Genomic DNA, 72089 nt, shown 5'->3' on the forward strand with positions numbered 1-72089 from the left:
TGTAATGATTCTCATTACTGTGCATGATAATGATGTCACTGTTTGTGTTTGTATTTATTGTGATCACTGTATGTGTTTGCGTAGGTACTGTTGTTGTTTGTATTTATTGTGAACACTGTTTCTATTCAGTGCTGTCATTGTACGTGTTTGTATATATATTGTGATCACTTCATCCTTGTGTTCATTTTCATTACAATGCATGTTACTGTTATAACAGTTACTTTGTTACTTTATATGGTTGTGTTGTCACTGTACATGTCAACTTATTCTGTTCACTGTGTATGTCTGTATTGTGACTGTGTTTGTTTGTATTTATTTTGATTACTGTGCATGATTGTCTTGTCACTGTTTGTGTTTGTATTTATCATGATCACTGTATATGTTTGCATCGTTACTGTTGATGTTTGTATTTATTGTCAACACTGTTTCCATGCTGTACTGTCATTGTATGTTTTTGTATATATATTGTGATCACTGTGTATGTCTTTGTTTTCACCCCATCACTGATCATTGTGTATGACTGTGCTATCACCTTATTAATTAGTGTTCATTCTGGTTACTGTGCATGGTTGTGTTGTCACTATACATGTCAAAATTTATTCTGATCACTGTGTATGTCTGTATTGTGACTGTGTTTGTTTGTATTTATTTACATTACTGTTCACATTTGTGTTGTCACTGTTCGTGTTTCTATTTATTGTGAGCAATGTGTATGTCTGTTTTGTCAATGTATTTGTTTGTAATCATTTCTATTACTCTGCATGATGGTACTGTCACTGTATGTGTATGTGTCTCTTTATATTCTGTACTCTGTGTCTATTCTGTATTGTCACTGTATGTGTTTCCATGTATTGTGATCACTGTGTACGGCTATGTTTTCACTCTTTTTTCCTTTTGCTCATTTTCATTACGAAGCATGTTACTGTTATAACTGTGCATGTTAATATTTATTTTGATCACTGTTCATGTTTGTGTCATTACTGTTGGTGTTTCTATTGTGAGCAATGTTTATGTCAGTTTTTACTCTCTATATGTTTCTTTATCATTATTATAACTGTTCATGTTTGTGTTGTTGCTGTAAGCATAGTTTGTGTCTTTTTATGTTCCAATTGCTGTTTCCATTCTCTATTGTCATTATATGTGTTTGTATATGTATTGTGATCACTGTGTATGTCTGTGTTTTCACCCCATCACTGATCACTGTGTATGACTGTGCTATCACCTAATTATATAATTAGTGTTCATTCTGGTTACTGTGCATGGTTGCGTTGTCACTGTACATGTCAAAATTTATTCTGATCACTGTGTATGTCTGTATTGTGACTGTGTTTGTTTGTATTTATTAACATTACTGTTCATGTTTGTGTCATTACTGTTGGTGTTTTTATTTATTGTTAGTAATGTGTATGTCAGTTTTGTCTTTAAATTACTACTGCGCTGAATGATGGTGTTTTCAATGTATGACTATGTTTCTGTTTATATTCTGTTTGCTGTGTCTATTCACTATTGCTACTGAATGTGTTTGTATATATTGTGGTTACTGTGTATGGCTATGTTTCCACCCTTTTTACTTGTGTTTATTCTAATTACAGTGCACATTACTATTATCAATGTACATGTTTATATTAATTTTGACCACTGTGTATGTTTGTGTTGTTACTGTTTGTGTCTACACATAATTCTGATCACTGTGAAAGTCTGTTTGTCCTTCTATTTGTTTGTAATAATTATCATTACTGTGCCTGTTAATGTTATCACTGTTTGTGTTTGTATTTATTGTGATCACTGTATGTGTTTGCATAGTTACTGTTTATGTTTGTATTTATTGTGAACACTGTTTCTATTCTGTACTGTCATTGTACATGTTTGTATATATATTGTGATCACTGTGTATATCTCTGTTTTTCACTCCATCACTGATCACTGTGTATTACTGTGTATTACTGTGTAATCATCCAATTAATTTGTGTTTATTCTGATTACTATACATGGTTGCGTTGTCACTGTACATGTCAAAATTTATTCTGATCACTGTGTATGTCTGTATTGGGACTGTGTTTGTTTGTATTTATTTACATTACTGCTCTCGTTTGTGTTGTCACTGTTCGTGTTTGTATTTATTGTGAGCAATGTGCAAGTCTGTTTTGTCAATGTATTTGTTTGTAATCATTACTATTACTCTGCATGATAGTACTGTCACTGTATGTCTGTGTGTCTGTTTATATTCTTGTGTTCATTTTCATTACTGTGGAAGTTACTTTTATCACTTTTACTGTTAATATTTATTTTGTTCACTATGCTTGTTACTGTTATAACAGCTACTTGGTTACTTTACATGGTTGTGTTGTCACTGTACATGTCAGCTTATTCTGTTCACTGTGTATGTCTGTGTTTTCACCCCATCACTATCACTGTGTATGACTCTGCTATCACCTAATTATATATGTGTTTATTCTGGTTACTGTGCATGGTTGTGTTGTCACTGTACATGTCAAAATTTATTCTGATCACTGTGTATGTCTGTATTGTGACTCTGTTTGTTTGTATTTATTTACATTACTGTTCATGTTTGTGTCATTACTGTTGGTGTTTGTATTTATTGTTAGCAATGCTTATGTCAGTTTTGTCACTCTCTTTGTTTGTAAACATTACTATTGCTCTGAATGATGGTGTTGTCAATGTATGACTATGTGTCTGTTTATATTCTGTTTGCTATGTCTATTCACTATTGCTACTGAGTGTGTTTGTATATATTGTGATGACTGTGTACGCCCATGTTTCCACTCTTTTTCCTTGTGTTTATTCTAATTACAGTGCACATTACTATTATCAATGTACATGTTTATATTCATTTTAATCACTGTGTATGTTTGCGTTGTTACTGTTTGTGTCTGCATATATTTCTGATCACTGTGTATGTCTGTTTGTTTTTCTATTTGTTTGTAATCATTGTCATTGCTGTTCATGTTTGTGTTGTCATTGTTTTGGTTTGTTTTTATTGGGATCACTGTGTATGTTTGTGTCATTATTGTTGGTGTTTGTATTTATTATTAGCAATGTGTATGTCAGTTTTGTCCCTCTATTTGTTTATTATTATAACTATAGCACTGAATGCTGAGTGTTGTCAATGTATGTCTATGTGTCTATTTATATTCTTTTTTCTGTGTCTATTCTGTATTGATACTAAATGTGTTTGTGTATATTGTGATGACTGTGTACGGCTATGTTTGCACTCTTTTCCCTTGTGTTCATTGTCATAACAGTGCACGTTACTGTTATCACTGTCCATGTATATATTTATTTTGATCAAAGTGTATGTTTGTGTTGTTATTGTTTGTGTCTGCACATAATTCTGATCACTGTGAAAGTCTATTTGTCCTTCTGTTTGTTTGTAATAAATATCATTACGGTGCATGTTAATGTTGTCACTGTTTGTGTTTGTATTTATCGTGATCACTGTATGTGTTTGCGTCATTACTATTAATGTTTGTATTTATTGTGAACACTATTTCCATTCTGTACTGTTCGTGTTTGTATATATATTGTGATCACTGTGTATGTCTCTGTCTTCACTCCATCACTGATCACTGTGTATCACTGTGTAATCATCCAATTAATTTGTGTTCATTCTGATTACTCTACATGGTTGTGTTGTCACTGTACATGTCAAAATTCATTCTGATCACTGTGTATGTCTGTATTGTGACTGTGTTTGTTTGTATTTATTTACATTAATGTTCATGTTTGTGTTGGCACTGGTCATTTTTGTATTTATTGTGAGCATTATGTACGTCTATTTTGTCAGTGTATTTGTTTGTAATCATTACTATTACTCTGCATGATAGTACTGTCACTGTATGTCTATGTGTCTGTTTATATTCTGTTCTCTGTGTCTATTCTGTATTGTCACTGTATATGTTTCCATGTATTGTGATCACTGTGTATGGCTATGTTTTCACTCTTTTTCCTTGTGTTCATTTTCATTACGATGCATGTTACTGTTATAACTGTACATGTTAATATTTATTTTGATCACTGTACCTGTTTGTGTCATTACTGTTGGTGTTTGTATTTATTGAGAGCAATGTTTATGTCAGTTTTTTCTCTCTATATGTTTTTAATCATTATTATAACTGTTCATGTTTGTGTTGTTGCTGCAAGCATAGATTGTGGCTGTTTATATTCCGATTGCTGTTTCCATTTTCTATTGTCATGTGTGTATGTCTGTATTGTGACTGTGTTTGTTTGTATTTATTTACATTACTGTTCATGTTTGTGTCATTACTGTTGGTGTTTGTATTAATTGTTAGCAATGCTTATGTCAGTTTTGTCCCTCTTTTTGTTTATTATTATAACTATAGCACTGAATGCTGAGTGTTGTCAATGTATGTCTATGTGTCTATTTATATTCTTTTTTCTGTGTCTATTCTGTATTGATACTAAATGTGTTTGTGTATATTGTGATGACTGTGTACGGCTATGTTTGCACTCTTTTCCCTTGTGTTCATTGTCATAACAGTGCACATTACTGTTATCATTGTCCATGTGAATATTTATTAAGATCAATGTGTATGTTTGTGTTGTTACTGTTTGTGTCTGCACATAATTCTGATCACTGTGAAAGTCTATTTGTCCTTCTGTTTGTTTGTAATAATTCTCATTACTGTGCCTGTTAATGATGTCACTGTTTGTGTTTGTATTTATTGTGATCACTGTATGTGTTTGCGTAGGTACTGTTGTTGTTTGTATTTATTGTGAACACTGTTTCTATTCAGTGCTGTCATTGTACATGTTTGTATATATATTGTGATCACTTCATCCTTGTGTTCATTTTCATTACAATGCATGTTACTGTTATAACAGTTACTTTGTTACTTTATATGGTTGTGTTGTCACTGTACATGTCAACTTATTCTGTTCACTGTGTATGTCTGTATTGTGACTGTGTTTGTTTGTATTTATTTTGATTACTGTGCATGATTGTCTTGTCACTGTTTGTGTTTGTATTTATCATGATCACTGTATATGTTTGCGTCGTTACTGTTGATGTTTGTATTTATTGTCAACACTGTTTCCATGCTGTACTGTCATTGTATGTTTTTGTATATATATTGTGATCACTGTGTATGTCTTTGTTTTCACCCCATCACTGATCATTGTGTATGACTGTGCTATCACCTAATTAATTAGTGTTCATTCTGGTTTCTGTGCATGGTTGTGTTGTCACTATACATGTCAAAATTTATTCTGATCACTGTGTTTGTCTGTATTGTGACTGTGTTTGTTTGTATTTATTTACATTACTGTTCACATTTGTGTTGTCACTGTTCGTGTTTCTATTTATTGTGAGCAATGTGTATGTCTGTTTTGTCAATGTATTTGTTTGTAATCATTTCTATTACTCTGCATGATGGTACTGTCACTGTATGTGTATGTGTCTCTTTATATTCTGTTCTCTGTGTCTATTCTGTATTGTCACTGTATGTGTTTCCATGTATTGTGATCACTGTGTACGGCTATGTTTTCACTCTTTTTTCCTTGTGCTCATTTTCATTACGAAGCATGTTAATGTTGTAACTGTGCATGTTTATATTTATTTTGATCACTGTTCATGTTTGTGTCATTACTGTTGGTGTTTCTATTGTGAGCAATGTTTATGTCAGTTTTTACTCTCTATATGTTTCTTTATCATTATTATAACTGTTCATGTTTGTGTTGTTGCTGTAAGCATAGTTTGTGTCTTTTTATATTCCAATTGCTGTTTCCATTCTCTATTGTCATTGTATGTGTTTGTATATGTATTGTGATCACTGTGTATGTCTGTGTTTTCACCCCATCACTGATCACTGTGCATGACTGTGCTATCACCTAATTATATAATTAGTGTTCAATCTGGTTACTGTGCATGGTTGCGTTGTCACTGTACATGTCAAAATTTATTCTGATCACTGTGTATGTCTGTATTGTGACTGTGTTTGTTTGTATTTATTAACATTACTGTTCATGTTTGTGTCATTACTGTTGGTGTTTTTATTTATTGTAAGTAATGTGTATGTCAGTTTTGTCTTTAAATTACTACTGCGCTGAATGATGGTGTTTTCAATGTATGACTATGTTTCTGTTTATATTCTGTTTGCTGTGTCTATTCACTATTGCTACTGAATGTGTTTGTATATATTGTGGTTACTGTGTATGGCTATGTTTCCACCCTTTTTACTTGTGTTTATTCTAATTACAGTGCACATTACTATTATCAATGTACATGTTTATATTAATTTTGACCACTGTGTATGTTTGTGTTGTTACTGTTTGTGTCTACACATAATTCTGATCACTGTGAAAGTCTGTTTGTCCTTCTATTTGTTTGTAATAATTATCATTACTGTGCCTGTTAATGTTATCACTGTTTGTGTTTGTATTTATTGTGATCACTGTATGTGTTTGCATAGTTACTGTTTATGTTTGTATTTATTGTGAACACTGTTTCTATTCTGTACTGTCATTGTACATGTTTGTATATATATTGTGATCACTGTGTATATCTCTGTTTTTCACTCCATCACTGATCACTGTGTATTACTGTGTATTACTGTGTAATCATCCAATTAATTTGTGTTTATTCTGATTACTATACATGGTTGCGTTGTCACTGTACATGTCAAAATTTATTCTGATCACTGTGTATGTCTGTATTGGGACTGTGTTTGTTTGTATTTATTTACATTACTGCTCTCGTTTGTGTTGTCACTGTTCGTGTTTGTATTTATTGTGAGCAATGTGCATGTCTGTTTTGTCAATGTATTTGTTTGTAATCATTACTATTACTCTGCATGATAGTACTGTCACTGTATGTCTGTGTGTCTGTTTATATTCTTGTGTTCATTTTCATTACTGTGGAAGTTACTTTTATCACTTTTACTGTTAATATTTATTTTGTTCACTATGCTTGTTACTGTTATAACAGCTACTTGGTTACTTTACATGGTTGTGTTGTCACTGTACATGTCAGCTTATTCTATTCACTGTGTATGTCTGTGTTTTCACCCCATCACTATCACTGTGTATGACTCTGCTATCACCTAATTATATATGTGTTTATTCTGGTTACTGTGCATGGTTGTGTTGTCACTGTACATGTCAAAATTTATTCTGATCACTGTGTATGTCTGTATTGTGACTCTGTTTGTTTGTATTTATTTACATTACTGTTCATGTTTGTGTCATTACTGTTGGTGTTTGTATTTATTGTTAGCAATGCTTATGTCAGTTTTGTCACTCTCTTTGTTTGTAAACATTACTATTGCTCTGAATGATGGTGTTGTCAATGTATGACTATGTGTCTGTTTATATTCTGTTTGCTATGTCTATTCACTATTGCTACTGAGTGTGTTTGTATATATTGTGATGACTGTGTACGCCCATGTTTCCACTCTTTTTCCTTGTGTTTATTCTAATTACAGTGCACATTACTATTATCAATGTACATGTTTATATTCATTTTAATCACTGTGTATGTTTGCGTTGTTACTGTTTGTGTCTGCATATATTTCTGATCACTGTGTAAGTCTGTTTGTTTTTCTATTTGTTTGTAATCATTGTCATTGCTGTTCATGTTTGTGTTGTCATTGTTTTGGTTTGTTTTTATTGGGATCACTGTGTATGTTTGTGTCATTATTGTTGGTGTTTGTATTTATTATTAGCAATGTGAATGTCAGTTTTGTCCCTCTATTTGTTTATTATTATAACTATAGCACTGAATGCTGAGTGTTGTCAATGTATGTCTATGTGTCTATTTATATTCTTTTTTCTGTGTCTGTTCTGTATTGATACTAAATGTGTTTGTGTATATTGTGATGACTGTGTACGGCTATGTGTGCACTTTTTTCCCTTGTGTTCATTGTCATAACAGTGCACGTTACTGTTATCACTGTCCATGTATATATTTATTTTGATCAAAGTGTATGTTTGTGTTGTTATTGTTTGTGTCTGCACATAATTCTGATCACTGTGAAAGTCTATTTGTCCTTCTGTTTGTTTGTAATAAATATCATTACTGTGCATGTTAATGTTGTCACTGTTTGTGTTTGTATTTATCGTGATCACTGTATGTGTTTGCGTCATTACTATTAATGTTTGTATTTATTGTGAACACTATTTCCATTCTGTACTGTTCGTGTTTGTATATATATTGTGATCACTGTGTATGTCTCTGTTTTCACTTCATCACTGATCACTGTGTATTACTGTGTAATCATCCAATTAATTTGTGTTCATTCTGATTACTCTACATGGTTGTGTTGTCACTGTACATGTCAAAATTCATTCTGATCACTGTGTATGTCTGTATTGTGACTGTGTTTGTTTGTATTTATTTACATTAATGTTCATGTTTGTGTTGGCACTGGTCATTTTTGTATTTATTGTGAGCATTATGTACGTCTATTTTGTCAGTGTATTTGTTTGTAATCATTACTATTACTCTGCATGATAGTACTGTCACTGTATGTCTATGTGTCTGTTTATATTCTGTTCTCTGAGTCTATTCTGTATTGTCACTGTATGTGTTTCCATGTATTGTGATCACTGTGTATGGCTATGTTTTCACTCTTTTTCCTTGTGTTCATTTTCATTACGATGCATGTTACTGTTATAACTGTACATGTTAATATTTATTTTGATCACTGTACCTGTTGTGTCATTACTGTTGGTGTTTGTATTTATTGAGAGCAATGTTTATGTCAGTTTTTTCTCTCTATATGTTTTTAATCATTATTATAACTGTTCATGTTTGTGTTGTTGCTGCAAGCATAGATTGTGGCTGTTTATATTCCGATTGCTGTTTCCATTTTCTATTGTCATGTGTGTATGTCTGTATTGTGACCGTGTTTGTTTGTATTTATTTACATTACTGTTCATGTTTGTGTCATTACTGTTGGTGTTTGTATTAATTGTTAGCAATGCTTATGTCAGTTTTGTCCCTCTTTTTGTTTATTATTATAACTATAGCACTGAATGCTGAGTGTTGTCAATGTATGTCTATGTGTCTATTTATATTCTTTTTCTGTGTCTATTCTGTATTGATACTAAATGTGTTTGTGTATATTGTGATGACTGTGTACGGCTATGTTTGCACTCTTTTCCCTTGTGTTCATTGTCATAACAGTGCACATTACTGTTATCATTGTCCATGTGAATATTTATTAAGATCAATGTGTATGTTTGTGTTGTTACTGTTTGTGTCTGCACATAATTCTGATCACTGTGAAAGTCTATTTGTCCTTCTGTTTGTTTGTAATGATTCTCATTACTGTGCATGATAATGATGTCACTGTTTGTGTTTGTATTTATTGTGATCACTGTATGTGTTTGCGTAGGTACTGTTGTTGTTTGTATTTATTGTGAACACTGTTTCTATTCAGTGCTGTCATTGTACGTGTTTGTATATATATTGTGATCACTTCATCCTTGTGTTCATTTTCATTACAATGCATGTTACTGTTATAACAGTTACTTTGTTACTTTATATGGTTGTGTTGTCACTGTACATGTCAACTTATTCTGTTCACTGTGTATGTCTGTATTGTGACTGTGTTTGTTTGTATTTATTTTGATTACTGTGCATGATTGTCTTGTCACTGTTTGTGTTTGTATTTATCATGATCACTGTATATGTTTGCATCGTTACTGTTGATGTTTGTATTTATTGTCAACACTGTTTCCATGCTGTACTGTCATTGTATGTTTTTGTATATATATTGTGATCACTGTGTATGTCTTTGTTTTCACCCCATCACTGATCATTGTGTATGACTGTGCTATCACCTAATTAATTAGTGTTCATTCTGGTTACTGTGCATGGTTGTGTTGCCACTATACATGTCAAAATTTATTCTGATCACTGTGTATGTCTGTATTGTGACTGTGTTTGTTTGTATTTATTTACATTACTGTTCACATTTGTGTTGTCACTGTTCGTGTTTCTATTTATTGTGAGCAATGTGTATGTCTGTTTTGTCAATGTATTTGTTTGTAATCATTTCTATTACTCTGCATGATGGTACTGTCACTGTATGTGTATGTGTCTCTTTATATTCTGTACTCTGTGTCTATTCTGTATTGTCACTGTATGTGTTTCCATGTATTGTGATCACTGTGTACGGCTATGTTTTCACTCTTTTTTCCTTTTGCTCATTTTCATTACGAAGCATGTTACTGTTATAACTGTGCATGTTAATATTTATTTTGATCACTGTTCATGTTTGTGTCATTACTGTTGGTGTTTCTATTGTGAGCAATGTTTATGTCAGTTTTTACTCTCTATATGTTTCTTTATCATTATTATAACTGTTCATGTTTGTGTTGTTGCTGTAAGCATAGTTTGTGTCTTTTTATGTTCCAATTGCTGTTTCCATTCTCTATTGTCATTATATGTGTTTGTATATGTATTGTGATCACTGTGTATGTCTGTGTTTTCACCCCATCACTGATCACTGTGTATGACTGTGCTATCACCTAATTATATAATTAGTGTTCATTCTGGTTACTGTGCATGGTTGCGTTGTCACTGTACATGTCAAAATTTATTCTGATCACTGTGTATGTCTGTATTGTGACTGTGTTTGTTTGTATTTATTAACATTACTGTTCATGTTTGTGTCATTACTGTTGGTGTTTTTATTTATTGTTAGTAATGTGTATGTCAGTTTTGTCTTTAAATTACTACTGCGCTGAATGATGGTGTTTTCAATGTATGACTATGTTTCTGTTTATATTCTGTTTGCTGTGTCTATTCACTATTGCTACTGAATGTGTTTGTATATATTGTGGTTACTGCGTATGGCTATGTTTCCACCCTTTTTCCTTGTGTTTATTCTAATTACAGTGCACATTACTATTATCAATGTACATGTTTATATTAATTTTGACCACTGTGTATGTTTGTGTTGTTACTGTTTGTGTCTACACATAATTCTGATCACTGTGAAAGTCTGTTTGTCCTTCTATTTGTTTGTAATAATTATCATTACTGTGCCTGTTAATGTTATCACTGTTTGTGTTTGTATTTATTGTGATCACTGTATGTGTTTGCATAGTTACTGTTTATGTTTGTATTTATTGTGAACACTGTTTCTATTCTGTACTGTCATTGTACATGTTTGTATATATATTGTGATCACTGTGTATATCTCTGTTTTTCACTCCATCACTGATCACTGTGTATTACTGTGTATTACTGTGTAATCATCCAATTAATTTGTGTTTATTCTGATTACTATACATGGTTGCGTTGTCACTGTACATGTCAAAATTTATTCTGATCACTGTGTATGTCTGTATTGGGACTGTGTTTGTTTGTATTTATTTACATTACTGCTCTCGTTTGTGTTGTCACTGTTCGTGTTTGTATTTATTGTGAGCAATGTGCAAGTCTGTTTTGTCAATGTATTTGTTTGTAATCATTACTATTACTCTGCATGATAGTACTGTCACTGTATGTCTGTGTGTCTGTTTATATTCTTGTGTTCATTTTCATTACTGTGGAAGTTACTTTTATCACTTTTACTGTTAATATTTATTTTGTTCACTATGCTTGTTACTGTTATAACAGCTACTTGGTTACTTTACATGGTTGTGTAGTCACTGTACATGTCAGCTTATTCTGTTCACTGTGTATGTCTGTGTTTTCACCCCATCACTATCACTGTGTATGACTCTGCTATCACCTAATTATATATGTGTTTATTCTGGTTACTGTGCATGGTTGTGTTGTCACTGTACATGTCAAAATTTATTCTGATCACTGTGTATGTCTGTATTGTGACTCTGTTTGTTTGTATTTATTTACATTACTGTTCATGTTTGTGTCATTACTGTTGGTGTTTGTATTTATTGTTAGCAATGCTTATGTCAGTTTTGTCACTCTCTTTGTTTGTAAACATTACTATTGCTCTGAATGATGGTGTTGTCAATGTATGACTATGTGTCTGTTTATATTCTGTTTGCTATGTCTATTCACTATTGCTACTGAGTGTGTTTGTATATATTGTGATGACTGTGTACGCCCATGTTTCCACTCTTTTTCCTTGTGTTTATTCTAATTACAGTGCACATTACTATTATCAATGTACATGTTTATATTCATTTTAATCACTGTGTATGTTTGCGTTGTTACTGTTTGTGTCTGCATATATTTCTGATCACTGTGTAAGTCTGTTTGTTTTTCTATTTGTTTGTAATCATTGTCATTGCTGTTCATGTTTGTGTTGTCATTGTTTTGGTTTGTTTTTATTGGGATCACTGTGTATGTTTGTGTCATTATTGTTGGTGTTTGTATTTATTATTAGCAATGTGTATGTCAGTTTTGTCCCTCTATTTGTTTATTATTATAACTATAGCACTGAATGCTGAGTGTTGTCAATGTATGTCTATGTGTCTATTTATATTCTTTTTTCTGTGTCTGTTCTGTATTGATACTAAATGTGTTTGTGTATATTGTGATGACTGTGTACGGCTATGTTTGCACTTTTTTCCCTTGTGTTCATTGTCATAACAGTGCACGTTACTGTTATCACTGTCCATGTATATATTTATTTTGATCAAAGTGTATGTTTGTGTTGTTATTGTTTGTGTCTGCACATAATTCTGATCACTGTGAAAGTCTATTTGTCCTTCTGTTTGTTTGTAATAAATATCATTACTGTGCATGTTAATGTTGTCACTGTTTGTGTTTGTATTTATCGTGATCACTGTATGTGTTTGCGTCATTACTATTAATGTTTGTATTTATTGTGAACACTATTTCCATTCTGTACTGTTCGTGTTTGTATATATATTGTGATCACTGTGTATGTCTCTGTTTTCACTCCATCACTGATCACTGTGTATTACTGTGTAATCATCCAATTAATTTGTGTTCATTCTGATTACTCTACATGGTTGTGTTGTCACTGTACATGTCAAAATTCATTCTGATCACTGTGTATGTCTGTATTGTGACTGTGTTTGTTTGTATTTATTTACATTAATGTTCATGTTTGTGTTGGCACTGGTCATTTTTGTATTTATTGTGAGCATTATGTACGTCTATTTTGTCAGTGTATTTGTTTGTAATCATTACTATTACTCTGCATGATAGTACTGTCACTGTATGTCTATGTGTCTGTTTATATTCTGTTCTCTGAGTCTATTCTGTATTGTCACTGTATGTGTTTCCATGTATTGTGATCACTGTGTATGGCTATGTTTTCACTCTTTTTCCTTGTGTTCATTTTCATTACGATGCATGTTACTGTTATAACTGTACATGTTAATATTTATTTTGATCACTGTACCTGTTGTGTCATTACTGTTGGTGTTTGTATTTATTGAGAGCAATGTTTATGTCAGTTTTTTCTCTCTATATGTTTTTAATCATTATTATAACTGTTCATGTTTGTGTTGTTGCTGCAAGCATAGATTGTGGCTGTTTATATTCCGATTGCTGTTTCCATTTTCTATTGTCATGTGTGTATGTCTGTACTGTGACCGTGTTTGTTTGTATTTATTTACATTACTGTTCATGTTTGTGTCATTACTGTTGGTGTTTGTATTAATTGTTAGCAATGCTTATGTCAGTTTTGTCCCTCTTTTTGTTTATTATTATAACTATAGCACTGAATGCTGAGTGTTGTCAATGTATGTCTATGTGTCTATTTATATTCTTTTTCTGTGTCTATTCTGTATTGATACTAAATGTGTTTGTGTATATTGTGATGACTGTGTACGGCTATGTTTGCACTCTTTTCCCTTGTGTTCATTGTCATAACAGTGCACATTACTGTTATCATTGTCCATGTGAATATTTATTAAGATCAATGTGTATGTTTGTGTTGTTACTGTTTGTGTCTGCACATAATTCTGATCACTGTGAAAGTCTATTTGTCCTTCTGTTTGTTTGTAATGATTCTCATTACTGTGCATGATAATGATGTCACTGTTTGTGTTTGTATTTATTGTGATCACTGTATGTGTTTGCGTAGGTACTGTTGTTGTTTGTATTTATTGTGAACACTGTTTCTATTCAGTGCTGTCATTGTACGTGTTTGTATATATATTGTGATCACTTCATCCTTGTGTTCATTTTCATTACAATGCATGTTACTGTTATAACAGTTACTTTGTTACTTTATATGGTTGTGTTGTCACTGTACATGTCAACTTATTCTGTTCACTGTGTATGTCTGTATTGTGACTGTGTTTGTTTGTATTTATTTTGATTACTGTGCATGATTGTCTTGTCACTGTTTGTGTTTGTATTTATCATGATCACTGTATATGTTTGCATCGTTACTGTTGATGTTTGTATTTATTGTCAACACTGTTTCCATGCTGTACTGTCATTGTATGTTTTTGTATATATATTGTGATCACTGTGTATGTCTTTGTTTTCACCCCATCACTGATCATTGTGTATGACTGTGCTATCACCTAATTAATTAGTGTTCATTCTGGTTACTGTGCATGGTTGTGTTGTCACTATACATGTCAAAATTTATTCTGATCACTGTGTATGTCTGTATTGTGACTGTGTTTGTTTGTATTTATTTACATTACTGTTCACATTTGTGTTGTCACTGTTCGTGTTTCTATTTATTGTGAGCAATGTGTATGTCTGTTTTGTCAATGTATTTGTTTGTAATCATTTCTATTACTCTGCATGATGGTACTGTCACTGTATGTGTATGTGTCTCTTTATATTCTGTACTCTGTGTCTATTCTGTATTGTCACTGTATGTGTTTCCATGTATTGTGATCACTGTGTACGGCTATGTTTTCACTCTTTTTTCCTTTTGCTCATTTTCATTACGAAGCATGTTACTGTTATAACTGTGCATGTTGATATTTATTTTGATCACTGTTCATGTTTGTGTCATTACTGTTGGTGTTTCTATTGTGAGCAATGTTTATGTCAGTTTTTACTCTCTATATGTTTCTTTATCATTATTATAACTGTTCATGTTTGTGTTGTTGCTGTAAGCATAGTTTGTGTCTTTTTATGTTCCAATTGCTGTTTCCATTCTCTATTGTCATTATATGTGTTTGTATATGTATTGTGATCACTGTGTATGTCTGTGTTTTCACCCCATCACTGATCACTGTGTATGACTGTGCTATCACCTAATTATATAATTAGTGTTCATTCTGGTTACTGTGCATGGTTGCGTTGTCACTGTACATGTCAAAATTTATTCTGATCACTGTGTATGTCTGTATTGTGACTGTGTTTGTTTGTATTTATTAACATTACTGTTCATGTTTGTGTCATTACTGTTGGTGTTTTTATTTATTGTTAGTAATGTGTATGTCAGTTTTGTCTTTAAATTACTACTGCGCTGAATGATGGTGTTTTCAATGTATGACTATGTTTCTGTTTATATTCTGTTTGCTGTGTCTATTCACTATTGCTACTGAATGTGTTTGTATATATTGTGGTTACTGTGTATGGCTATGTTTCCACCCTTTTTACTTGTGTTTATTCTAATTACAGTGCACATTACTATTATCAATGTACATGTTTATATTAATTTTGACCACTGTGTATGTTTGTGTTGTTACTGTTTGTGTCTACACATAATTCTGATCACTGTGAAAGTCTGTTTGTCCTTCTATTTGTTTGTAATAATTATCATTACTGTGCCTGTTAATGTTATCACTGTTTGTGTTTGTATTTATTGTGATCACTGTATGTGTTTGCATAGTTACTGTTTATGTTTGTATTTATTGTGAACACTGTTTCTATTCTGTACTGTCATTGTACATGTTTGTATATATATTGTGATCACTGTGTATATCTCTGTTTTTCACTCCATCACTGATCACTGTGTATTACTGTGTATTACTGTGTAATCATCCAATTAATTTGTGTTTATTCTGATTACTATACATGGTTGCGTTGTCACTGTACATGTCAAAATTTATTCTGATCACTGTGTATGTCTGTATTGGGACTGTGTTTGTTTGTATTTATTTACATTACTGCTCTCGTTTGTGTTGTCACTGTTCGTGTTTGTATTTATTGTGAGCAATGTGCAAGTCTGTTTTGTCAATGTATTTGTTTGTAATCATTACTATTACTCTGCATGATAGTACTGTCACTGTATGTCTGTGTGTCTGTTTATATTCTTGTGTTCATTTTCATTACTGTGGAAGTTACTTTTATCACTTTTACTGTTAATATTTATTTTGTTCACTATGCTTGTTACTGTTATAACAGCTACTTGGTTACTTTACATGGTTGTGTAGTCACTGTACATGTCAGCTTATTCTGTTCACTGTGTATGTCTGTGTTTTCACCCCATCACTATCACTGTGTATGACTCTGCTATCACCTAATTATATATGTGTTTATTCTGGTTACTGTGCATGGTTGTGTTGTCACTGTACATGTACATGTCAAAATTTATTCTGATCACTGTGTATGTCTGTATTGTGACTCTGTTTGTTTGTATTTATTTACATTACTGTTCATGTTTGTGTCATTACTGTTGGTGTTTGTATTTATTGTTAGCAATGCTTATGTCAGTTTTGTCACTCTCTTTGTTTGTAAACATTACTATTGCTCTGAATGATGGTGTTGTCAATGTATGACTATGTGTCTGTTTATATTCTGTTTGCTATGTCTATTCACTATTGCTACTGAGTGTGTTTGTATATATTGTGATGACTGTGTACGCCCATGTTTCCACTCTTTTTCCTTGTGTTTATTCTAATTACAGTGCACATTACTATTATCAATGTACATGTTTATATTCATTTTAATCACTGTGTATGTTTGCGTTGTTACTGTTTGTGTCTGCATATATTTCTGATCACTGTGTAAGTCTGTTTGTTTTTCTATTTGTTTGTAATCATTGTCATTGCTGTTCATGTTTGTGTTGTCATTGTTTTGGTTTGTTTTTATTGGGATCACTGTGTATGTTTGTGTCATTATTGTTGGTGTTTGTATTTATTATTAGCAATGTGTATGTCAGTTTTGTCCCTCTATTTGTTTATTATTATAACTATAGCACTGAATGCTGAGTGTTGTCAATGTATGTCTATGTGTCTATTTATATTCTTTTTTCTGTGTCTGTTCTGTATTGATACTAAATGTGTTTGTGTATATTGTGATGACTGTGTACGGCTATGTTTGCACTTTTTTCCCTTGTGTTCATTGTCATAACAGTGCACGTTACTGTTATCACTGTCCATGTATATATTTATTTTGATCAAAGTGTATGTTTGTGTTGTTATTGTTTGTGTCTGCACATAATTCTGATCACTGTGAAAGTCTATTTGTCCTTCTGTTTGTTTGTAATAAATATCATTACTGTGCATGTTAATGTTGTCACTGTTTGTGTTTGTATTTATCGTGATCACTGTATGTGTTTGCGTCATTACTATTAGTGTTTGTATTTATTGTGAACACTATTTCCATTCTGTACTGTTCGTGTTTGTATATATATTGTGATCACTGTGTATGTCTCTGTTTTCACTCCATCACTGATCACTGTGTATTACTGTGTAATCATCCAATTAATTTGTGTTCATTCTGATTACTCTACATGGTTGTGTTGTCACTGTACATGTCAAAATTCATTCTGATCACTGTGTATGTCTGTATTGTGACTGTGTTTGTTTGTATTTATTTACATTAATGTTCATGTTTGTGTTGGCACTGGTCATTTTTGTATTTATTGTGAGCATTATGTACGTCTATTTTGTCAGTGTATTTGTTTGTAATCATTACTATTACTCTGCATGATAGTACTGTCACTGTATGTCTATGTGTCTGTTTATATTCTGTTCTCTGAGTCTATTCTGTATTGTCACTGTATGTGTTTCCATGTATTGTGATCACTGTGTATGGCTATGTTTTCACTCTTTTTCCTTGTGTTCATTTTCATTACGATGCATGTTACTGTTATAACTGTACATGTTAATATTTATTTTGATCACTGTACCTGTTGTGTCATTACTGTTGGTGTTTGTATTTATTGAGAGCAATGTTTATGTCAGTTTTTTCTCTCTATATGTTTTTAATCATTATTATAACTGTTCATGTTTGTGTTGTTGCTGCAAGCATAGATTGTGGCTGTTTATATTCCGATTGCTGTTTCCATTTTCTATTGTCATGTGTGTATGTCTGTATTGTGACCGTGTTTGTTTGTATTTATTTACATTACTGTTCATGTTTGTGTCATTACTGTTGGTGTTTGTATTAATTGTTAGCAATGCTTATGTCAGTTTTGTCCCTCTTTTTGTTTATTATTATAACTATAGCACTGAATGCTGAGTGTTGTCAATGTATGTCTATGTGTCTATTTATATTCTTTTTCTGTGTCTATTCTGTATTGATACTAAATGTGTTTGTGTATATTGTGATGACTGTGTACGGCTATGTTTGCACTCTTTTCCCTTGTGTTCATTGTCATAACAGTGCACATTACTGTTATCATTGTCCATGTGAATATTTATTAAGATCAATGTGTATGTTTGTGTTGTTACTGTTTGTGTCTGCACATAATTCTGATCACTGTGAAAGTCTATTTGTCCTTCTGTTTGTTTGTAATGATTCTCATTACTGTGCATGATAATGATGTCACTGTTTGTGTTTGTATTTATTGTGATCACTGTATGTGTTTGCGTAGGTACTGTTGTTGTTTGTATTTATTGTGAACACTGTTTCTATTCAGTGCTGTCATTGTACGTGTTTGTATATATATTGTGATCACTTCATCCTTGTGTTCATTTTCATTACAATGCATGTTACTGTTATAACAGTTACTTTGTTACTTTATATGGTTGTGTTGTCACTGTACATGTCAACTTATTCTGTTCACTGTGTATGTCTGTATTGTGACTGTGTTTGTTTGTATTTATTTTGATTACTGTGCATGATTGTCTTGTCACTGTTTGTGTTTGTATTTATCATGATCACTGTATATGTTTGCATCGTTACTGTTGATGTTTGTATTTATTGTCAACACTGTTTCCATGCTGTACTGTCATTGTATGTTTTTGTATATATATTGTGATCACTGTGTATGTCTTTGTTTTCACCCCATCACTGATCATTGTGTATGACTGTGCTATCACCTAATTAATTAGTGTTCATTCTGGTTACTGTGCATGGTTGTGTTGTCACTATACATGTCAAAATTTATTCTGATCACTGTGTATGTCTGTATTGTGACTGTGTTTGTTTGTATTTATTTACATTACTGTTCACATTTGTGTTGTCACTGTTCGTGTTTCTATTTATTGTGAGCAATGTGTATGTCTGTTTTGTCAATGTATTTGTTTGTAATCATTTCTATTACTCTGCATGATGGTACTGTCACTGTATGTGTATGTGTCTCTTTATATTCTGTACTCTGTGTCTATTCTGTATTGTCACTGTATGTGTTTCCATGTATTGTGATCACTGTGTACGGCTATGTTTTCACTCTTTTTTCCTTTTGCTCATTTTCATTACGAAGCATGTTACTGTTATAACTGTGCATGTTGATATTTATTTTGATCACTGTTCATGTTTGTGTCATTACTGTTGGTGTTTCTATTGTGAGCAATGTTTATGTCAGTTTTTACTCTCTATATGTTTCTTTATCATTATTATAACTGTTCATGTTTGTGTTGTTGCTGTAAGCATAGTTTGTGTCTTTTTATGTTCCAATTGCTGTTTCCATTCTCTATTGTCATTATATGTGTTTGTATATGTATTGTGATCACTGTGTATGTCTGTGTTTTCACCCCATCACTGATCACTGTGTATGACTGTGCTATCACCTAATTATATAATTAGTGTTCATTCTGGTTACTGTGCATGGTTGCGTTGTCACTGTACATGTCAAAATTTATTCTGATCACTGTGTATGTCTGTATTGTGACTGTGTTTGTTTGTATTTATTAACATTACTGTTCATGTTTGTGTCATTACTGTTGGTGTTTTTATTTATTGTTAGTAATGTGTATGTCAGTTTTGTCTTTAAATTACTACTGCGCTGAATGATGGTGTTTTCAATGTATGACTATGTTTCTGTTTATATTCTGTTTGCTGTGTCTATTCACTATTGCTACTGAATGTGTTTGTATATATTGTGATGACTGTGTACGCCCATGTTTCCACTCTTTTTCCTTGTGTTTATTCTAATTACAGTGCACATTACTATTATCAATGTACATGTTTATATTCATTTTAATCACTGTGTATGTTTGCGTTGTTACTGTTTGTGTCTGCATATATTTCTGATCACTGTGTAAGTCTGTTTGTTTTTCTATTTGTTTGTAATCATTGTCATTGCTGTTCATGTTTGTGTTGTCATTGTTTTGGTTTGTTTTTATTGGGATCACTGTGTATGTTTGTGTCATTATTGTTGGTGTTTGTATTTATTATTAGCAATGTGTATGTCAGTTTTGTCCCTCTATTTGTTTATTATTATAACTATAGCACTGAATGCTGAGTGTTGTCAATGTATGTCTATGTGTCTATTTATATTCTTTTTTCTGTGTCTGTTCTGTATTGATACTAAATGTGTTTGTGTATATTGTGATGACTGTGTACGGCTATGTTTGCACTTTTTTCCCTTGTGTTCATTGTCATAACAGTGCACGTTACTGTTATCACTGTCCATGTATATATTTATTTTGATCAAAGTGTATGTTTGTGTTGTTATTGTTTGTGTCTGCACATAATTCTGATCACTGTGAAAGTCTATTTGTCCTTCTGTTTGTTTGTAATAAATATCATTACTGTGCATGTTAATGTTGTCACTGTTTGTGTTTGTATTTATCGTGATCACTGTATGTGTTTGCGTCATTACTATTAATGTTTGTATTTATTGTGAACACTATTTCCATTCTGTACTGTTCGTGTTTGTATATATATTGTGATCACTGTGTATGTCTCTGTTTTCACTCCATCACTGATTACTGTGTATTACTGTGTAATCATCCAATTAATTTGTGTTCATTCTGATTACTCTACATGGTTGTGTTGTCACTGTACATGTCAAAATTCATTCTGATCACTGTGTATGTCTGTATTGGGACTGTGTTTGTTTGTATTTATTTACATTAATGTTCATGTTTGTGTTGGCACTGGTCATTTTTGTATTTATTGTGAGCATTATGTACGTCTATTTTGTCAGTGTATTTGTTTGTAATCATTACTATTACTCTGCATGATAGTACTGTCACTGTATGTCTATGTGTCTGTTTATATTCTGTTCTCTGAGTCTATTCTGTATTGTCACTGTATGTGTTTCCATGTATTGTGATCACTGTGTATGGCTATGTTTTCACTCTTTTTCCTTGTGTTCATTTTCATTACGATGCATGTTACTGTTATAACTGTACATGTTAATATTTATTTTGATCACTGTACCTGTTGTGTCATTACTGTTGGTGTTTGTATTTATTGAGAGCAATGTTTATGTCAGTTTTTTCTCTCTATATGTTTTTAATCATTATTATAACTGTTCATGTTTGTGTTGTTGCTGCAAGCATAGATTGTGGCTGTTTATATTCCGATTGCTGTTTCCATTTTCTATTGTCATGTGTGTATGTCTGTATTGTGACCGTGTTTGTTTGTATTTATTTACATTACTGTTCATGTTTGTGTCATTACTGTTGGTGTTTGTATTAATTGTTAGCAATGCTTATGTCAGTTTTGTCCCTCTTTTTGTTTATTATTATAACTATAGCACTGAATGCTGAGTGTTGTCAATGTATGTCTATGTGTCTATTTATATTCTTTTTCTGTGTCTATTCTGTATTGATACTAAATGTGTTTGTGTATATTGTGATGACTGTGTACGGCTATGTTTGCACTCTTTTCCCTTGTGTTCATTGTCATAACAGTGCACATTACTGTTATCATTGTCCATGTGAATATTTATTAAGATCAATGTGTATGTTTGTGTTGTTACTGTTTGTGTCTGCACATAATTCTGATCACTGTGAAAGTCTATTTGTCCTTCTGTTTGTTTGTAATGATTCTCATTACTGTGCATGATAATGATGTCACTGTTTGTGTTTGTATTTATTGTGATCACTGTATGTGTTTGCGTAGGTACTGTTGTTGTTTGTATTTATTGTGAACACTGTTTCTATTCAGTGCTGTCATTGTACGTGTTTGTATATATATTGTGATCACTTCATCCTTGTGTTCATTTTCATTACAATGCATGTTACTGTTATAACAGTTACTTTGTTACTTTATATGGTTGTGTTGTCACTGTACATGTCAACTTATTCTGTTCACTGTGTATGTCTGTATTGTGACTGTGTTTGTTTGTATTTATTTTGATTACTGTGCATGATTGTCTTGTCACTGTTTGTGTTTGTATTTATCATGATCACTGTATATGTTTGCATCGGTACTGTTGATGTTTGTATTTATTGTCAACACTGTTTCCATGCTGTACTGTCATTGTATGTTTTTGTATATATATTGTGATCACTGTGTATGTCTTTGTTTTCACCCCATCACTGATCATTGTGTATGACTGTGCTATCACCTAATTAATTAGTGTTCATTCTGGTTACTGTGCATGGTTGTGTTGTCACTATACATGTCAAAATTTATTCTGATCACTGTGTATGTCTGTATTGTGACTGTGTTTGTTTGTATTTATTTACATTACTGTTCACATTTGTGTTGTCACTGTTCGTGTTTCTATTTATTGTGAGCAATGTGTATGTCTGTTTTGTCAATGTATTTGTTTGTAATCATTTCTATTACTCTGCATGATGGTACTGTCACTGTATGTGTATGTGTCTCTTTATATTCTGTACTCTGTGTCTATTCTGTATTGTCACTGTATGTGTTTCCATGTATTGTGATCACTGTGTACGGCTATGTTTTCACTCTTTTTTCCTTTTGCTCATTTTCATTACGAAGCATGTTACTGTTATAACTGTGCATGTTGATATTTATTTTGATCACTGTTCATGTTTGTGTCATTACTGTTGGTGTTTCTATTGTGAGCAATGTTTATGTCAGTTTTTACTCTCTATATGTTTCTTTATCATTATTATAACTGTTCATGTTTGTGTTGTTGCTGTAAGCATAGTTTGTGTCTTTTTATGTTCCAATTGCTGTTTCCATTCTCTATTGTCATTATATGTGTTTGTATATGTATTGTGATCACTGTGTATGTCTGTGTTTTCACCCCATCACTGATCACTGTGTATGACTGTGCTATCACCTAATTATATAATTAGTGTTCATTCTGGTTACTGTGCATGGTTGCGTTGTCACTGTACATGTCAAAATTTATTCTGATCACTGTGTATGTCTGTATTGTGACTGTGTTTGTTTGTATTTATTAACATTACTGTTCATGTTTGTGTCATTACTGTTGGTGTTTTTATTTATTGTTAGTAATGTGTATGTCAGTTTTGTCTTTAAATTACTACTGCGCTGAATGATGGTGTTTTCAATGTATGACTATGTTTCTGTTTATATTCTGTTTGCTGTGTCTATTCACTATTGCTACTGAATGTGTTTGTATATATTGTGGTTACTGTGTATGGCTATGTTTCCACCCTTTTTACTTGTGTTTATTCTAATTACAGTGCACATTACTATTATCAATGTACATGTTTATATTAATTTTGACCACTGTGTATGTTTGTGTTGTTACTGTTTGTGTCTACACATAATTCTGATCACTGTGAAAGTCTGTTTGTCCTTCTATTTGTTTGTAATAATTATCATTACTGTGCCTGTTAATGTTATCACTGTTTGTGTTTGTATTTATTGTGATCACTGTATGTGTTTGCATAGTTACTGTTTATGTTTGTATTTATTGTGAACACTGTTTCTATTCTGTACTGTCATTGTACATGTTTGTATATATATTGTGATCACTGTGTATATCTCTGTTTTTCACTCCATCACTGATCACTGTGTATTACTGTGTATTACTGTGTAATCATCCAATTAATTTGTGTTTATTCTGATTACTATACATGGTTGCGTTGTCACTGTACATGTCAAAATTTATTCTGATCACTGTGTATGTCTGTATTGGGACTGTGTTTGTTTGTATTTATTTACATTACTGCTCTCGTTTGTGTTGTCACTGTTCGTGTTTGTATTTATTGTGAGCAATGTGCAAGTCTGTTTTGTCAATGTATTTGTTTGTAATCATTACTATTACTCTGCATGATAGTACTGTCACTGTATGTCTGTGTGTCTGTTTATATTCTTGTGTTCATTTTCATTACTGTGGAAGTTACTTTTATCACCTATACTGTTAATATTTATTTTGTTCACTATGCTTGTTACTGTTATAACAGCTACTTGGTTACTTTACATGGTTGTGTTGTCACTGTACATGTCAGCTTATTCTGTTCACTGTGTATGTCTGTGTTTTCACCCTATCACTATCACTGTGTATGACTCTGCTATCACCTAATTATATATGTGTTTATTCTGGTTACTGTGCATGGTTGTGTTGTCACTGTACATGTCAAAATTTATTCTGATCACTGTGTATGTCTGTATTGTGACTCTGTTTGTTTGTATTTATTTACATTACTGTTCATGTTTGTGTCATTACTGTTGGTGTTTGTATTTATTGTTAGCAATGCTTATGTCAGTTTTGTCACTCTCTTTGTTTGTAAACATTACTATTGCTCTGAATGATGGTGTTGTCAATGTATGACTATGTGTCTGTTTATATTCTGTTTGCTATGTCTATTCACTATTGCTACTGAGTGTGTTTGTATATATTGTGATGACTGTGTACGCCCATGTTTCCACTCTTTTTCCTTGTGTTTATTCTAATTACAGTGCACATTACTATTATCAATGTACATGTTTATATTCATTTTAATCACTGTGTATGTTTGCGTTGTTACTGTTTGTGTCTGCATATATTTCTGATCACTGTGTAAGTCTGTTTGTTTTTCTATTTGTTTGTAATCATTGTCATTGCTGTTCATGTTTGTGTTGTCATTGTTTTGGTTTGTTTTTATTGGGATCACTGTGTATGTTTGTGTCATTATTGTTGGTGTTTGTATTTATTATTAGCAATGTGTATGTCAGTTTTGTCCCTCTATTTGTTTATTATTATAACTATAGCACTGAATGCTGAGTGTTGTCAATGTATGTCTATGTGTCTATTTATATTCTTTTTTCTGTGTCTGTTCTGTATTGATACTAAATGTGTTTGTGTATATTGTGATGACTGTGTACGGCTATGTTTGCACTTTTTTCCCTTGTGTTCATTGTCATAACAGTGCACGTTACTGTTATCACTGTCCATGTATATATTTATTTTGATCAAAGTGTATGTTTGTGTTGTTATTGTTTGTGTCTGCACATAATTCTGATCACTGTGAAAGTCTATTTGTCCTTCTGTTTGTTTGTAATAAATATCATTACTGTGCATGTTAATGTTGTCACTGTTTGTGTTTGTATTTATCGTGATCACTGTATGTGTTTGCGTCATTACTATTAATGTTTGTATTTATTGTGAACACTATTTCCATTCTGTACTGTTCGTGTTTGTATATATATTGTGATCACTGTGTATGTCTCTGTCTTCACTCCATCACTGATCACTGTGTATTACTGTGTAATCATCCAATTAATTTGTGTTCATTCTGATTACTCTACATGGTTGTGTTGTCACTGTACATGTCAAAATTCATTCTGATCACTGTGTATGTCTGTATTGTGACTGTGTTTGTTTGTATTTATTTACATTAATGTTCATGTTTGTGTTGGCACTGGTCATTTTTGTATTTATTGTGAGCATTATGTACGTCTATTTTGTCAGTGTATTTGTTTGTAATCATTACTATTACTCTGCATGATAGTACTGTCACTGTATGTCTATGTGTCTGTTTATATTCTGTTCTCTGTGTCTATTCTGTATTGTCACTGTATATGTTTCCATGTATTGTGATCACTGTGTATGGCTATGTTTTCACTCTTTTTCCTTGTGTTCATTTTCATTACGATGCATGTTACTGTTATAACTGTACATGTTAATATTTATTTTGATCACTGTACCTGTTTGTGTCATTACTGTTGGTGTTTGTATTTATTGAGAGCAATGTTTATGTCAGTTTTTTCTCTCTATATGTTTTTAATCATTATTATAACTGTTCATGTTTGTGTTGTTGCTGCAAGCATAGATTGTGGCTGTTTATATTCCGATTGCTGTTTCCATTTTCTATTGTCATGTGTGTATGTCTGTATTGTGACTGTGTTTGTTTGTATTTATTTACATTACTGTTCATGTTTGTGTCATTACTGTTGGTGTTTGTATTAATTGTTAGCAATGCTTATGTCAGTTTTGTCCCTCTTTTTGTTTATTATTATAACTATAGCACTGAATGCTGAGTGTTGTCAATGTATGTCTATGTGTCTATTTATATTCTTTTTTCTGTGTCTATTCTGTATTGATACTAAATGTGTTTGTGTATATTGTGATGACTGTGTACGGCTATGTTTGCACTCTTTTCCCTTGTGTTCATTGTCATAACAGTGCACATTACTGTTATCATTGTCCATGTGAATATTTATTAAGATCAATGTGTATGTTTGTGTTGTTACTGTTTGTGTCTGCACATAATTCTGATCACTGTGAAAGTCTATTTGTCCTTCTGTTTGTTTGTAATAATTCTCATTACTGTGCATGTTAATGATGTCACTGTTTGTGTTTGTATTTATTGTGATCACTGTATGTGTTTGCGTAGGTACTGTTGTTGTTTGTATTTATTGTGAACACTGTTTCTATTCAGTGCTGTCATTGTACATGTTTGTATATATATTGTGATCACTTCATCCTTGTGTTCATTTTCATTACAATGCATGTTACTGTTATAACAGTTACTTTGTTACTTTATATGGTTGTGTTGTCACTGTACATGTCAACTTATTCTGTTCACTGTGTATGTCTGTATTGTGACTGTGTTTGTTTGTATTTATTTTGATTACTGTGCATGATTGTCTTGTCACTGTTTGTGTTTGTATTTATCATGATCACTGTATATGTTTGCGTCGTTACTGTTGATGTTTGTATTTATTGTCAACACTGTTTCCATGCTGTACTGTCATTGTATGTTTTTGTATATATATTGTGATCACTGTGTATGTCTTTGTTTTCACCCCATCACTGATCATTGTGTATGACTGTGCTATCACCTAATTAATTAGTGTTCATTCTGGTTTCTGTGCATGGTTGTGTTGTCACTATACATGTCAAAATTTATTCTGATCACTGTGTATGTCTGTATTGTGACTGTGTTTGTTTGTATTTATTTACATTACTGTTCACATTTGTGTTGTCACTGTTCGTGTTTCTATTTATTGTGAGCAATGTGTATGTCTGTTTTGTCAATGTATTTGTTTGTAATCATTTCTATTACTCTGCATGATGGTACTGTCACTGTATGTGTATGTGTCTCTTTATATTCTGTTCTCTGTGTCTATTCTGTATTGTCACTGTATGTGTTTCCATGTATTGTGATCACTGTGTACGGCTATGTTTTCACTCTTTTTTCCTTGTGCTCATTTTCATTACGAAGCATGTTAATGTTGTAACTGTGCATGTTTATATTTATTTTGATCACTGTTCATGTTTGTGTCATTACTGTTGGTGTTTCTATTGTGAGCAATGTTTATGTCAGTTTTTACTCTCTATATGTTTCTTTATCATTATTATAACTGTTCATGTTTGTGTTGTTGCTGTAAGCATAATTTGTGTCTTTTTATATTCCAATTGCTGTTTCCATTCTCTATTGTCATTGTATGTGTTTGTATATGTATTGTGATCACTGTGTATGTCTGTGTTTTCACCCCATCACTGATCACTGTGCATGACTGTGCTATCACCTAATTATATAATTAGTGTTCAATCTGGTTACTGTGCATGGTTGCGTTGTCACTGTACATGTCAAAATTTATTCTGATCACTGTGTATGTCTGTATTGTGACTGTGTTTGTTTGTATTTATTAACATTACTGTTCATGTTTGTGTCATTACTGTTGGTGTTTTTATTTATTGTTAGTAATGTGTATGTCAGTTTTGTCTTTAAATTACTACTGCGCTGAATGATGGTGTTTTCAATGTATGACTATGTTTCTGTTTATATTCTGTTTGCTGTGGCTATTCACTATTGCTACTGAATGTGTTTGTATATATTGTGGTTACTGTGTATGGCTATGTTTCCACCCTTTTTCCTTGTGTTTATTCTAATTACAGTGCACATTACACGTACATGTTTATATTAATTTTGACCACTGTGTATGTTTGTGTTGTTACTGTTTGTGTCTACACATAATTCTGATCACTGTGAAAGTCTGTTTGTCCTTCTATTTGTTTGTAATAATTATCATTACTGTGCCTGTTAATGTTATCACTGTTTGTGTTTGTATTTCTTGTGATCACTGTATGTGTTTGCATAGTTACTGTTTATGTTTGTATTTATTGTGAACACTGTTTCTATTCTGTACTGTCATTGTACATGTTTGTATATATATTGCGATCACTTTTTCCTTGTGTTCTTTTTCATTACGATGCATGTTACTGTTATAACAGTTACTTTGTTACCTTATATAGTTGTGTTGTAACTGTGCATGTCAACTTATTCTGATCACTGTGTATGTATGCAGTGTGACTGTGTTTGTTTGTATTTGTTTTGATTACTGTGCATGTTTGTGTTGTCGCTGTTTGTGATTGTATTTATTTTGAGCACTGTATATGTTTGTGTTGTTACTGTTTGTGTCTGCACATAATTCTGATCACTGTGAAAGTCTGTTTGTCCTTCTATTTGTTTGTAATAATTATCATTACTGTGCATGATTGTGTTGTCACTGTTTGTGTTTGTATTTATCGTGATCACTGTATGTGTTTGCGTCATTACTATTGATGTTTGTATTTATTGTGAACACTATTTCCATTCTGTACTGTTCGTGTTTGTATATATATTGTGATCACTGTGTATGTCTCTGTTTTCACTCCATCACTGATCACTGTGTATTACTGTGTAATCATCCAATTAATTTGTGTTCATTCTGATTACTCTACATGGTTGTGTTGTCACTGTACATGTCAAAATTTATTCTCATCACTGTGTATGTCATTGTCCATGCTAATATTTATTTTGATCAATGTGTATGTTTGTGTTGTTACTGTTTGTGTGTGCACATAATTCTGATCACCGTGAAAGTCTATTTGTCCTTCTGTTTGTTTGTAATAATTCTCATTACTGTGCATGTTAATGATGTCACTGTTTGTGTTTGTATTTATTGTAAACACTGTTTCTATTCTGTACTGTCATTGTACATGTTTGTATATATATTGCGATCACCTTTTCCTTGTTTTTATTTTCATTACAATGCATGTTACTGTTATAACAGTTACTTTGTTACTTTATATGGTTGTGTTGTCACTGTACATGTCAACTTATTCTGTTCACTGTGTATGTCTGTATTGTGACTGTGTTTGTTTGTATTTATTTTGATTACTGTGCATGATTGTCTTGTCACTGTTTGTGTTTGTATTTATCATGATCACTGTATATGTTTACATCGTTACTGTTGATGTTTGTATTTATTGTCAACACTGTTTCCATGCTGTACTGTCATTGTATGTGTTTGTATATATATTGTGATCGCTGTGTATGTCTTTGTTTTCACCCCATCACTGATCATTGTGTATGACTGTGCTATCACCTAATTAATTAGTGTTCATTCTGGTTACTGTGCATGGTTGTGTTGTCACTGTACATGTCAAAATTTATTCTGATCACTGTGTATGTCTGTATTGTGACTGTGTTTGTTTGTATTTATTTACATTACTGTTCACATTTGTGTTGTCACTGTTTGTGTTTCCATTTATTGTGAGCAATGTGTATGTCTGTTTTGTCAATGTATTTGTTTGTAATCATTTCTATTACTCTGCATGATGGTACTTTCACTGTATGTGTATGTGTCTCTTTATATTCTGTTCTCTGTGTCTATTCTGTATTGTCACTGTATGTGTTTCCATGTATTGTGATCACTGTGTACGGCTATGTTTTCACTCTTTTTCCTTGTGCTCATTTTCATTACGAAGCATGTTACTGTTATATCTGTGCATGTAAATATTCATTTTGATCACTGTTCATGTTTTGTGTCATTACTGTTGGTGTTTCTATTTATTGTGAGCAATGTTTATGTTAGTTTTTACTCTCTATATGTTTTTTTATCATTATTATAACTGTTCATGTTTGTGTTGTTGCTGTAAGAAGAGTTTGTGTCTTTTTTTATTCTAATTGCTGTTTCCATTCTCTATTGTCATTGTATGTGTTTGTATATATATTGTGATCACAGTGCATGTCTCTTTTTTCACTCTGTCAACAATCACTGTGTATGACTTTGCTATCACCTAATTTATTAGTGTTCATTCTAGTTACTGTGCATAGTTGTGTTGTCACTGTACATGTCAAAATTTATTCTGATCACTGTATATATCTGTATTGTGACTGTGTTTGTTTGTATTTATTAACATTACTGTTCATGTTTGTGTCATTACTGTTAGTGTTTGTATTTATTGTTAGTAATGTGTATGTCAGTTTTGTCTTTAAATTACTATTGCGCTGAATGATGGTGTTTTCGATGTATGACTATGTTTCTGTTTATATTCTGTTTGCTGTGTCTATTACATATTATTACTGAATGTGTTTCTAAGTATATCATGATGACTGTGTACGGCTATGGTTTTACTTTTTCTTTGTGTTCATTCTGATTACAGTGCACATTACTGTTATCATTGTCCATGCTAATATTTATTTTGATCAATGTGTATGTTTGTGTTGTTACTGTTTGTGTCTGCACATAATTTTGATCACTGTGTAAGTCTGTTTGTCCTTCTATTTGTTTGTAATCATTATCATTACTGTGTATGTTGGTGTTGTCTCTGTTCGTGTTTGTATTTGTTCTGATCATTGTATTTTTTTATTTGTTTGTGTGGTTACTGTTGGTATTTGTATTTAATGTGATCACTGGATATTTTATTGTTGTTACTGTTTGGGTCTTTATATGATTTTGAGCAATGTGTATGTCAGTTTTTTCACTCTGCTTGTTTATCATCATAACTATTGTGTTAAATGATGGTATTGTCACTGTATGTCTATGTGTCTGTTTATATTGTTTTTGCTGTGTCTATTCTATATTGTTACTGAATGTGTTTGTATACTGTGTACGGCTATGTTTGCACTCTTTTCCCTTGTGTTCATTGTCATAACAGTGCACGTTACTGTTATCACTGTCCATGTTAATATTCATTTTCATCACTGTGTATGTTTGTGTTGTTAGTGTTTGTGCCTGCACATAATTCTGATCACTATGAAAGTCTATTTGTCCTTCTATTTCTTTGTAATATATATTATTACTGTGCATGTTGTCACTGTTTGTGTTTGTATTTATTGTGAACACTGTTTCCATTCTGTACTGTCATTGTATTTGTTTGTATATATATTGTGATCACAGTGCATGTCTCTGTTTTCACTCTATCACTGATCACTATATATGACTGTGCTATCACCTAATTAATTAGTGTTCATTCTGGTTACTGTGCATGGTTGCGTTGTCACTGTACTTGTCAAAATTTATTTTGATCACTGTGTATGTCTGTATTGTGACTGTGTTTGTTTGTATTTATTTACATTACTGTTCACATTTGTGTTGTCACTGTTCGTGTTTCTATTTATTGTGAGCAATGTGTATGTCTGTTTTGTCAATGTATTTGTTTGTAATCATTACTATTACTCTACATGATGGTACTTTCACTGTATGTGTATGTGTCTCTTTATATTCTGTTCTCTGTGTCTATTCTGTATTGTCACTGTATGTGTTTCCATGTATTGTGATCACTGTGTACGGCTATGTTTTCACTCTTTTTCTTTGTGCTTATTTTCATTACGAAGCATGTTACTGTTATAACTGTGCATGTAAATATTCATTTTGATAACGGTTCATGTTTGTGTCATTACTGTTGGTGTTTTTATTTATTGTGAGCAATGTTTATGTTAGTTTTTACTCTCTATATGTTTTTTATCATTATTATAACTGGTTATGATTGTGTTGTTGCTGTAAGCATAGTTTGCATCTTTTTATGTTCCAATTGCTGTTTCCATTCTCTATTGTCATTGTATGTGTTTATATATATTGTGGTCACTGTGTATGTCTGTGTTTTCACCCCATCACTATCACTGTGTATGACTGTGCTATCACCTAATTATATAATTAGTGTTCATTCTGGTTACTGTGCATGGTTGCGTTGTCACTGTACATGTCAAAATTTATTCTGATCACTGTATATATCTGTATTGTGACTGTGTTTGTTTGTATTTATTAACATTACTGTTCATGTTTGTGTCATTACTGTTAGTGTTTGTATTTATTGTTAGTAATGTGTATGTCAGTTTTGTCTTTAAATTACTATTGCGCTGAATGATGGTGTTTTCGATGTATGACTATGTTTCTGTTTATATTCTGTTTGCTGTGTCTATTACATATTATTACTGAATGTGTTTCTAAGTATATCATGATGACTGTGTACGGCTATGGTTTTACTTTTTCTTTGTGTTCATTCTGATTACAGTGCACATTACTGTTATCATTGTCCATGCTAATATTTATTTTGATCAATGTGTATGTTTGTGTTGTTACTGTTTGTGTCTGCACATAATTTTGATCACTGTGTAAGTCTGTTTGTCCTTCTATTTGTTTGTAATCATTATCATTACTGTGTATGTTGGTGTTGTCTCTGTTCGTGTTTGTATTTGTTCTGATCATTGTATTTTTTTATTTGTTTGTGTGGTTACTGTTGGTATTTGTATTTAATGTGATCACTGGATATTTTATTGTTGTTACTGTTTGGGTCTTTATATGATTTTGAGCAATGTGTATGTCAGTTTTTTCACTCTGCTTGTTTATCATCATAACTATTGTGTTAAATGATGGTATTGTCACTGTATGTCTATGTGTCTGTTTATATTGTTTTTGCTGTGTCTATTCTATATTGTTACTGAATGTGTTTGTATACTGTGTACGGCTATGTTTGCACTCTTTTCCCTTGTGTTCATTGTCATAACAGTGCACGTTACTGTTATCACTGTCCATGTTAATATTCATTTTCATCACTGTGTATGTTTGTGTTGTTAGTGTTTGTGCCTGCACATAATTCTGATCACTATGAAAGTCTATTTGTCCTTCTATTTCTTTGTAATATATATTATTACTGTGCATGTTGTCACTGTTTGTGTTTGTATTTATTGTGAACACTGTTTCCATTCTGTACTGTCATTGTATTTGTTTGTATATATATTGTGATCACAGTGCATGTCTCTGTTTTCACTCTATCACTGATCACTATATATGACTGTGCTATCACCTAATTAATTATAGTGTTCATTCTAGTAACTGTGCATGGTTGTGATGTCACTGTACATGTCAAAATGTATTCTGTGTATTGTGACTGTGTTTGTTTGTATTTATTTAAATCACTGTTCATGTTTGTTTCATTTCTTTATTGTGATCAATGTGTATGTCAGATTTGTCACTCTATTTGTTTGTAAACATTACTGTTGCGCTGAATGATGGTGTTGTCAATGTATAACTATGTGTCTGTTTATATTCTGTTTGCTGTGTCTATTAACTTTGTTACTGAATGCGTTTGTATATATTGTGATATCAGTTACTTGGTTACTTTATATGGTTGTATGTACATGTCAACTTATTCTGATCACTGTATTTGTCTGTATTGTGACTGTGTTTGTTTGTATTTATTTTTATTACTGTGCATGTTTGTGTTGACACTGTTTGTGAATGTATTTATTTTGAGCACTGTATATGTTTGTGTTGTTACTGTTTGTGTCTGCACATAATTCTGATCACTGTGAAAGTATTGTCCTTCTATTTGTTTGTAATAATTATCATTACTGTGTATGATGGTGTTGTCACTGTTTGTATTTGTATTTATCATGATCACTGTATATGTTTGCATCGTTACTGTTGATGTTTGTATTTATTGTCAACACTGTTTCCATTCTGTACTGTCATTGTATGTGTTTGTATATATATTGTGATCACTGTGTATGTCTCTGTTTTCACTCCATCACTGATCACTGTGTATTACTGTGTAATCATTCAATTAATTTGTGTTCATTCTGATTACTCTACATGGTTGTGTTGTCACTGTACATGTCAAAATTTATTCTCATCACTGTGTATGTCTGTATTGTGACTGTGTTTGTTTGTATTTATTTACATTAATGTTCATGTTTGTGTTGTCACTGTTCATGTTAGTATTTATTGTGAGCAACATGTATGTCTGTTTTGTCAATGTATTACTCTGCATGATAGTACTGTCACTGTATGTCTATGTGTCTGTTTACATTCTGTTCTCTGTATCTATTCTGTATTATCACTGTATGGGTTTCCATGTATTGTGATCACTGTGTTCGGCTATGTTTTCACTCTTTTTCCTTGTGTTCATTTTCAATACGATACATGTTGCTCTTTTAACTGTACTTGTTGATTTTTTTTTTATTACTGTACATGTTTGTGTCATTACTGTTGGTGTTTGTATTTATTGTGAGCAATGTTTGTCAGTTTTTTCTCTATATATGTTTTTAATCATTATTATAACTGTTCATGTTTGTGTTGTTGCTGCAAGCATAGTTTGTGACTGTTTATATTCCGATTGCTGTTTCCATTCTCTATTGTCATGTGTGTATGTCTGTATTGTGACTGTGTTTGTTTGTATTTATTTACATTACTGTTCATGTTTGTGTCATTACTGTTGGTGTTTGTATTTATTGTGAGCAATGTGTATGTCAGTTTTGTCACTCTCTTTGTTTGTAAACATTACTATTGCTCTGAATGATGGTGTTGTCAATGTATGACTATGTGTCTGTTTATATTCTGTTTGCTATGTCTATTCACTATTGCTAGTGAATGTGTTTGTATATATTGTGATGACTGTGTACGCCCATGTTTCCACTCTTTTTCCTTGTGTTTATTCTAATTACAGTGCACATTACTATTATCAATGTACATGTTTATATTCATTTTGATCACTGTGTATGTTTGTATTGTTACTGTTTGTGTCTGCATATAATTGTGTTCACTGTGTAAGTCTATTTGTTTTTCTGCCTGTTTGTAATCATTATCATTGCTGTTCATGTTTGTGTTGTCATTGTTTGGGTTTGTTTTTATTGCGATCACTGTGTATGTTTGTGTCATTATTGTTGGTGTTTGTATTTATTATTAGCAATGTGTATGTCAGTTTTGTCCCTCTATTTGTTTATTATTATAACTATAGCACTGAATGCTGAGTGTTGTCAATGTATGTCTATGTGTCTATTTATATTCTTTTTTCTGTGTCTATTCTGTATTGATACTAAATGTGTTTGTGTATATTGTGATGACTGTGTACGGCTATGTTTGCACTCTTTTCCCTTGTGTTCATTGTCATAACAGTGCACATTACTGTTATCATTGTCCTTGCTAATATTTATTTTGATCAATGTGTATGTTTGTGTTGTTACTGTTTGTGTCTGCACATAATTCTGATCACTGTGGAAGTCTATTTGTCCTTCTGTTTGTTTGTAATAATTCTCATTACTGTGCATGTTAATGATGTCACTGTTTGTGTTTGTATTTATTGTGATCACTGTATGTGTTTGCATAGTTACTGTTGATGTTTGTATTTATTGTGAACACTGTTTCCATTCTGTACTGTCATTGTACGTGTTTGTATATATATTGTGATCACTTTTTCCTTGTGTTCTTTTTCATTACGATGCATGATACTCTTATAACAGTTACTTTGTTACTTTATATGGTTGTGTTGTCACTGTACATGTCAACTTATTCTGTTCTCTGTGTATGTCTGTATTGTGACTGTTTGTTTGTATTTATTTTGATTACTGCGCATGATTGTCTTGTCACTGTTTGTGTTTGTATTCATCATGATCACTGTATATGTTTGCGTCATTACTGTTGATGTTTGTATTTATTGTCAACACTGTTTCCATGCTGTACTGGCATTGTATGTGTTTGTATATATATGTTGTGATCACTGTGTATGTCTGTGTTTACGCCTCATCACTGATCACTGTGTATGACTGTGCTATCACCTTATTATATAATTAGTGTTCATTCTGGTTACTGTGCATGGTTGCGTTGTCACTGCACATGTCAAAATTTATTCTGATCACTGTGTATGTCTGTATTGTGACTGTGTTTGTTTGTATTTATTAACATTACTGTTCATGTTTGTGTCATTACTGTTGGTGTTTTTATTTATTGTTAGTAATGTGTATGTCAGTTTTGTCTTTAAATTACTACTGCGCTGAATGATGGTGTTTTCAATGTATGACTATGTTTCTGTTTATATTCTGTTTGCTGTGTCTATTCACTATTGCTACTGAATGTGTTTGTATATTTTGTGGTTACTGTGTATGGCTATGTTTCCACCCTTTTTCCTTGTGTTTATTCTAATTACAGTGCACATTACACGTACATGTTTATATTAATTTTGACCACTGTGTATGTTTGTGTTGTTACTGTTTGTTTCTGCATATAATTCTGATCATTGTGAAAGTCTGTTTGTCCTTCTATTTGTTTGTAATAATTATCATTACTGTGCATGTTAATGTTATCACTGTTTGTGTTTGTATTTATTGTGATCACTGTATGTGTTTGCATAGTTACTGTTTATGTTTGTATTTATTGTGAACACTGTTTCTATTCAGTACTGTCATTGTACATGTTTGTATATATATTGTGGTCACTTTTTCCTTGTGTTCATTTTCATTACGATGCATGTTACTGTTATAACAGTTACTTTGTTACTTAATATGGTAGTGTTGTCACTGTACATGTCAACTTATTCTGATCACTGTGTATGTCTGTAGTGTGACTGTGTTTGTTTGTATTTGTTTTGATTACTGTGCATGTTTGTGTTGTCACTGTTTGTGATTGTACTTATTTTGAGTACTGTATATGCACAGTAATGATATTTATATTACAAACAAACAGAAGGACAAATAGACTTTCATAGTGATCATAATTATGTGCAGACATAAACAGTAAGAACACAAACATACACAGTGATCAAAATAAATATCAACATGAACAGTGATAACAGTAATGTGCACTGTTATGACAATGAACACAATGGAAAAGAGTGCAAACATAGCCGTACACAGTCATCACAATATATACAAACACATTTAGTAAGAATACAGAATAGACACAGAAAAAAGAACATAAATAGACACATAGACATACATCGAAAACACTCAGCATTGAGTGCTATAGTTATAATGATAAACAAATAGAGGGACAAAACTGACATACACATTGCTAATAATAAATACAAACACCAACAATAATAACACAAACATACACAGTGATCACAATAAAAACAAACCCAAACAATGACAACACATACATGCACAGCAATGATAATGATTACAAACAAATAGAAAAACAAACAGACGAACACAGTGATCAGAATTATACGCAGACACAAACAGTAACAACACAAACATACACATAGACATGAACATACAGTGCTCAAAATAAATATAAACATGTACATTGATAATAAAACTGATAAAAGTAACTTGCACAGTAATGAAAATGAACACAAGAATATAAACAGACACATAGACATACAGTGACAGTACTATCATGCAGAGTAATAGTAATGATTACAAACAAATACATTGAAAAAACAGAAAAACACATTGCTCACAATAAATACAATCACAAACAGTGACAAAACAAACGTGAGCAGTAATGTAAATAAATACAAACAAACACAGTCACATTACAGACATACACAGTGATCAGAATAAATTTTGACATGTACAGTGACAACGCAACCATGCACAGTAACCTGAATGAACACTAATTAATTAGGTGATAGCACAGTCATACACAGTGATCAGTGATGGGGTGAAAACACAGACATACACTGTTTTGTCAATATTTGTTTGTAATCATTACTATTACTCTACATGATAGTACTGTTACTGTATGTCTATGTGTTTGTTTATATTCTGTTCTCTGTGTCTATTTTGTTTTGTCACTCTATGTGTTTCCATGTATTGTGATCACTGTGTACAGCTATGTTTTCACTCTTCTTCCTTGTCTTTATTTTCTTTACGATGCATGTTACTGTTATAACTGTGCATGTTAATATTTATTTTGATCACTGTTCATGTTTGTGTCATTACAGTTGGTGTTTCTATTTATTGTGAGCAATGTTTATGTCAGTTTTTTCTCTCTATATGTTTTTAATCATTATTATAACTGTTCCTGTTTATGTTGTTGCTGTAAGCATAGTTTATGTCTCCTTGATCTAAAGGTTCAATACGATGCCGAGAAAGGAGCAATAAAGTGACAAACACAAGTATGATGTTCGAAACTTGGCTGATGCCGGCCGCTTTTATTGTGAATCCTTATACTAAAATGAATTAAATTTTGATGTTAAAATTAAATAAATGTGACAGTGCCAAAATACGTAGTTTTTATGCCTGAAAAGACTATTTTATATATAATTCCCAAAGAACATAGTGCAGACGTTTTAATTTGTGGGTTTGCAAAGAGGCCGAAAAGAAAAATCTAGCCAATGACCGGACGAAGCACGTCGATGTAATCTAAAGTAGAGGACAAGCTAAATCGGCCGAAACGGTGGATGACAGATAAGCTGCGGCGTGCTACCCAACCCTAACTCCCTCATTCTGAGGGAGGGGGAGGTACGCTCTTTTCCTTATGATAAACGGGCCATACAGCGAGGAGTAGAGCTCTCCATTCTGTCATCCCTAGTTAGAGAAGTTTAGAAGTAGAAATTTTAAGTGTGCCCGCCCGGTCTATTATGAATTATGTCTACCAAAAACCAGTAACTGAGCTCCTGAAATAAAGGGTATAATGGAGATAATAAATCACTGGTCAGCGTGAATTGCTGGACCGAACAAGTTACAAAATTGAATGGGAAATTAAAAATAAAAAGAAACGGATGAGAATCTGCATGTCTTGCTAGATCTCTGAGGGGGTGGGGGGGTGAGGTCCGCATGTCTTGCTGGACCCAACAAGTAATGTCACTTGAAGTTAAACATATAAAAATTTAAACATATAAAAATAAAAAGAAATGGGTGGGAGAGAATCTGCATGTCTTGCTAGATCTCCGGAAAAAAGGTGGGTATGAGGGCCGCATGTCTTGCTGGCCTTCAGCATGAAAGCGAGATTGAATGTAAAATGATAAATGATAACTAATATAGGCCATGGACAGTGTCACTAAATGAAACTTGTGAAAGTCAGATTTGTAAATGTCACTAAACGTGCGCGGGTGAATCCTCTGTGCAAGTATATCAATGCGCTAAATAGTCCTATTCAAATTGTCCAGTTGCTTGGCTTGACCATAGTTTTGGAGTGCAGATGTATTTCTTGAAAGAGTCCGAGTTCCAACGACCAAGCCACCGAGTTGGCAGCCAGTGTTGCCATGGCTTGTGACATCTTTTGAGAATGTTGAAAATGGCCTGGTTGTCGACGGGCTGCGGGGTTGAATGTGAACTCCCAGAAGTGGAGGGTAAGGAAGTGTCCGCAGAGGAAGGTGCAGATTTACGAACAAGTTGCTTCCCCTTACTGACTCGCGGACGTTTTTCCGATGCTGAAGAGGGGCCGGCGGAAGAAGTGCTCGCAGTAGAGGGAGTAGGGTGAGTTCTGCTTGCCCGGCGTTTGTTTGGAGTACTCTCAGGAGCTGTTGAACTTCTTGATCTCTTGGGAGGCACTGAAAAGTGTAATGAAGAGAGCAGCAGACAGGTGAAATTTTTTTGTAAGTTCCCATGTAGTTTTTTATTACTCGGAGGAGACGGGGAAGGTGGCGGGTATCAAAATCGTGCTGAGGCGAATTGAGGAGTGATCCGTTGATTGTTCTCTTGCGACTGTCGTGCGTGAGAACAAAGTGAGAAAGAATGCTATCGTACATTTCGTTAAACGCGATGGCGCGTACCTTGTGGAACTCACCTGACCTAGTTCAACCTGATTGGGCAAAAAATAGTAACCAACCAAATACTCTGATTGGGTAAGAAAGATTGGCCAATCACAGCCCATTGCCGATGCAGCACTGAATCCACGATTCTATGTGCAGCATTGAATCCGAGGCTCGTCAGTTCATGCAGCACTCAATCCGAGGTTTGTACAAGTATGGCAAAATTACAATGCGAATCCCGTCGGAACTAGGTTACAATCCGTCGCCATAAAACAATGTTTGACTCAGCCGCCAAACTTCCCTTTATGTCTCCTTGATCTAAAAGTTCAATACGATGCCGAGAAAGGAGCAATAAAGTGACAAACACAAGTATGATGTTCGAAACTTGGCCGATGCCGGCCGCTTTTATTGTGAATCCTTATACTAAAATGAATTAAATTTTGATGTTAAAATTAAATAATTGTGACAGTGCCAAAATACGTAGTTTTTACGCCTGAAAAGACTATTTTATATATAATTCCCAAAGAACATAGTGCAGACGTTTTAATTTGTGGGGTTGCAAAGAGGCCATAACCTTGGGATCGCAGAGGCCAAGGAAAACCCCACAAAGGACAAAGGAGCCTGCTGATAAGGACAGAAAGTTTCCAGATGAGTAAGTAGTGCGTAATGAGTAGAAGGTCGGAAATGTAAAGACACAAAACGTGCCGCTCACCTAGGCGTAGCTAGGCGGACGAAAATATCACAAAAATAAGGCATGAAGAGTTATGCCACTCAACCTGAAAACCAGGTCGGAAAAATAAAGACACAAAACGTGCCACTCACTCTGACGAAGCAGAGCGGAATATAAAGACACAAAACGTGTCACTCACTTAGGCGTAGCTAGGCGGACAAAAATATTACAAAAATAAGGCATGAAAAATTATGCCACCCAACCTGAAAACCTGGTCGGAAAAGTAAAGACACAAAACGTGCCACTCACTCTGACGAAGCAGAGCGGAATATAAAGACACAAAACATGCCACTCACCTAGGCGTAGCTAGGCGGACATAAAAATCGTGCTGAGACGAATTGAGGAGTGATCCATTGATTGTTCTCTTGCGACTGTCGTGTGTGAGAACAAAGTGAGAAAGAATACTATCGTACATTTCGTTAAACGCGACGGCGCGTACCTTGTGGAACACACCTGACCTAGTTCAACCTGATTGGGCAAAAAATAGTAACGAACCAAATACTCTGATTGGGAAAGAAAGATTGGCCAATCACAGCCCATTGCCGATGCAGCACTGAATCCACGATTCTATGTGCAGCATTGAATCTGAGGCTCGTCAGTTCATGCAGCACTCAATCCGAGGTTTGTACAAGTATTGGAAAATTACAATGGGAATCCCGTCGGAACCAGGTTACAATCCGTCGCCATAAAACAACGTTTGACTCAGCCGCCAAACTTCCCTTTGTGTCTTTTTATATTCCAGTTGCTGTTTCCATTCTCTATTGTCATTGTATGTGTTTGTATATATATTGTGATCACTGTGTACATGTATGTCTGTGTTTTCACCCCATCACTGATCACTGTGTATGACTGTGCTATCACCTAATTAATTAGTGTTTATTCTGGTTACTGTGCATGGTTGTGTTGTCACTGTACATGTCAAAATTTATTCTGATCACTGTGTATGTCTGTATTGTGACTGTGTTTGTTTGTATTTATTTACATTACTGCTCTCATTTGTGTTGTCACTGTTAATGTTTGTATTTATTGTGAGCAATGTGTATGTCTGATTTTTTAATGTATTTATGTCTCCTCCATCTCAGTGTACCACAAACTTTAATGGTCTCATTCATAGCAAGAAAGAAGGCAACAAAGAGTATTGATTCTTTGTGATTTGGTCAAACAAGGCCCCTTTTATTATATAACCCCTCTATCCTAATCGTTTTAACAATAATAACAATGTAGCAAATTGTTGCCTGTATTAAATGTTATGGCCTTAGTATAGGGAAAAAATTTATATATCAAATATTCAATAAGACTCATCATCCTAAAAATTATGATGCGACGAGTCAGCAAAAGTTATTATTTACCAACAATTTTGCACAAATTTCATTTGTGGGGTTGCAACTGTTTGTGTCTGCACATAATTCTGATCACTGTGTAAGTCTGTTTGTCCTTCTATTTGTTTGTAATCATTATCATTGCTGTGCATGTTTGTTTTGTCACTGTTTGTGTTTCTATTTATTGTGATTACTGTATATGTTTGTGTCATTACTGTTGGTCTTTGTATTTCATTTCTGTCACACTATTTGTTGAAATTTATTTTGATTCCTGTCCAAGTAAGTGCTGTCACTGTCTGTGTTTGTATCTATTGTGTTGTCAATGTATGGTATGTTTCTGTTTATATTCTGTTCTTTGTGTCTATTCTGTATTGTCACTGTATGTGTTTCCATGTATTGTGATCACTGTGTACAGCTATGTTTTCACTGTTTTTCCTTGTGTTCATTTTCACTACGATGCATGTTACTGTTATAACTGTGCATGTTAATATTTATTTTGATCACTGTTCATGTTTGTGTCATTACTGTTGGTGTTTCTATTTATTGTGAGCAATGTTATGCCAGTTTTTTCTCTCTATATGTTTTTAATCATTATTATAACTGTTCATGTTTATGTTGTTGCTGTAAGCATAGATTGTGTCTTTTTATATTCCAGTTGCTGTTTCCATTCTCTATTGTCATTGTATGTGTTTGTATATATATTGTGATCACAGTGCATATCTCTTTTTTCACTCTGTCACCAATCACTATGTATGACTGTGCTATCACCTTATTTATTATAGTGTTCATTCTAGTTACTGTGCATGGTTGCGTTGTCACTGTACATGTCAAAATTTATTCTGATCACTGTGTATGTCTGTATTGTGACTGTGTTTGTTTGTATTTATTTACATTACTGTTCATGTTTGTGTCATTACTGTTGGTGTTTGTATTTATTGTGAGCAATGTGTATGTCAGATTTTGCACTCTATTTGTTTGTAACCATTACTATTGTGCTGAATGATGGTGTTGCCAATGTATGACTATGTGTCTGTTTATATTCTGTTCTGAGGGAAAAAAATGACATAAACATTGCTCACAATGAATATTCTAATTACAGTGCACATTACTATTATCAATGTACATGTTTATATTTATTTTGAGAACTGTATGTTTCTGTCTATGTTTATGTTTGCCTTGTTACTCTTTGTGTCTGCATATAATTCTGATCACTGTGTTAGTCTGTATGTTTTTCCATTTGTTTGTAATCATTATCATTGCTGTGCATGTTTGTGTTGGCATTGTTTGGGTTTGTTTTTATTGTGATCACTGTGTATGTTTGTGTTATTATTGTTGGTGTTTGTATTTATAATTAGCAATGTGTATGTCAGTTTTGTCCCTCTATTTGTTTATCATTATAACTATAGCGCTCAATGCTGAGTGTTGTCAATGTATGTCTATGTGTCTATTTATATTCTGTTTTCTTTGTCTATTCTGTATTCTTACTAAATGTGTTTGTATATATTGTGATGACTGTGTACGGCTATGTTTGCACTCTTTTCCATTGTGTTCAATGTCATAACAGTGCACATTACTGTTATCACTGTTCATGTTAATATTTATTTTGATCACTGTGTATGTTTGTGTTCTTACTGTTTATGTCTGTACATAATTCTTATCACTGTGAAAGTCTATTTGTCCTTCTGTTTGTTTGTAATATATATCATTAATGTGCATGTTAATGTTGTCGTTTGTGTTTGTATTTATTGTGATCACTGTATGTGTTTGCATAGTTACTGTTGATGTTTGTATATATGGTGAACACTGTTTCCATTCTGTACTGTCATTGTACGTGTTTGTATATATATTGTGATCACTTTTTCCTTGTGTTCTTTTTCATTACGATGCATGATACTGTTATAACAGTTGCTTTGTTACTTTATATGGTAGTGTTGTCACTGTACATGTCAACTTATTCTGATCACTGTGTATGTCTGTAGTGTGACTGTGTTTGTTTCTATTTATTTTGATTACTGTGCATGTTTGTGTTGTCACTGTTTGTGATTGTATTTATTTTGAGCACTGTATATGTTTGTGTTGTTAATGTTTGTGTCTGCACATAATTCTGATCACTGTGAAAGTCTGTTTGTTCTTCTGTTTGTTTGTAATAATTATCATTACTGTGTATGATTGTGTTGTCACTGTTTGTGTTTGTATTTATCGTGATCACTGTGCATGTTTGCATTGTTACTGTTGATATTTGATTTATTGTCAACACTGTTTCCATTCTGTACTGTCATTGTATGTGTTTGTATATATATTGTGATCACTGTGTATATCTCTGTTTTCACTCCATCACTGATCACTGTGTATTGCTGTGTATTACTGTGTAATCATCCAATTAATTTGTGTTCATTCTGATTACTGTACATGGTTGCGTTGTCACTGTACATGTCAAAATTTATTCTGATCACTGTGTATGTCTGTATTGTGACTGTGTTTGTTTGTTTTTATTTACATTACTGCTCTCGTTTGTGTTGTCATTGTTCGTGTTTGTATTTATTGTGAGCAATGTGTATGTCTGTTTTGTCAATGTATTTGTTTGTAATCATTACTATTACTCTGCATGATAGTACTGTCACTGTATGTCTGTGTGTCTGTTTATATTCTTGTGTTCATTTTCATTACTGTGCAAGTGTGAGCAATGTTTATGTCAGTTTTTTCTCTCTATATGTTTTTAATCATTATTATAACTGTTTGAATATATATACATGTCAAAATTTATTCTGATCACTGTGTTTGTCTGTATTGTGACTGTGTTTGTTTGTACTTATTTAAATCACTGTTCAGGTTTGTGTCATTACTGTTGGTGTTTCTATTTATTGTGAGCAATGTTTATGTCAGTTTTTTTCTCTCTATATGTTTTTAATCATTATTATAATTGTTTATGTTTGTGTTTTTACTGTTTGTGTCTGCACATAATTCTGATGTGTCTGTTTATATTATGTTTGCCGTGTCTGTTATTCACTGTTGCTACTGAATGTCTTTGTATATATTGTGATGACTGTGTAGAGCTATGTTTTCACTCTTTTTCCTTGTGTTCATTTTCATTTTGATGCTTGTTACTGTTATAACAGCTACTTAGTTACTTTACATGGTGGTGTTGTCACTGTACATGTCAAATTATTCTGACCAATGTGTATGTCTGTATTTGTTTGTATTTTTTTACATTACTGTTCATGTTTGTGTTGTCACTGTTCGTGTTTGTATTTATTGTGAGTAATGTCTGTTTTGTCAATGTTTTTGTTTGTAATCATTACTATTACTCTACATGATAGTACTGTAACTGTATGTCTATGTGTCTGTTTATATTCTGTTCTCTGTGTCTATTTTGTTTTGTCACTCTATGTGTTTCCATGTATTGTGATCACTGTGTAGAGCTATGTTTTCACTCTTTTTCCTTGTGTTTATTTTCATTACGATGCATGTTACTGTTATAACTGTGCATGTTAATATTTATTTTGATCACTGTTCATGTTTGTGTCATTACTGTTGGTGTTTCTATTTATTGTGAGCAATGTTTATGTCAGTTTTTTCTCTCTATATGTTTTTGATCATTATTATAACTGTTCATGTTTATGTTGTTGCTATAAGCATAGTTTGTGTCTTTTTATATTCCAGTTGCTGTTTCCATTTTCTATTGTCATTGTATGTGTTTGTATATATATTGTGATCACAGTGCATGTCTCTTTTTTTCACTCTGTCACCAATCACTCTGTATGACTTTGCTATCACCTAATTTATTATAGTGTTCATTCTAGTTACTGTGCATGGTTGTGTTGTCACTGTACATGTCAAAATTTATTCTAATCACTGTGTATGTCTGTATTGTGACTGTTTGTTTGTACTTATTTAAATCACTGTTCATGTTTGTGTCATTACTGTTGGTGTTTGTATTTTTTGTGAGCAATGTGTATGTCAGATATTTCACTCTATTTGTTTGTAAACATTATTGTTGCGCTGAATGATGGTGTTGTCAATGTATGACTATGTGTCTGTTTATATTCTGTTTGCTGTGTGTATTCACTATTGCCTCTGAATGTGTTTGTATATATTGTGATGTCTGTGTACTACGGAAGCCGACTGGTGCCATATGTTGAAAAAAAAAATTATCTCGAAATTTCGAGATACTATTTTGAAATTTGAACAAAAAAATTTTTTATCTCAAAATTTCGAGATAGCATTTTGAAATTTGAACAAAAAAAATTATCTCGAAATTTCGAGATAGCATTTTGATATTTGAGCAAAAAAAAAAATTATCTCGAAATTTCGAGATAGTATTTTGAAATTTGAACAAAAAATTAATGATAATAATAATAATAATACCCACAATGCATGAGGGATGTGAAAACGGAACTACACGAGGAAACCACATGCTCTACATTCAAAGGATTCATTTTATACGGAAGCCGACTGGTGCCATATGTTGAAAAAAAAAATTATCTCGAAATTTCGAGATACTATTTTGAAATTTGAACAAAAAAATTTTTTATCTCAAAATTTCGAGATAGCATTTTGAAATTTGAACAAAAAAAATTATCTCGAAATTTCGAGATAGCATTTTGATATTTGAGCAAAAAAAAATTTATCTCGAAATTTCGAGATAGTATTTTGAAATTTGAACAAAAAATTAATGATAATAATAATAATAATAATACCCACAATGCATGAGGGATGTGAAAACAGAACTACACGAGGAAACCACATGCTCTACATTCAAAGGATTCATTTTAGCCTATCTGTTATACCCGAAAAAGCTTTGTTTGTAGAGTCACATGAATTTGAACAAAGGGGTTCAATTATTTCAGCAAATGGGACGTGAAAGATATAGACCAGGGCTTGGAAGAATTTATGAGGGAAAGAGGGATGACAGGTGAGATTACTATAACACTTAAACCAGTTGTCAAAATAGCTTTGCCGCCTTGTTTTTAAAATTAAGGACATTGTAACCCTTTGTTATCATCCTAATAACGAAAGAGTTTTTACCTGCATCCAATTATTCAATAATGCATCTGTCTTTGTGCAGATTTGAAACAATGAAAAAACTCCCAGAAATGTAAAATATCGGTATTTATATTTTTTCTTTTCGATGTATATTCAATAGCATAGGCAACTCAAAGCTTTAATCGTCAATTTAACACCTTTGTATTTTTTTATTAGCAATCGGTATGAAGAGTAATTTCGTCCCTGAACTAGATTTTATCACGAAATTGTTAGAGCTGACCAGGAGTGTATATATGTAGGCTACAATCCCGTGTCATCATTTTGGTTTAAATGCTTTTATTATAGAGCTATGAGGCCTTGAGTACAGATTATTAGTAAACAAAGGTGTCATTTTGCTTTATCAACGATAAAATCTGAACTAAGGCTTTTAAGAAAAATCGCTGGCAGGGTTTTGGAGTACTAAATGGTGTCATTAAATCGCCCTTGAAATGGTGATCTAAAGAGAACCGATTTTCTAGTTTTTACCCCAAAATCGCAAATATGACGTCACCCGTGAAATTACATGTATAAATGTTAAAAAATTTAGTCACTGAACACTGAAGATTTATTTATTACCCAAAAGAATGCATGTAAGGCAGTAAATAAGGAGTTTTGGGCGAAGGGTTAAATGTCCTTAATTATCCCTTTTGTATTTTTCTGTTTAAGGTTTACAGCCCCAACAGTTTGCCAGTACATTATTGCAACAAGTTATTATCAATATTATTTGAACTCATTATTATTTTAATAATCATTGGTGTAGGCACCACACTTACCAGTCGAACAAAGTTCAAGCAGTACTTTGTCATGAAAAAATCTTTTTTATTTTTTCTTTACAGATAAACAATGAACGAGCAAGTTATTATCACCACGTATTTCCAGCTTGGGCTCAGCTACAAGGAAATTTTGTATGCGCTTGCTCTTAATCACACTGAAGAGACGGTTGCGCCAACAATGTCTGTTCCGACGCAAACACTTTACGGACATTTTAGAGGTTGCAGATTTTATTATTGATCAGATCAATGAAAGTGGAAATATGCATGGATACAGATGGATGCATTTGAAGTGTTTGCAAGCAGGCAAGACAGTCCAGCGAGACACAGTGTATTTAATAATGAAGATCATAGATCCTGATGGTTTGCAACTTAGGAGAAGAGGCAGGCTCAAAAGAAGAGAATACTTTGTGCGAGGACCAAACTATTTGTGGCACCTAGACTCATATGACAAATTGAAAACTTATGGCTTGTGCATCAACGGATGTATTGATGGGTTTTCTCGTCAGGTGATTTGGTTGAACGTATATCGCACAAGCAGCGACCCAAAAGTAATTGCTGGATATTACATAGAAGCAGTGAGTGCCATGGAAGGATGCCCAAATTTAGTCAGAGGAGACATGGGAACCGAGAACGGTCATGTAGCACAGATGCAAGAGTTCTTGTCGGAGCAGAATAGCTTTATTTATGGGCGGAGCACTCACAACCAGCGGATTGAAGCCTTTTGGTGTATGCTGCGTAAAGAATGCATACAATTTTGGATGGATGTTCTGAAAAGCATTGAAGAATGTTGGGGATTTTGCAGGAGACCCGCTAGACACAAGCCTCGTCCAATTCTGCTTCATGACTTTGGTCCAGGTATTAAAGCATTTTATAGTTCTATCTGTTTCGGCTGCTGAAATGAGACTAATTGATTGTCGGTAATGCATAATTAACTTTAGCGCTTCTTATATTTACTGGGTCTTTCTAAGAGTCAAGAATCCATTTCTTTTTTGTTTTAATCTCACATAATGGCGTTAAATAGTTTTAATGTTTTAAAAAGTTTTAGATGTTAAAACATCTCCAAATACAATACTGCATATAATCATCAGGGTGTAGTTGAATGGTGACTGCAATATTAAGTAATGTCAGTTTTGAGTTGTGGTAAATTGTATGCTAATTAACAAAATAGCCTGAAATTCTTTTTCTTTATATTTATAATAGACTGATCTGGATAGGGTCACGTCTGTATGGAACTGTCACCGCATACGACGCACACAGAATCAGAACGTTCCCAATGGAAGACCAATCGTTCTGTTCTCTATGCCAGAATTGTATGGCCGACGAGACTTCCTGCGACCAGTCAACCAAGGACATATCGAAGCATGTTTCACCGAATGCAGCTTCAGGGATGGCCTTCCCTGTGATGAAGAATTATTTGAACTCTTCAATATTTACATGGCTGAACTTTTTTTGGACTTTCCTACCAATGTACAGGAGGCACAGCAGGTTTACCATGCATTGCGATTAGCTATTCGACAGGATCTATAGTGTGTCGCATTGGTACATATCAGCTGTGTCACAGTAACAATGATTGTTCAGGGAAGTCTTGATGATCAATGCATATCAAGTCATGTTACTTATAAGCTTTATTCATGATAACAAATAATGAGTACAGTGTAAAAACAGAACAGCCTTAAAATCTGCAGGCCATGCAGTACAACAAAACACAGAACATCAGTATTTTTTGCTGAGATAAACTTAATAGTATGCCGGTTATTATTAGTATTACTATTATTATGAAAAGTCACTATCATGACTTAAATCAGTTTTCAATAAGCATAACAAAAACATACTACATGGTCTACCTTTTGACATAATATTAAAGTCAACTTACCTTAGAACTTCAACACAAACATGTAGAACTGACTTTTGCTGATGTAATTTTTAGAAAGAACGTAAATCAAGAGTGAACATTCCATTGAAAATCCTTTCATTGTCTGGCACAGTCCTACTTCTATCATCAGGATTTTAGATAATTATGAATTACAGTCATGTATTTATTTTTTCTGCAATTTGTTTGGGAATAACTTATGTAAAGGTAATCTGACAATGCTGTTTTTTTTTTTTTTTTTTTTTTTTTTTTTTTTTTTTTTTTTTTTTTTTGAGAGTAACATTCTTCATCATGTTTAAATATAAAGTGCTAGTGCATGTATATTGAAAAATAGTTGGGTGATACAGTAAAATTGATAGTTCTCTCAGTATTTGCACTATGACACATACCTGGCATGAAACTTTAACCCACAGTTTGATCCTTGGATTGATATCCAATATATTATTCAACTTTTACTCTATAATTGACCCCAAAACAAAAATAAAAGTGAAAAAAAATCATTTTATTAGTCTAACTTTTATTAACAAAAAGAAAAACACCCGGTCTACCATCAGGTGTAGAGCACAAAGATTGCTATTATAATGAAAACATCCATAATGTTTTAAAAACAATGCACAAAAGACACTTCTTTTGTGATTCAGAAATTAAACTTTTGAATTTATCATTATTGTATGATCACAAGGGAAAAGGATTATTATGGTAAATTACACATATATATTAAGATAAAAATCAATATCAAAATATGTTTGTCAGACATTAACCAAGTGTCTAAAAGCAATATTAGAATATCTCTATTGGATATCAGCCAAGTGTCTGAAATATTGGTTAACCAAAAGAGCTCTACTATAACACGTAATATAAGTGTAAAATGAAAAGCTCTTTTGGTTAACCAAAAGAGCTCTACTATAACACGTAATATAAGTGTAAAATGAAAAGCAGAAAATTTGGCTAAATCAAACTAGAAATTAAAAACGCAAGCATTATATGTATCAGACTGACCAGGATATGGATATTCCATTCCATCAACAAGAGACATGAACAGTGAGGTTCAGAGCACAAAGGTTATAATATAATATTATGACAACGCCCATAACATGTTTTAACAACATGGAACAAAGGGTACTTCTTTGGTGTGTCAACAAAAATAGACAAATCACTTGCAACTTGCATAAACTTACAAAGCACTTTTAAAACCAACAGTTCATTATGTTTTGTAGCATGATCACACTTTTATCATCAATGTTTGATCACAAGAGAAAATTATTAATGAAAATTACACATATGAACATAAAAACCAGTATAAAAATGTTTGTCAGACATAAACCAAGTGTCTTAAATCCTCACTGACTAAAAGAAGGATGCCATTACATGCAGTACAAGTGTAAAATGAAACAGGCTTAATGCACTTTCAAAAACAAGGAAAAACTGCACCTCTGTTCAACATCATATTTAGAGTAAGCCTCACGTCCCATTTACCTTAATGACCATGAAATGTTAGTTTGTAGCTTACACAATGTCCATAACCCATATGTTTTGGTTTAGAATGTTATCAAATTCGTACCTAAAGTCCATGTAACTTTCGTACAGCCTTGGAAGTTGGAGGAAACACCCACATGTGTGTGCTACTGGGCGCCTCTGAAAACCAGTGAGAGATGAGAATTCCACAGAAATCTGTGGCACTGTTAACAGATCTGATCCTGTACAATATCTTAGGAATTGTCCTAATTTGTCACCATCTGCGTCTTTGACATATCTTTTAATGTGTTTTGCCACTTCTGACTCCATTGCATCCATAAACTCAGGAAATTTGAAAGACTTGATCACTCTTCGAGAAGTGGGATAAACATTGCTGTAAATTTCCTCAATTTTGTTGGGGTTAATCTTTGCATCCAAGAGACATTCCCTCATGCAATTACCAACAAATGTTGGTTTTTGGATCAATTGCGTGTGTGCAATTTCAAGGCTTACAGATCTGATGTTGTCTTCTTTTGGTTTTGCTCTACATTCATATGTCTCTAGACAGTCCAATAATTCATCCTCATCAACTTGTGTGTAGTTTTCATAGGCCTGGTGAAGAACCTCCATGTCTGGTTTTGTAACAAACTTCCAAAAGTCTTCAAGCAAGCATGATTTGACTTCTTCTTCATTACTACAGATGACTGAAAAGAGAAATGCTTTTGAAAGCTTGATAGGCCAGTACCCAGTGTACTTAAACCCATACAGAAGGACTCTGCCAATTGCCTGCCATTCAGTTTCACCTAGGTCATGGCGTAGAGCAGGAACCTTAACTTCACGGCCAACCGTGCACATTTGGTAGAAAGTTTGCCAAAATTCAGTCAGCACGTCGTGGAGAACTCCCCCAGTATCTTCTGCTATTTCCCTCTCACCATTACTTAGAATCCTGGTGATTGTTATGAGTTTATCTGATATTTCAGGATCTTTAAAGTAAGACATAACTTCAAAGAAGGAAGATGTCCCCATGTGAACTATCATTTCAACAGAATATGGACTTTTTTCAGTTGTTGCATCATTCAATGCGGCCATAGACACAACAGAAGGCCCTTCATTCTGTGGCATGGTGTCATCATCTACCACCACAGCAGTAGCATTTTCTGCTTCTGTGAGAATTGGCATTTCACTGTGTACTGGTATATCAAAGGAGATTTCACCATCAGTATAATGACCTTCAAAGCATATTGGCGAATCAAGGAAATCTTGTGAATCCTGAATATCACTCTTTTGGGCAGGTGACATTTCTATAGGCATTGTTGATGGATTTTCTGTTTCTGCAGGTGTCACCACTTTTTGTTCCTCCTTGGATGTAAAAATGGGCTCCGAGAGGATGTTGGTTCATGACTTTGATGCCTCTTTGTTGCCATGTAAAACCGTAAAAGACTTATACCAGTTTTATCATACATTTCCCCAACAGTGACATCAGTGGTGAGAATTTACTCTGAAAAATTCATCAGGTTAATGTCAAAGTCTTCTACTGAGCCCAGTTTTGACTCTCCCTCAGGAAAAAACCTCCTCACTGCTTCTTCGATTATTTCTCCCTTTTTAGCAGACTTGGAAATATCAACCTTCCTACTGCCACCCTTTTCCCCCTTTACTTGCTTGTAGCTGTCATCATCAAAGTGAAGCCATCCAATTTCAATTTTGCGAGTAGCCTTCATTGCATTACTATTCTTGCCTATATTTGTGACTTTGTTTGGCATTCTTTCACTTTTTTGAGAATAATGAAGCTTTTGTCTCAAGGAACTCAACAGTGTGTTCTTCTTTGCATTCACTGACGCATTGGTTTTACTGGTACGACAAAACTGCTTGATAGCAATCCTATCCCCTTGTTTTGGTATAAATGCTGACAACAGGGCATCATCTGCTACTTCTATCACAGCCTTGTCCATCTGCAATAGAAAAGGAATGTTATTAATGGAGGGAAATGGTATGTACACTGACACTCACAAAAACATTTACTTGTATCTTTAAAAGGCCGTTCACAGCTAAGCCACTTACTAATACATTGCTTTTGCCATAATTGCAAAATGTGGAATGGCCATGTATTTTTAAGATAAAGTGTAACTATCTCAGCCTGTTATATAAATAAATTTGCCTTTGCACCATTTGAAGGTGTCCACACTGTGGCACAGACCACATAATTTTATACATGGCTACAGTAATTAGTTTTCACAGTCATAGTTGTTTACACATGCTTCATACCAAAAGTAGGTCACTGCTGCCTGTGGCGTGTGGAGTGCTTTTAAAAATTTATTTAAGGGCCATTCCGTGGTATTTGGTCTGCAGAAATGCAGACCTTAAAATTTCAAAAAAGACTGCTACTTACAAAACTTACAATTTCTGAAATCAGACATCCCAAGACACCAGAATCCAAAATAATTTTTAGGTTTTGATGATTAATTATGACTTTATTGACACTTTTATCTGGAAAAATTATAAAATAGTGTTTGGGAAGGACATTTTTATTTTTGATATGGTTTTCAAAATATTGATCATTTTTAATAATAAAGGCTTAAGACATTTAATATAGGTTATTTTCCATATTTGGCCAAGAGCATTTGATGAAAATTTATTTAATTAGGAAATAATGGATTAATTAATATCAATTTGTCCTTCCCAGATGATTTTGGTACCTACCGGTATTTTTTAAGCTTTCTCAGTAATACAAAAGCTAAAAATTTTTCACTTCACATTCTCCTCAAACATGACATGGGTCAACAACCCATGAAAGAAATTTTAATAAGAAACATTTCAATGAGAAATTAAATAAAAATTAATAATCATTTCAGAATAACACCCAGCATTTTATTAGGGCATGAGGCATTTTGATAGGACAATAAGAGGTCATGTGACCAATGACACCCAAACCTTTATGTCTTTCAAGATAATCTAGAACTTTAAATTATCTACCAAATATTTTTTAACTTTGAAACATTTCATTTGAATGAATAATTTTGAAATTATTATAATCTAGACAATATATAAAATTTTAATCAATGAATTTGGTTAGACTTACTATAAAATGTCACAATACTATTCAATTATAATCATAGAAGATGAGACCTTTTATCATAGCCAAAAATAGTAAAATGTTTGGTGATGAAATATATGATCATAGAAGACTCTGCTTACTTTTGATGTCATTCATCAAACTTATCTTGGTACAGTAAATATATCATTAAATATTTCTATTTAGCCTTGTTTCACATTTTTTTAGCAATGGACAAAATGTCCTTCCCAAATGTGTCCTTCCCAGATGCCTACTTGATTTTTATATAGATCTGCAAAATTTTCAAATTAAAAAAAAATTTGGAAATACACTTTACACATATTTAGAAAGAGAAATAATCAAATATTTATATTTTGCTTTGATTTTTAGAATATCTCCACAGACAGAGCAGAGTTTTGGTGTTAAAGTTGAAAGTTAAAATTCCATGTCCATTTCACGTCCTTCCCAGATGCTTACTAATTTTTACTATTTTTCCTAAATTATTATTTTTTTAATCCTAATTTTTTTTTGTCTAAACATCACTCACATACAGAGGAATAAACACACCAAAAATTTGGAGAACAACATTTGTATCAGTAAAATAAATAAATGCATAAAGGGTTGTTTATAATGTGAGATATAGAGGGTGGAGTGAGAGTATATTGTGGAGAGCACTAAAACATCAATGGATATAAAATAAAAAAAGTCAGTGAGGTGTTTTTTGATCAGATTTTTTTGCACCAGGCAAGTAATGCCAGTACCTATGTTGAACCCTGAATTATAACATTGGATAGGAGCCTTGGATGGCTGGTTGTGTCACTGCGTAAAAATGTATGGGAATAGGTCCGTCAATGGTTGACATGTTTGTATTAACACCGAGATGGTTATTCTAGAATAATTTGGTGGACAATCAGTATAATAAAACAAAAAGTTCAGAGTGCCTTTTATCTCTTGCTTAGATATCAATGTCAGAGGTAAACAAGCTCCCCATTTCCCTGACACATGAATGCAACTTTTTATTCTGTGACCTTCGTGGAATGCCATAATTATACCCGGTGATTTGAAATTTTTAGTTTTTTTATTCACTGTGATTTGTGAATTTTACTTCCCATGAACTGTGATCACTACCCCCAATGGGAGTACTACATGTAGTACCAGTAAAATGTATGCACTCCATTCTGAGGAAAGAACGCGTACTACTGGTATATTTTTACAATATACTATAGGTTTTCTAACGATATAGGATATAACGATATAGGATTCTAACTACTGCAGTTGTGCTTCCTTTAAATCCAAAAAATTCTGCTGCTAAACGTGTCTAAACATACCTTTTCTTCCAATAGCTTATTAATTTGGGTGTCGCTAATCCCTCTTCCCCTCATGAAGTCTTCCAAATCCTGGTCCATATCGTTACTTCCCGTTGGCAGAAATAATTGAGTCCCTTTGGTCAAATTTATGTGACTCTACAAACAAGGCAGCAAAGCTGTCAAATGTACAGACAAAAAGCAGGAAATAACTATGCACAAAATAGGCTACTGTCAATTCTGATGCAAAAGTACATTATGTTAAACTGCAAATTCAACATCAAATTTTAATTATGCTCAACAGGTAATACCAATGTAAGTAAAATGTGTAACAAGCATAAGGCTTCAGGCCCATGGCAGTTCAAGTTCACACTTTGAAAATGTATAACTTCCAGAAAAAGAAGCCAATTAGACTGCTTTTCCAACTGAAGCTGTATTTTAGTCCCATGTTTCTTTCCTGTAAGTTTGAGAACAGTAAGTGACATGATTTTTCTTAAATGGTCATCATGGGAGCAGTGCCCAAAATATTTTTTTCCAAATTTTGATGCAATATTACATAATGTTTAACAGCATAATGACCATCAATCTTTAATAATAAAATATTAGTATTATGGATATTCAGAAAATGTGACTAGCAAAGGTCTTCAGGCCCATGGAACTTCAAAGTCACAACTTGAAAATGCCAAAATGTAAACAAGACAGCACTGTTCTGAAATGTTTTTTTTTCCATTTTTAACACTTTTTTAACATAAAACAAAATTAACAGTTTACTGCCATTTTTATATGATCAACTAAGAAAATTGATGAGATGTGAAAAATATCAATAAAACATAGTGAATGATTGAATCTTACAAACTGCAATGATATGAGTTTATTTCCATTTTTGAAACTTTATTACACAATACACAATAACAAGTTTACCATCATTTTTACAAAATCAACTAACAATGTTGTAAAGATGCAGGAAATGTCAAACAAACACTTTTACTTATCTTATTAATTAAATAATGAAACTGTTAACATGCCTAAGAATTGAATCTGAGGAAATGTGAAAAAACAGCATAACTACTAAAATAGTGGTCCGATCATGCCGATTTTCGAACTTGATCTGCGTTTTAGTAAGATTGATTACTCCTGTGAGTTTCATGACAACAGGCCTATCAGTTTTCCTTGAAATGTGTTAACAGTGTTGCATATATGCTGAAAAGTGAAAAAACAGCATAAATTCAACAATAATGGCCCGATTATGCTGATTTTCGAACTTGACCTGTATTTTATGAATATTCATCAGCTCTGTAAATATAAAGCCAAAAAGTAAAACTGTTTTCCACTTATGGTGTTAACGCTGAAAGTGCAAGGCGACGGCGACATGATCAGCGACGGCGACGACAGACGCAGGTGATGGCAATATGTACAGACACATCTGTGTCTGTACATAAAAAATGAAAAAACAGCATAACTTCCATAAAAGTGGCTCTATCATGCTGTTTTTCAAAGTTGACCTGCATATTATGAATATTCATCAGTTCTGTAAGTTTCAAGCCAAAAGGTGAAACGGTATTTCACATATCGTGTTATCGGTGTTGCATATATGCTGAAAAAAGTGAAAAAACAGTGTAACTTCCCTAAAAATGACCCAATCATGCTGATTTTCGAACTTGACTTGTGCATTATAAATATTCATCAGTTTTATAAGTTTCAAGCCAAAAAGTAAAATGGTTTTCCACTTATCGTGTTATCGGTGCTGCATATATGCTGAAAAAAGTGAAAAAACAGCATAACTTCCCTACCAGTGACCCGATCATGCTGATGTTCAAACTTGACCTGTGCATTATAAATATTCATCAGTTTTATAAGTTTCAAGCCAAAGGGTAAAATGGTTTTCTACCTATCATGTTATCGGTGCTGCATATATGCTGAAAAAAGTGAAAAAACAGCATAACTTCCCTAAAAATGGCCCGATCATGCTGATTTTCGAACTTGACCTGCGTATTATGAATATTCATCAGTTCTGTAAGTTTCAAGCCAAAACCAAAAATGGTTTTCCACTTATCGTGTTATCGGTAAAAGTGCACGACGGCGACGACGGCGACGACGGCAGACGCAGGTGATGGCTATATGTACAGACACATCTGTGTCTGTACATAAAAACAACTTTTTCGGGCATAACAGATAGGCTAAGATGAATGAATGTAAAGCACGTGGCTTTCTCGTGTAGTTCCGGTTTCACATCCCTCATGCATTGTGGGTATTTTATCTATTATTATTATTTTTTTTTATTCAAATTTCAAAATGCTACCTCGAAATTTCAAGATGAAATTTTTTTTGTTCAAATTTCAAAATGTTATCTCGAAATTTCGAGATAATTTTTTTTTTTTTTTGTTCAAATTTCAAAATGCTATCTCGAAATTTCGAGATAAAATTTTTTTGTTCAAATTTCAAAACACTATCTCGAAATTTCGAGATAAAAATTTTTTTTCAACATATGGCACCAGTCGGCTTCCGCAGTATACGGCTATGTTTTCACTTGTTTTTCTTGTTCATTCTCATTACACATTACTGTTATCACTGTTCATGTTGATATTTATTTTGATCACTGTGTATGTTTGTTGTCACTGTTTGTATTTATTGTGAGTAATGTCTGTTTTGTCAATGTATTTGTTTGTAATCATTACTATTACTCTGTATGATAGTTATGCCACTGTATGTCTATGTGTCTGTTTATATCCTGTTCTCTGTGTCTATTCTGTATTGTCACTGTATGTGTTTCCATGTATTGTGATCACTGTGTACAGCTATGTTTTCACTCTTTTTCCTTGTGTTAATTCTCATTACGATGCATGTTACTGTTATAACTGTGCATGTTAATATTTATTTTGATCACTGTTCATGTTTGTGTCATTACTGTTGGTGTTTCTATTTATTGTGAGCAATGTTTATGTCAGTCTTTTCTCTCTATATGTTTTTAATCATTATTATAACTGTTCATGTTTGTGTTGTTGCTGTAAGCATAGTTTGCATCTTTTTATATTCCAATTGCTGTTTCCATTCTCTTTTGTCATTGTATGTGTTTGTATATATATATTGTGATCACTGTGTACATGTATGTCTGTGTTTTCACCCCATCACTGATCACTGTGTATGACTGTGCTATTACCTAATTAATTAGTGTTTATTCTGGTTACTGTGCATGGTTGCGTTGTCACTGTACATGTCAAAATTTATTCTGATCACTGTGTTTGTCTGTATTGTGACTGTGTTTGTTTGTACTTATTTAAATCACTGTTCAGGTTTGTGTCATTACTGTTGGTGTTTCTATTTATTGTGAGCAATGTTTATGTCAGTTTTTTTCTCTATATATGTTTTTAATAATTATTATAATTGTTTATGTTTGTGTTTTTACTGTTTGTGTCTGCACATAATTCTGATGTGTCTGTTTATATTATGTTTGCTGTGTCTGTTATTCACTGTTTCTACTGAATGTCTTTGTATATATTGTGATGACTGTGTACAGCTATGTTTTCACTCTTTTTCCTTGTGTTCATTTTCATTTTGATGCTTTTTACTGTTATAACAGCTACTTGGTTACTTTACATAGTGGTGTTGTCACTGTACATGTCAACTTATTCTTATCACTGTGTATTTGTATATTGTGACTGTGTTTGTTTGTATTTTTTTACATTACTGTTCATGTTTGTGTTGTCACTGTTCGTGTTTGTATTTATTGTGAGTAATGTATATGTCTGTTTTGTCAATGTTTTTGTTTGTAATCATTGCTATTACTCTACATGATAGTACTGTTACTGTATGTCTACGTGTCTGTTTATATTCTGTTCTCTGTGTCTATTTTGTATTGTCACTGTATGTGTTTCCATGTATTGTGATCACTGTGTACAGCTATGTTTTCACTCTTTTTCCTTGTGTTAATTCTCATTACGATGCATGTTACTGTTATAACTGTGCATGTTAATATTTATTTTGATCACTGTTCATGTTTGTGTCATTACTGTTGGTGTTTCTATTTATTGTGAGCAATGTTTATGTCAGTTTTTTCTCTATATATGTTTTTAATCTTTATTATAACTGTTCATGTTTGTGTTGTTGCTGTAAGCTTAGTTTGCATCTTTTTATGTTCCAATTGCTGTTTCCATTCTCTATTGTCATTGTATGTTTGTATATATATTGTGATCACTGTGTACATGTATGTCTGTGTTTTCACCCCATCACTGATCACTGTGTATGACTGTGCTATCACCTAATTAATTAGTGTTTATTCTGGTTACTGTGCATGGTTGCGTTGTCACTGTACATGTCAAAATTAATTCTGATCACTGTGTATGTCTGTATTGTGACTGTGTTTGTTTGTATTTATTTACATTACTGTTCATGTTTGTGTCATTACTGTTGGTGTTTGTATTTATTGTGAGCAATGTGTATGTCAGATTTTGCACTCTATTTGTTTGTAACCATTACTATTGTGCTGAATGATGGTGTTGTCAATGTATGACTATGTGTCTGTTTATATTCTGTTCTGAGAGAAAAAAATGACATAAACATTGCTCACAATGAATATTCTAATTACAGTGCACATTACTATTATCAATGTACATGTTTATATCTATTTTGAGAACTGTATGTTTCTGTCTATGTTTATGTTTGCCATGTTACTGTTTGTGTCTGCATATAATTCTGATCACTGTGTTAGTCTGTTAGTTTTTCTATTTGTTTGTAATCATTATCATTGCTCTGTATGTTTGTGTTGTCACTGTTTGTGTTTATATTCATTGTGATCACTGTATATGTTTGCGTCATTACTGTTGGTGTTTGTATTTATTATGAGCAGGGTGTATGTCATTTTTGTCACTCTATTTGTTTATAATCATTACTATTGTCTGGGCAGTCCCCCTAGCAGTCTGCTTTGGCAGCCCCCCTAGCAGTCTGCTTGGCAGTCCCCCTAGCAGTCTGCTTGGCAGCCCCCTTGGCAGTCTGCTTGGCAGTCCCTCTGGCAGTCTTAATTTGCATTTTTGGAACGCGCTGCCAGAGGGACTGCCTGGGCAGTCCCCCTAGTAGTCTGCTTTGGCAGCCCCCCTAGCAGTCTGCTTGGCAGTCTCCCTGGCAGTCTTAATTTGCATTTTTGGAACGCGCTGCCAGAGGGACTGCTTGGGCAGTCCCCCTAGCAGTCTGCTTTGGCAGCCCCCCTAGCAGTCTGCTTGGCAGCCCCCCTAGCAGTCTGCTTGGCAGCCCCCCTAGCAGTCTGCTTGGCAGTCCCCCTAGCAGTCTGCTTTGGCAGCCCCCCTAGCAGTCTGCTTGGCAGTCTCCCTGGCAGTCTTAATTTGCATTTTTTGGAACGCGCTGCCAGAGGGACTGCCTGGGCAGTCCCCCTAGCAGTCTGCTTTGGCAGCCCCCCTAGCAGTCTGCTTGGCAGTCCCCCTAGCAGTCTGCTTGGCAGCCCCTTTGGAAGTCTGCTTGGCAGTCCCTCTGGCAGTCTTAATTTGCATTTTTGGAACGCACTGCCAGAGGGACTGCCTGGGCAGTCCCCCTAGTAGTCTGCTTTGGCAGCCCCCTAGCAGTCTGCTTGGCAGTCTCCCTGGCAGTCTTAATTTGCATTTTTGGAACGCGCTGCCAGAGGGACTGCATGGGCAGTCCCCCTAGCAGTCTGCTTTGGGAGCCCCCCTAGCAGTCTGCTTGGCAGCCCCCCTAGCAGTCTGCTTGGCAGCCCCCCCCTAGCAGTCTGCTTGGCAGTCCCCCTGGCAGTCTGCTTGGCAGCCCCCCTAGCAGTCTGCTTGGCAGCCCCTCTAGAAGTCTACTCTGCAGTCTCCCTAGGCAACTGGCAAAATAAAATTTGGTAAAATCTTTTTATTTATATATTTTATTTATTTATTTATTTTTTGTATATTCAAACAATAATTACATTTATCAAAAGGAATTTAGAAATAATCTTTCTCCAAAGTATGTGTTTAAATTCAAATCTAAATACAAAATTTCCCCTTGATCATAAAATGTATGTTATCTGATCCATTTATATCTAACATATTGGTTTATTTCTCTCCATACAATTTACTTCAGTTTACTGCTTTACATTTATATATTTTTCTACAAAGCCCATATTAGCAGAGGGCTGGGAATTCTACTGTATGTTATTTAATCATTCCAAAAACTCTATCACAGAATTCACTGACCAGGATTCATATATACAGACACATAACAGCAATATTTCAAGTAATTTTTAAGGTTTTTTCAACTAATGAGGGCAAGTTATACACTAATACAATTTTAAAGTGTACATACCAAAGGAAAAAAGGCTCATTTCATTTAAACTTGGTATTTTTAACACACTGCATGATGATGAAATGTACAGAGATGTTTTAAAAGGTAATTATCCTCATCTGTGAATTATTGTTGATATTCATGCCAAAAACTAAAGAATTTAAAATAAGATTTTTACAAGGACCAAAATGGTTAAATGCAAACCTTTTTCTAGCCTAATAGCAATTCCAAGTACTTTTCAAAACCACAAACAGAATTCAAAGTGCTGGGTTAAAATTGAACACTTTCCAAGGCTCTATGGATCCTGGTGCATCAGTAAACTATACATGTAGGAAAATACAAAACCAAAAAGGCTTGCATGCTCACTTCTTATCCTGTCTCTTTATCTCTTCATTTTTCTTTCTATATTTCCTAAAAATGTCTTTTTTTTCAATCCAGAAATCAATGTTTTCAGATTTCTTGCCTCTTCCTTAGAACATTCCTGACCTATAGCTTCTGGCTTAGATATTTGAATCAGCCCAACGGACTACTGCCTGTTTAAACTGTGCTATGTACTGTCCAGTATAGTAATTTGATCACATTGAGCAAGCTGTAGGCGGACTGTTTATATCAAACTGACAGTTAAGATAAACATGCCCCTAACTTGAAATGAATTTGGTCTATTGAAAGTTACCAGTTGATTTTAAGTCCAACTTAATTGATGCTAACTGTGAGGTTTAAAATTTATACATTGTGCAATTGTATATTAAAATAAGACTTCAATCATTTGTCTAATTTCAATGATAATAATAGCAATGATTAAGCATATAATATTTTCACAGCATTATTTAAAAAATATAAATCTGTTCACTCAGTTATTTTTTATAGGTGAAGTAAATGTACTATATATGAGTGTATATATAGCTTGGAGGATTAAAGCCAACAACTGCTTTTAACCCAAACAATTTTAAAGTCATTTTGACAAGCTCTTAATAAAAAGAAAATGTTTTCTTTTAAGCCTGATAACTGATCAAAAGATTAGCATACATGCTTCTCAGTTGTGAATAGAAACACTTTTTAAGTAACTATTGGGTTTTTTATTGCATACGTTGGGCAATGTTAAAAATGTCAGTTATTGCAGCCTCCTTTGCAGTCCCGTGCAAAATATTTAAGTTATTGCAGCCCCCTTTGCAGTCTCCTGCAAAAATGCCTAAGTTATTGCAGCCTCCTATACAGTCCCCTGCAAAATGTTGAAGTTATTGAAGCCCCCTTTGCAGTCCCCTGCAAAAATGCCTAAGTTATTGCAGCCTCCTTTGCAGTCCCCTGCAAAATGTTGGAAGTTATTGAAGCCCCCTTTGCAGTCCCCTGCAAAATGTTTAAGTTATTGCAGCCTCCTTTGCAGTCCCCTGCAAAAATATTTAAGTTATTGCAGCCCTCTTTGCAGTCTGCCTGCTCAAGGAGACTGCACACTGATGCCCCAGACTGCAAAAGGACAGTCTCCCTGGCAGTCTCTCTGGCAGCCTGGGCTCCTGTGGGCAGCCGGGGCTCCCATTCTAGCTGGGTGGTTACTTTACATGGTTGTGTTGTCACTGTACATGTCAACTTATTCTGATCACTGTGAATGTCTGTATTGTGACTGTGTTTGTTTGTATTTATTTGCATTACTGTTCACGTTTGTGTTGTCACTGTTCGTGTTTGTATTTATTGTGAGTAATGTGTATGTCTGTTTTGTCAATGTATTTGTTTGTAATCATTACTATTACTCTGTATGATAGTTATGCCACTGTATGTCTATGTGTCTGTTTATATCCTGTTCTCTGTGTCTATTCTGTATTGTCACTGTATGTGTTTCCATGTATTGTGATCACTGTGTACAGCTATGTTTTCACTCTTTTTCCTTGTGTTAATTCTCATTACGATGCATGTTACTGTTATAACTGTGCATGTTAATATTTATTTTGATCACTGTTCATGTTTGTGTCATTACTGTTGGTGTTTCTATTTATTGTGAGCAATGTTTATGTCAGTCTTTTCTCTCTATATGTTTTTAATCATTATTATAACTGTTCATGTTTGTGTTGTTGCTGTAAGCATAGTTTGCATCTTTTTATATTCCAATTGCTGTTTCCATTCTCTTTTGTCATTGTATGTGTTTGTATATATATATTGTGATCACTGTGTACATGTATGTCTGTGTTTTCACCCCATCACTGATCACTGTGTATGACTGTGCTATTACCTAATTAATTAGTGTTTATTCTGGTTACTGTGCATGGTTGCGTTGTCACTGTACATGTCAAAATTTATTCTGATCACTGTGTTTGTCTGTATTGTGACTGTGTTTGTTTGTACTTATTTAAATCACTGTTCAGGTTTGTGTCATTACTGTTGGTGTTTCTATTTATTGTGAGCAATGTTTATGTCAGTTTTTTTCTCTATATATGTTTTTAATAATTATTATAATTGTTTATGTTTGTGTTTTTACTGTTTGTGTCTGCACATAATTCTGATGTATCTGTTTATATTATGTTTGCTGTGTCTGTTATTCACTGTTTCTACTGAATGTCTTTGTATATATTGTGATGACTGTGTACAGCTATGTTTTCACTCTTTTTCCTTGTGTTCATTTTCATTTTGATGCTTTTTACTGTTATAACAGCTACTTGGTTACTTTACATAGTGGTGTTGTCACTGTACATGTCAACTTATTCTTATCACTGTGTATTTGTATATTGTGACTGTGTTTGTTTGTATTTTTTTACATTACTGTTCATGTTTGTGTTGTCACTGTTCGTGTTTGTATTTATTGTGAGTAATGTATATGTCTGTTTTGTCAATGTTTTTGTTTGTAATCATTGCTATTACTCTACATGATAGTACTGTTACTGTATGTCTACGTGTCTGTTTATATTCTGTTCTCTGTGTCTATTTTGTATTGTCACTGTATGTGTTTCCATGTATTGTGATCACTGTGTACAGCTATGTTTTCACTCTTTTTCCTTGTGTTAATTCTCATTACGATGCATGTTACTGTTATAACTGTGCATGTTAATATTTATTTTGATCACTGTTCATGTTTGTGTCATTACTGTTGGTGTTTCTATTTATTGTGAGCAATGTTTATGTCAGTTTTTTCTCTATATATGTTTTTAATCTTTATTATAACTGTTCATGTTTGTGTTGTTGCTGTAAGCTTAGTTTGCATCTTTTTATGTTCCAATTGCTGTTTCCATTCTCTATTGTCATTGTATGTGTTTGTATATATATTGTGATCATTGTGTACATGTATGTCTGTGTTTTCACCCCATCACTGATCACTGTGTATGACTGTGCTATCACCTAATTAATTAGTGTTTATTCTGGTTACTGTGCATGGTTGCGTTGTCACTGTACATGTCAAAATTAATTCTGATCACTGTGTATGTCTGTATTGTGACTGTGTTTGTTTGTATTTATTTACATTACTGTTCATGTTTGTGTCATTACTGTTGGTGTTTGTATTTATTGTGAGCAATGTGTATGTCAGATTTTGCACTCTATTTGTTTGTAACCATTACTATTGTGCTGAATGATGGTGTTGTCTATGTATGACTATGTGTCTGTTTATATTCTGTTCTGAGAGAAAAAAAATGACATAAACATTGCTCACAATGAATATTCTAATTACAGTGCACATTACTATTATCAATGTACATGTTTATTTTTATTTTGAGCACTGTGTATGTTCGCGTTGTTACTGTTTGTGTCTGCATATAATTCTGATCACTGTGTTAGTCTGTTTGTTTTTCTATTTGTTTGTAATCATTATCATTGCTGTGCATGTATGTGTTGTCATTGTTTGGGTTTGTTTTTATTGTGATCACTGTGTATGTTTGTGTTATTATTGTTAGTGTTTGTATTTATTATTAGCAATGTGTATGTCAGTTTTGTCCCTCTATTTGTTTATCATTATAACTATAGCGCTCAATGCTGAGTGTTGTCAATGTATGTCTATGTGTCTATTTATATTCTTTTTTCTGTCTATTCTGTATGCTTACTAAATGTGTTTGTATATATTGTGATTGTTAAGGGATACTCCCTCTTATTGATACTTGTTATATAATAAACGCTCCCAGGGCACTTCCGGTTCAGTTATATCCACGTGTTTGACTTATTTCATTAACATGGTGTCAGAATTTCGTGCTCACGTCTACATAAGCTGAAGACACGATTTCTAAAGTGGTCAAGAACTAAGTTAAAGGACCAGAGAAACAGAAGAAGTTACAAACTGGACAGATTTAACAAGCAAATACTGCTGATTGTGACCTGAAAGTAGAACTGCAGAAACTGTGTATTTGTTACATAGATTAATCATGTCTACCAGTACTAGTACACCCCCAGTTACCCCTGCAACAGCGAATTTGTTACCTCCGCCACAGCCTATGGACGTGAAGGGACATTGTGCAACTAACTGGCAATTTTTTAGAGACACATGGAAGAATTATGAAATTGCAACAGAACTAAATCTTAAGTCAGAAGAGATAAGAGTAGCTACCTTACTTACGGTCATGGGCAAAGACTGTTTTCAAATATTTCAGAATTTAGCCCTTAGTGATGATGATCGCAAGGACTCTAAAATAATACTGGAAGCTTTGACAAATCATTTTGAGCCACAACGCAACATTGTTTATGAGAGATACGTGTTTAATACTTGTACACAAGAGCCCAGTGAAGGGATTGATGCCTATGTGAACAGGCTGCGGAAACTCAGTGCCACTTGCAAGTATGGGACGCTTTTAGATGAAATGATCAGAGACCGTATTGTGATAGGGGTGAGAGACTCTGTTGTCCGGGCTAGATTGTTGCGTGAAAAGGACCTTACATTAGCAAAGTGTATTGACACGTGTCGTGCGAGTGAAATGACGACGCAGCAACTTAAAGCCATAGATGGTGAGGTCGAAACTGTGCATGCTGTGAAACAAAAAATGAAAAAAGCCGGGACAAAGATGAAGACGGCAGTATCTGAACACAAGACAGACAAGAAAGGAGAGCAAAAACAGAAGAGCCATTCGGATTGTAGCTACTGCGGGACGCAACATCCCAAGCGTCAATGCCCAGCATGGGGTCGCCGCTGTAAGAAGTGTGGACGTCTAAATCATTTCGCTAGCATGTGTAGGTCACAAGGGGCCAAAGTCCACCAAGTCGATAATTCTGATCCTGAAGATAGCGACTCCGAATCGTCAGTATTCACAGTTAAAACCGGCAGGACCACATATCTTGTTGAACCATCAGTCCAATACAAGAGAAGCAGCTCTTGGATGCCACAAGTATTCCAATTAGACAATGGAGCAGGTGTAAACTGTTTGAGATATGAGGATTGCTGTCGCATAATGAGCACTAATGAGCCAGTCTTGAAGAAAAGCAGCAAGAGACTAACCTCATACAGTGGTAACCGTGTTGAGAATATGGGGCAGGTGACACTTAACATGAGAATAAACAACCGTGAAGAATACGTAAAGTTTCTTGTAGTGAAAAATGTCACTTGTTCGTTACTCAATGGAGAGACGTCAGAGAGATTTGGTCTGATGAAGATAAAGAGAGATGTTCTCATCAACGTTGTTAGCACGGAACTGTCAGAGGATGATATCTTCGCCAAGTATAATGATGTGTTTAGTGGTTTAGGTGACCTAGGAGAATACCACATTGAGCTGGACCCTAGGGTTATACCAAAACAAGACTCACCAAGGTCCGTACCAGTAGCTTTGAGAAAAGAGCTAAAAGAAAAGCTGGCGAGCATGGTGAAACAAGGCATCATTGAGAGGGTAAATCAGCCAACGGATTGGATAAGCTCGATGGTGGCGGTGAGGAAGCCAGGCAAGTTTAGAATCTGCCTAGACCCAAAAGAACTCAACAAAGCTGTAAAGATTCCAAAATTCAAACTTCCAACCTTGGAGGAAGTAAGTGCAAACTTGACTAATGCAAAAGTATTTAGCGTTATAGATGCTAGAGATGGTTTCCTTCAGGTGAGATTAGATGAGGAGTCCAGCCTTCTTACGACATTCAATACGCCATTTGGCAGGTATCGTTGGCGACGTTTACCATTCGGCATCTCATCAGCCCCGGAAGAGTTCCAGAGGCGAGTTATAGACCTACTGGACGGTCTTGACGGAGTCCAGACCATCGCAGACGACATCCTGGTGTATGGTAAAGGAGATACCTCTGAGGAAGCGATCAAGAATCATGACGAAAATATGATAGCACTATTAGAGAGATGTCGTGAGAGGAACTTCAAAATGAACAAGACTAAGCTTCGATTCAAATTGAACTCGGTTACTTATCACGGGCACGTGATCTCAGATGAAGGTTTGAAAGCAGATCCATTGAAGGTGCAGGCCATAGTAGAAATGGAAAGGCCGGAGAACGCTAAAGCGGTGAAAAGACTACTTGGCATGGTGAATTACCTGGCCAAGTTCTGCCCTCATTTATCAACAGTGAGCGAACCACTGAGACGCTTGACGACTGAAGATGCACCCTTTATATGGTCAGATCAGCATGAGCAGACGTTCTGTACATTGAAACAAATGTTGACAATGACCCCAGTTTTGAGATACTATAGCCTAACAGAGGAAGTTACAGTAGAAGCCGATAGCAGCGATTACGGGTTAGGTGCAGTCTTACTGCAAGCTGGACAACCTGTAGCTTTTGCATCAAGGGCATTGTCCAAAACAGAGCGCAACTATTCTCAGATGGAAAAAGAATGTTTGGCCATAACATTTGCATGTAACCGTTTCGATCAGTATCTCCATGGCCGAGACTATATCACAGTACTCACGGATCACCAAAACCTAGAGACAATATTCAAGAAACCAATCTTGGCTGCCCCAAAGCGACTTCAACGCATGCGCCTCAGGCTACAGAAATACCATATTGAGGTGAAGTACCAGCGTGGTAAAAAGATGTATATCTCTGATGCATTATCTAGAGCAACTGCGTCCAAGTCAGTAACTACCAAGGAGAACTCAGATTACGAGATTTACGCAGTAGAATCCGAGCAGAAGTTGGCCAAAGAAGTCGAGGAGATTGATTACTCGCAGTACAACAATGTGTCCGATGAGTCTCTGGAGCAAGTAAAGACTCATACACTTCGGGATGACGCTATGCAGTCACTGCTGATCCTAGTCATGGAAGGATGGCCTAGTGACAAAACTCAAGTTCCCCTGTTATGCCGTGAATACTGGCCATATAGAGACGAGTTATCCTGTCAAGATGGCATCCTCTATCGAGGCACCAGAGTAGTAATTCCTACTATCTTACGTAAACAGATGCTGGAGAGAGTCCATGCAACTCATCAAGGAACAGAGACAGCTATACGTAAAGCTAGAGATGCGATTTTCTGGCCTCAGATCAGCAATGACATTCGCAATGTGGTAGCAACTTGCAACGTCTGTCAGGAAAATCAGCCTCGCCAACAGAAAGAGCCAATGCATTCTCAGCCTATACCCAAGGAGCGATTTGAAATCGTCAGCAGTGATTTATTTTCCATTCAAGGGGAACATTATTTGCTGCTTGTAGATCATTTCTCAAAGTACTGGGAGATCACTCAACTCAGTGACACTACTTCAGAAGCAGTGATCAATGAATTGAAGCAGCAGTTTGCTCGACATGGCATTCCAAAGCTGTTTATCTCTGACAACGGGCCTCAATATCAGTGTCAGCAATTCCGAGAGTTCACCGAGGCGTGGAAGATTAACCATCATACATCATCTCCCCACCACCCCAGTGGTAACGGCACAGCTGAGGCAGCTGTTAAAGTGGCAAAGACCCTGATCAAGAGAACAAAACAAGACGGTACCGATTTGTGGTTAGCAGTTTTAGAGCACAGAAACACGCCAGCCGCAGACAACACGGGGAGTGCAGCACAAAAGTTGATGAGTAGGCGCACTAGATCGCTCATTCCCGTACGCTGTGACAAGCTAGAGCCAAAAGTAGTACCAAAAGACCAGGTATTTCAGAAACAAGTAAACCAGAAGAGAATAGCAAAGAAGTGTTATGACAAAGGAAGCAAGGAACTGCCTCCTCTGGTTATCGGACAGCCTGTGCGTACCAATCTAAGGCCGCAATCGTCAGTCTCATGGTCTGCTGGCAGAATAGTGGAGAAACTCGCCCCTCGATCCTATCTAGTGGAGCAAGACAACAAAATTTACCGCAGGAACCGTAGTCACCTCAGACCTAGTCGAGAGGTCACCACTCCAAACCAATCCCGGGGGACAGTAGCTGCAGAAACACCAGAGGTACCGATTAAACCCACTGACGTTACCAGCGAACCAATTATGATACCCAGTCCCATAAAGTCAACTCCCAGTACGCCGTGCAAAACTACACCTCCACCACAGAGCAGTGAAGAGGAGGTCCATACCACTCGGTTCGGTAGACTCTTGAAGAAGCCAAAATACTTAGGAGATTATGTTGTGTATTCTAAGTGATGGGTCAGAATAATACCCATGGCAGAAAAGGGTGAGAGGCAGTCTACCTCAATGACCCCATTGTAAAATAGTAGTTTGTTTTTTTAGTTATAGTATAATGTTTTGAGTAGTGCTCCATATTACAAAGTCAGGACAATATAAACCAGAAAGTGACTTAAGTTGATCTTAGAACATAATTAAACATATGATATGGACTTGTTCAGATTAAAAAAAAAAAAAAAAAAAAAAAAAAAAAAACATTTACACTGTTTCAAGTTATTGCGTTTATTTTGAAATGTTGACTTGTTCGTGATTATTATAGTTGTTCTTTTTTCTTTTTTTTTTTTTTATGGGAAAAGGAGGATGTTAAGGGATACTCCCTCTTATTGATACTTGTTATATAATAAACGCTCCCAGGGCACTTCCGGTTCAGTTATATCCACGTGTTTGACTTATTTCATTAACAGTGATGACTGTGTACAGCTATGTTTGCACTTTTTTCCATTGTGTTCATTGTCATAACAGTGCACATTACTGTTATCACTGTTCATGTTAATATTTTTGATCACTGTGTATGTTTGTGTTCTTACTGTTTATGTCTGCACATAATTCTGATCACTGTGAAAGTTTATTTGTCCTTCTGTTTGTTTGTAATATATATCATTACTGTGCATGTTAATGTTGTCACTGTTTGTGTTTGTATTTATTGTGATCACTGTATGTGTTTGCGTATTTACTGTTGATGTTTGTATTTATCGTGAACACTGTTTCCATTCTGTACTCTCATTATACGTGTTTGTATATATATTGTGATCACTTTTTCCTTGTCTTCTTTTTCATTACGATGCATGATACTGTTATAACAGTTGCTTTGTTACTTTATATGGTTGTGTTGTCACTGTACATGTCAACTTATTCTGATCACTGTGTATGTCTGTATTGTGACTGTGTTTGTTTCTATTTATTTTGATTACTGTGCATGTTTGTGTTGTCACTGTTTGTGATTGTATTTATTTTGAGCACTGTATATGTTTGTGTTGTTAATGTTTGTGTCTGCACACAATTCTGATCACTGTGAAAGTCTGTTTGTCCTTCTGTTTGTTTGTAATAAATATCATTACTGTGCATGTTAATGTTGTCACTGTTTGTGTTTGTATTTATCGTGATCACTGTATGTGTTTGCGTCATTACTATTGATGTTTGTATTTATTGTGAACACTATTTCCATTCTGTACTGTTCGTGTTTGTATATATATTGTGATCACTGTGTATGTCTCTGTTTTCACTCCATCACTGATCACTGTGTATTACTGTGTAATCATCCAATTAATTTGTGTTCATTCTGATTACTATACATGGTTGTGTTGTCACTGTACATGTCAAAATTTATTCTGATCACTGTGTATGTCTGTATTGTGACTGTGTTTGTTTGTATTTATTTACGTTACTGCTCTTGTTTGTGTTGTCACTGTTTATGTTTGTATTTATTGTGAGCAATGTGTATGTCTGTTTTGTCAATGTATTTGTTTGTAATCATTACTATTTCTCTGCATGATAGCACTGTCACTGTATGTCTATGTGTCTGTTTATATTCTTGTGTTCATTTTCATTACTGTGCAAGTGTGAGCAATGTTTATGTCAGTTTTTTCTCTCTATGTTTTTATCATTATTATAACTGTATATACATATATATATATATATATATATATATATATATATATATATATATATATATATATATATATATGTCAAAATTTATTCTGATCACTGTGTTTGTCTGTATTGTGACTGTGTTTGTTTGTACTTATTTAAATCACTGTTCATGTTTGTGTCATTACTGTTGGTGTTT

The 72089-nt window shown here is 33.8% G+C and overlaps 3 protein-coding genes across 3 annotated transcripts; 1 reads left to right on the forward strand and 2 right to left on the reverse strand.

Moving 5' to 3' along the window:
• The first annotated feature begins 46778 nt into the window (after nt 1–46778).
• On the forward strand, nt 46779–49882 carry LOC106150459 (uncharacterized). Its single transcript, XM_087009887.1, has 3 exons — nt 46779–46992; nt 47939–48730; nt 49076–49882. The coding sequence occupies exons 2-3, from the start codon at nt 48010–48012 to the stop codon at nt 49078–49080; spliced, it is 726 nt and encodes a 241-aa protein (XP_086866013.1). The 5' UTR covers nt 46779–46992; nt 47939–48009; the 3' UTR covers nt 49081–49882.
• Nucleotides 49883–50663: 781 nt separating this feature from the next.
• Nucleotides 50664–52617, reverse strand: LOC147763078 (uncharacterized). The gene has a single exon (XM_087009993.1). It carries the CDS (start codon nt 52509–52511, stop codon nt 51252–51254), a length of 1260 nt encoding a protein of 419 aa, XP_086866119.1. The 5' UTR covers nt 52512–52617; the 3' UTR covers nt 50664–51251.
• Nucleotides 52618–52654: 37 nt separating this feature from the next.
• Nucleotides 52655–56377, reverse strand: LOC147763079 (uncharacterized). The gene is made up of 2 exons (XM_087009994.1): nt 55578–56377; nt 52655–53149 (listed from the first exon to the last, which is right to left on the reverse strand). Exons 1-2 carry the CDS (start codon nt 55653–55655, stop codon nt 52694–52696), a joined length of 534 nt encoding a protein of 177 aa, XP_086866120.1. The 5' UTR covers nt 55656–56377; the 3' UTR covers nt 52655–52693.
• Nucleotides 56378–72089: the final 15712 nt, after the last annotated feature.

This window comes from Lingula anatina, chromosome 3, assembly GCF_051362555.1.
Source record: "Lingula anatina isolate TDL-2025a chromosome 3, LinAna3.0, whole genome shotgun sequence".
Taxonomy (NCBI): domain Eukaryota; kingdom Metazoa; phylum Brachiopoda; class Lingulata; order Lingulida; family Lingulidae; genus Lingula; species Lingula anatina.

What these genes read in the sequence shown, in the direction of transcription:
- LOC106150459 (XM_087009887.1), top strand. Translation starts at nt 48,010, where the DNA reads ATGCGCTTGCTCTTAATCACACTGAAGAGACGGTTGCGCCAACAATGT.
- LOC147763078 (XM_087009993.1), bottom strand. Translation starts at nt 52,511, where the DNA reads ATGCCTATAGAAATGTCACCTGCCCAAAAGAGTGATATTCAGGATTCA.
- LOC147763079 (XM_087009994.1), bottom strand. Translation starts at nt 55,655, where the DNA reads ATGGACCAGGATTTGGAAGACTTCATGAGGGGAAGAGGGATTAGCGAC. An exon ending in ATAAGCTATTGGAAGAAAAG is followed by an intron (nt 53,150 to 55,577) that starts GTATGTTTAGAC and finishes TTTCTATTGCAG; the next exon opens with ATGGACAAGGCTGTGATAGA.